The sequence below is a fragment of the Leucopleurus acutus genome (assembly GCF_964270905.1).
Source record: "Leucopleurus acutus genome assembly, chromosome: 11".
NCBI lineage: Eukaryota > Metazoa > Chordata > Mammalia > Artiodactyla > Delphinidae > Leucopleurus > Leucopleurus acutus.
This window is the reverse complement of record NC_139152.1, coordinates 3824150-3893264: the sequence shown is the minus strand read 5'-3', so window position 1 is coordinate 3893264 and position 69115 is coordinate 3824150. Positions and strand designations below refer to the sequence as shown.

At 52.9% G+C, this 69115-nt stretch overlaps 2 protein-coding genes across 5 annotated transcripts; one reads left to right on the top strand and one right to left on the bottom strand.

Annotated features, from left to right (window-relative positions):
- The first annotated feature begins 16647 nt into the window (after positions 1 to 16647).
- On the top strand, positions 16648 to 47915 carry DDX11 (DEAD/H-box helicase 11). Of its 2 annotated transcripts, XM_082849571.1 has the most exons (27): positions 16648 to 16721; positions 20614 to 20761; positions 24132 to 24380; positions 24819 to 24905; positions 25209 to 25357; positions 32036 to 32081; positions 32837 to 32944; positions 33113 to 33200; positions 33570 to 33781; positions 35242 to 35394; positions 36168 to 36214; positions 36530 to 36609; positions 37445 to 37489; positions 37590 to 37657; positions 40364 to 40402; positions 40574 to 40685; positions 40824 to 40955; positions 41438 to 41550; positions 44806 to 44878; positions 45199 to 45302; positions 45939 to 46088; positions 46333 to 46401; positions 46520 to 46620; positions 46968 to 47052; positions 47329 to 47407; positions 47584 to 47738; positions 47843 to 47915. In XM_082849571.1, exons 2-27 carry the CDS (start codon positions 20618 to 20620, stop codon positions 47870 to 47872), a joined length of 2718 nt encoding a protein of 905 aa, XP_082705697.1. In that variant the 5' UTR covers positions 16648 to 16721; positions 20614 to 20617; the 3' UTR covers positions 47873 to 47915. The 2 variants fall into 2 exon arrangements, with proteins under 2 accessions (XP_082705697.1, XP_082705696.1); XM_082849570.1 differs by lacking the exon at positions 16648 to 16721 and having other exon boundaries at positions 40364 to 40685.
- Positions 47916 to 48831: 916 nt separating this feature from the next.
- Positions 48832 to 63874, bottom strand: WASHC1 (WASH complex subunit 1). 3 transcript variants are annotated; one of them, XM_082850650.1, is made up of 11 exons: positions 63672 to 63874; positions 60695 to 60848; positions 52405 to 52516; positions 52072 to 52218; positions 51788 to 51924; positions 51397 to 51532; positions 51041 to 51242; positions 50794 to 50949; positions 50025 to 50177; positions 49285 to 49353; positions 48832 to 49148 (listed from the first exon to the last, which is right to left on the bottom strand). In XM_082850650.1, exons 2-11 carry the CDS (start codon positions 60841 to 60843, stop codon positions 49009 to 49011), a joined length of 1401 nt encoding a protein of 466 aa, XP_082706776.1. In that variant the 5' UTR covers positions 60844 to 60848; positions 63672 to 63874; the 3' UTR covers positions 48832 to 49008. The 3 variants fall into 3 exon arrangements, with proteins under 3 accessions (XP_082706776.1, XP_082706778.1, XP_082706777.1); XM_082850652.1 differs by having other exon boundaries at positions 48832 to 49050; XM_082850651.1 differs by having other exon boundaries at positions 50794 to 50946.
- Between the last annotated feature and the right edge of the window lie 5241 nt (positions 63875 to 69115).

Sequence of the window (69115 nt, the reverse complement as noted above, 5' to 3'; positions counted from 1 at the left end):
TTCCAGCCGGGTAGGACCACCTCCATGGAGGTAGCTGGTTGGGCGCGGTCCCCTTGTGCCAGGAGGGCGGGAAGAATTTCCAGTCAGCAGAGCACTACGTGGTACCGTCCATTCACAGCTCCAGGTCTGGCTCCCGTGTCCCTAATCTGAGCTGTTCCTTCCCCCCCGCACCCCCAGTCCAGCTTCAGTCCTCTCCCTAGATTCACTGCTCCTCTTCCCTTCTCTACCAGGGATCGTTTTTCTCTGCATCATCTCCATTCTTCAACTTCCTTTCCTTCCCGAGCCCCCTCTCTCCTATAGTTGTCAGCAGACAATATCTTACGAGCCCTCAAGTTGCTGGAAGTCAAAATCCTAAGTGACGAGACGGCACCTCCATTATGCCAGAAGGTGACAGCCATCGATGGTGACGAGCTCGTGCCTCTGGGTTGGGAGCTGTGGGGGAAGAAAGAACCCCAGCCCTGGAGTTCCTCTCCGGTGGATGATGACGTCTGATAGCTAGGTGGGACCTGGGATATGAGTATCTCAAGTTTCTAAACAGTTTTCTAGAGCTCGTGTCTTGTACCCGGAGCATCTCTCAGGAGCTGTGATGTAGGCAGAGTTGAAGATACAGGAATGAAGTGAAGGGGTGAGGCGGGAGGAATGAGATGGAAAGCGGGGAAGGATTTGGGGTATTGGCCCTCAGAGTTTACCTGGTCCTCAGACTGTGTCCAAACCCTCCTCCTGGGATGTTTTAGGCAGTCACCTTCGTCACCTTTGTTGTTGCAACCCAACGAATTGTCTCGATCTATTTACGAATCCACCCACCTGTCTGATAGTACACCTTTAGACTAAACATTCATGACATCCACCTGCCTATCCACATGCTTTTGTACTTGCTTTTCTGACACTGGGTTCATCTGGTGTCTTGTTTTCTTGGTTAACTGCCTACCTAGGAAGTGTCTTTCTTCCAGTTTCCCGGCCTTCCTCGGCATGCCTGACTTCTGATCAAGACCCCTGATCTACCAGGGACTTTGCAAAGTTGCTTCTACAACCTACCCACCTTCCTGATGGTTCACCTCCTGCTGCAGAGGAAGCTCTGTGCCCTGGAAACCCTAATCCCCGCTCCCACCCCAGCACACACGGCAGTGACTTTGCACACTTCTTGTCTGCCTGTCCTCTTGCACGCTCTAGGAGGCTCTTGCCCACCATCATTTGAAGGTATGTGTTGGATGGGGTGGTAGGATGAGGTAGGTGAATTCTTGCCCTCTGGATAGAAGAGAATCACTTATTGACCAAAGCTGGTTATCAGAAGCTGGGGAGTTCCTCTTGGGGATTAGCCTTGGAATAGTCAGTCTTTCTTTTTACAGAAGCCAGAGGGAGACTTGGAGGGGATGTGTACTTCAGTCCTAATGGCACTGGGGTCCCAGTCTCCAGGAATGTCATTGTCAAGCTGTGGGACAGATTGCATCTGCACGACCTGCCCCCAAGGAGCCTCCTGGTCGCCGTGGGGAAACTGAGCCTCGGCCAGGGTTGGTGGGAGAAGAGGACGGGGCAGCAGGGGGCGCTGTGTGGACTCTGGACTAGCTTCATCCTCCCAGCTCTCACTGGACATCTCCACTAAGCTCAGTCGTGGGCGTGTTTGGGGGAGGGGGGCAAGCCAGGATCCCTGTGGGCTGATGGGAACCCAGGAGACCAGGAATGGCTCAGTAGGGCATATTAGGGCATGGGAGACTGTGAGGCTGGGGAGAAGACTTGGAGACAGAGATGGAGAGAGAAGGCGGAATAGAAGCCCCCCCATTCAAGAGTGGTGGGGAGGGCTTCCCTGGTGGCGCAGTGGTTGAGAGTCCGCTTGCCGATGCAGGGGACATGGGTTCGAGCCCCGGTCCGGGAAGATCCCACATGCCGCGGAGCGGCTGGGCCCGTGAGCCATGGCCGCTGAGCCTGCGCGTCCGGAGCCTGTGCTCCGCAACGGGAGTGGCCGCAACAGTGAGAGGCCCGCGTACCGCAAAACAAAAACGAAAACAAAAAACTGGCTAAACAAATTCTGTGGAGTTTATAACATGTAGAAATAAAATGTATGACAAAAATAGTACATGGTGTAGTGTAAGTACACTTTTACTTGCTGTACATAAAGTATTATAATATTACAGTTGCCTGGGATAAGTTAAAGATGTTTTCCTAATAATGTGTGTTGGTGTGGCTCTCTTTGGGTTCATCATATTGGGGAGTCTCTGGGCCTCCTGTACCTGGATGTCCGTTTCCTTCCCTAGGTTAGGGACGTCTTCAGCCATTATTTCTTCAACTAACATTTCTGCTCTTTCTCTCTCTCTCCTCCATCTGCGACCCCAATAGTGTGAATCTTATTCCACTTAGAGGTCCCTTATGTTGTCTTCATTTTTTAAAATTCTTTTTTCTCTTTGCTGCTCTGTCTAGGTGAGTTCCATGGCTTTATCTCCCAGCTTGCGGAGCCGTTCTATTTCATCCAGTCTGCTGTGAACCCCTCTCGTGTATTTTGCAGTTCAGTTATTGTATGCTTCGGCTCTGTGATTCCTGTTTGGTACTTTCTTATGTTTTCTATCTCTGTTGACGTTCTCACTATGTTCACTCATTCCTCTGAGTCTGGTGAGTATCTTTATGACCATTACTTTGAATTCTTCGTTAGATAGATTGCTTACCTCTGTATCACTAAGGGCTTTTTCTGAGGTTTTGTCTTGTTCTTTGGTTTGGAACATATTTCTGTTTACTCATTTTGCTTGATTCTCTGTGTTTGTTTCTAGGTATTAGGGGTTGCAGCTACCTCTCTGTCTTAAAGGAGTGGACTTGTGTATGTGATGACCCTTTTTGTTCAACTCAGCCCTCTCTCTTTGTTGTCTCTGGAACCTTTGTGATTATGCAAACCGCCTGATTTATTATACGCCCCTATTGTTGACGGTGTGCCAAGATCTGTCCGTAATCCAAGGGGAATCTCACTTAGCACCTAGTTTCAGGCTGCTTGGATGCCAGGAGATCTAGAGGTGTTCCTTGGGCGACAGTTGCAAAAATAGTATATAAGCTCCTTTCCAGGAGGTCTTGTTGAGCTGTAGCAAGGCCAAGGGATTGTGCAAGGATGGCGTCTCCCTGCTTACGTTCCCTGGGATTGACTCCTTAGCCTCTAGATGTGTGAGAAATATGAAGCCTGTCCCTCAGGCTAAGCTCCAGGCTAAGTAAATCTTTTTTTCACAGGAAGACTTTTTCACAGGAAGACTGGGCTTGTGTTTTAGTCTGCTGTCTGTGCAGTGCCCTGGGAGTGGACGCCTGGCCTGAGCTGTCTTTCTAACTGTTACACGCCCATGAAGCTCAGGAATGCCAGCCCTCTTGGCCACCAAGCCAGGTGATCAAAGGACCTCCCCTGTGTGGATTGCACATGCCCACTGGCTTTAGCAAGGTAGCTGCAGGGTGAAACGGGTGAGGCACACTCATTGGCTTCAGCAAGGCAGCAGGAAGATGACTTCTGCAGGTGCCCGGGGGCTTCAGCAAGGCAGCAGGAGAGCACCTTGCCTGTGTGCCTGTGTTCACCAGCCCCAGCCGGGGGCAGGGTAGTGCTGCCACCATCTGCACTGTCCAGCTTCAGCAAGGCAGCAGGATAGGGCTGCAAACACTCACCCTGCCACCCCCCGCATCTCAGAAAGGTGGGGGAGGGTGTGGTGTCCGAGCTCACATGCCTGGGCCAGCAGGTAGGTTGAGGATGCAGTAATGGCTCTGTTTTCAGGGAGCATTTTGACTGTCCCTCCAGCCAGTGTTTGTAGATTAGCAAATGAATCTCCTTCATACATGGTCTAGGTGCTTTTTAAACTGTCTTTTTTGCTGGGTTTTGGGACAAGGGAGGACCTTTAGGAGGGGTATCTTAGTTTCCAACAGCACTTTGGGTCCTTTGGACATTGGCCTTGTTGGTTTTCTAAGCCAGACATTTTGGGGGCTCTTCTCTCTGGTGCAGATCCCAGAGGTTGTGGTGCCTGATGTGGGGAACCAACCCCTCGCTCCTTCAGGAGAAGCACCTCTCTGGGGAGATCCCTCTCCTTTGTGTGTCCCTGTGTCAGGAATGGGTTTTTTTGTGGGACTGTGTCTCTGCCTCTCCTACCTGTCTCAATGTGGCCTTTTTAAGCCTTTGTTGTGGAGAGCAGTTCATCTAGTTTTCACAGGGAAATGATCCATGTGTAGCTGTAGGTTTGGTGTGTCTGTGGGAGGAAATGAGTTCAGGATCCACCTATGCCATCATCTTGGACTCTCACGTTAAAGATATTTACTATCTTTAGCAACCTACAGCAGCCACTAAAATAACAGAGTTATAGCTAACAAGCCAACAAAGGCTATAACAGAATTATAAAAAATACCCAGTGAATTCAAAAGAAGGCAGAAAGAGAAGGAAAGGGGAACAAAGAATTGGTACCAATAGAAAACAAATAGCAAGATGATAGATTTAAGCCTAACCATACATAATTACATTAGATGTAAATGGTTTAAATACCACAATTAAAAACCAGAGATTGTCAGATGGATAAAAAAGCAAGGGGCTTCCCTGGTGACGCAGTGGTTGAGAGTCTGCCTGCTGATGCAGGGGACACAGGTTCGTGCCCTGGTCCGGGAAGATCCCACATGCCGCGGAGCGGCTGGGCCCGTGAGCCATGGCCGCTGAGCCTGCGCGTCCGGAGCCTGTGCTCCGCAATGGGAGAAGCCACAACAGTGAGAGGCCCGCATATCGCCAAAAAAAAAAAAAAAAAGCAAGACCCACCTATATACTACCTACAGAAAATACACTTCAAAGATAAAGATACAAATAGGTTACAAATAAAAAGGTTAAAAAAAAAAAGGATATACCATGTTAACCCTTTCAACAAAATGGCTGTTTTGGCTATATTAATATCAGACAAAGTAGATTTCAGAGCAAAGAATATCATCTAGTATAAAGAATGTTATTTTATAATGGTAAAGTGGTCAATGCATTAAGAGCACATGACAATGTTTATGTACCTAATAACAGAGCTTCAAAATATATAAAGCAAAAATCAATAGAACTATAAGGAGAAAGAGACAAATCCATAATTACAATCAGAGATTTCAGCACCCCTCTTTCAATTATTGATAGAACAAGTAGATGATTAGTAAGTAAAAGTAGGTGATCAGTAAGAGTTGAACATATCAAACAACTTGACATAACAGGCATACACATCAGAAAAGAAGTATAATTATTGTCTTTATTCACAGGCAACATGATCATCTGTGTAAAATATGAAATACTTAGGAACAAATCTGAAGAGAAGATAGGAGACACATGTACCTTGGTGACTACCAATCATTGCTGAGATAAATTAAAGAAGACCTAAATAAATGGAAATACATGTAGTATTCGTGGATCAGAAGATCCAATATGGATAAGATATCAGTTCTTCCAAAGTTGATCTATAGATTCAATGCAATCCTAATCAAAATTCCAGCGGGATTTTTTTTTAAATATAGGAATTAACAAGCTGATTCTAGAATTCATATGGAAATGGAAATGCAAAAGACCCAACATACCCAAAACAGTTTAGAAAAAGAAGAAAGACATAAAACTACAACAATGAAGACAGTGTGATATTGGCATCAAGAAAGACAAATGGATCAATGGAACTGAATAGAGAATCCAGAGATAGATGTAGCTACACATGTACTGTCAACTGATTTTTGGCAAAGGTGGAAAGACAGTTCTTCGGAGAAAGGTTAGTCTCTTTCAACAAATGGTGCTGGAACATTTGGATGTCTACACATGAAAGGATGCACTTCAATCCATACCTCACACCATGTACAAAAATTAACTCAGAATGAATCATACTTAAATGTAAACCCTGAAACTATCAAAGTTCTACTAGTGGCAGGGCAGGAATAAAGACGCAGACGTAGAGAACGGACCTGAGGACACGGGGAGGGGGAAGGGGAAGCTGGGACGAAGTGAGAGAGTAGCATTGACATATATACACTACCAAATGTAAACTGGATGGCTAGTGGGAAGCTGCTGCATAGCACAGGGAGATCAGCTTTGTGATGACCTAGAAGAGCAGGATAGGGAGGGCGGGGAGGGAGGCTCAAGAGGGAGGGGATATGGGGATATATGTATATATATATATATATATATATATTTATATGCACAGTTATTATCCTGATCCAGGAGGATCTCAAACCAGTGAGCAGGAAGGCTGAGTGTTTGTGCTGGGAGGGCTTTCCCGAGACCTTGAGGTCATATAAAATGGAGAGGGGGAGGGGGCTGGGGATGAAGAGAGGGGTAAGGCATCCTTACAAAGGCAGCTGTGGCCTCAGACCGCTGCCCATCCATTACATTCAGGCTCTTCAAAGCCTGAGATCGGTTTGCAAAGCAGACAGGTGGCTTCTACCTATTTTCAGAGCCTTTTCTGTGGGCAGCACTGTGGTGTCCTGTGGAGACATGGAGCTCTCTCTGAAAGATACTAACTCTGCCCTCTGAGAATGCAGTTTGCTTGGGGAGTGAGGACCCCGAATAGCACATCTGGAGTGGAGTCTGAGAAACCATATTTTTATAATTTTTTTTTAAAAATTCATTTTATTTATTTATTTTTGGCCTCATTGGGTCTTCATTGCTGTGCGCTGGCTTCCTCTAGTTGCGGCGAGTGGGGGCTACTCTTCATGGCAGTGTTCGGGCTTCTGACTGCGGTGGCTTCTCTTGTTGTGGAGCACGGGCTCTAGGCATGCAGGCTCAGTAGTTTTGGCACATGGGCTCAGTAGTTGTGGCTCTCAGGCTCTGGAGCGCAGGCTCAGTAGTTGTGGCACACGGGCTCAGTAGTTGTGGCTCACGGGCTCTAGAGCGCAGGCTCAGTAGTTGTGGCACGTGGGCTTAGTTGCTCCGTGGCATGTGGGATCTTCCCGGACCAGGGCTCAAACCCATGTCCCCTGCATCGGCAGGCGGATTCTTAATCACTGCACCACCAGGGTAGCCCAAGGAGACAGTTTTGATCTTAGCAGATACAGTGTTTCCTGTCCTTTATCTCCCTAGGGGATTGTTGGCTGTCAGCGTATACATTTGTCAATAAAACTTAGTTTCTCATCCTAAGACAAACGGCTTCCATCCTAATTTCTGGGGACTGGGGATAAACCCAAGTGACAGGAACAACTCTGGAAGTGTGTCCTTCGACCTTCAGGTAGTTTCATGTGACAACAGGGAGGACTCGGTGGGGGGAGGGGCGGGAGGGGGCAGACTCACGGCACCTGGCATTCAGTCTTTCTTTTCTGTGTCCTCAAGTCGGGTGAGACCCGTGGGCCTGATGCGCTTGCCTGCGTCTGTTGAGATTGCAGGTCAGAGCTGTGGATTGTACACGGTGCAGCAGCAGCAACTCCAGCCCTACCGCTCCCTCAAGGAAGTAGGGGACATGCTGTTGGGATAACTTGGGGTCCATTCTAATTTAGTTTCAGAAAAACATTCTAAAACTTGGATCTGAATCCTTGCTGCACATAATGTTTCCCACCATCTGGTTCTTTCGTGCTACATGCAAGTGCCTTGCTTCCCTTCCCTGTGGCTGGTTTCTCATCTACCGAATGGCCTTTATGATAACTTCTGTGGTATTGCTGTCCCCCAACACCCATTCTCCCCCCCTCCTATTTTATTTATTTATCTTTTGGCCACATGACGAGGGGTCAATTTATCTTTTGGCCACATGACGAGGGGTCGAACCCGTGCCCCCTGCAATGGAAGCGCGGAGCCCTAACCACTGCACCTCCAGGGAAGTCCCAGCCCCTCTTACTTTTTTTAACTGTGCATTTGGATGCCTAGAGTAAAGGCAATGTTTCCCATCCTCCCCGCCGCTGGCGTGGCCACATAACCATGTTCGGACCAAGTGGGCATAAGGGAAGGTGGCCTGTCTGACTTTCTGAGAAGTGCTCTAGTAGGACACGTGCACCCACTTTGTCCAGCCTGGCTTCCTGGTGGCTAGAATGTGGACATGGTGCTGGAACTAAGCAGGTCCTGGACTGTCAGGAGGAAGTGGCATATTGATGATGGCTGAGCAAAAAGATGGAAAGAACCCAGGTCAGTTATGATAGCAGAGCTGCTCACCAGCTTGGATAACCTACCTTCAGACTCTGTCTGTTGGGGGAAGGGGGGTAGAAGTAAAATTTCATCTATTTTAACCAATGTTATTTGAGTTTTCTGACACAGGCAAACCCAAACCTGATGGATTTACTTAGTCTTTCAACATTGCTGCAGGATAAAAGAGATAATGAACATAAAAGTGCTGAGCAGGGACTTCCCTGGTGGAGCAGTAGTTAATAATCCACCTGCCAATGCAGGAGTCATGGGTTCAAGCCCTGGTCCGGGAAGATCCCACATGCCGCGGAGCAACTAAGCCTGTGTGCCACAACCACTGAGCCTGCGCTCTAGAGCCCCCGAGCCACAACTACTGAGCCCGCGTGCCACAACTACTGAAGCCCACGTGCCTAGAGCCTGTGCTCCGCAACAAGAGGAGCCACCACAATGAGAAGCCTGTACACCACAACAAAGAGTAGCCCCCACTCGCTGCAACTAGAGAAAGCCTGCACGCAGCTACGAAGACCCAATGCAGCCAAAAATAAATATAAATAAATAAATATTAAAAAAATTTTTTAATTGTAAAATTCACACAACATACAATTTACCATATTAGCCATTTTTAAGTGTACAGTTGAGTAGCATTAAGTACATTCGTGTAGTTGTGGAAACAACCTCCAGAACTCTCTTCCTTTTACAAAACTAAAACTCTATACCCATCAAAAAACAGCTCCCGGGCTTCTCTGGTGGCGCAGTGGTTGAGAATCTGCCTGCCAATGCAGGGGACACAGGTTCGAGCCCTGGTCTGGGAAGATCCCACATGCCGCGGAGCAACTAGGCCCGTGAGCCACAACTACTGAGCCTGCGCGTCTGGAGCCTGTGCTCCGCAACCCGCAACAAGAAAGGCCACGAGAGTGAGAGGCCCGCGCACCGTGATGAAGAGTGGCCCCCGCTTGCCGCAACTAGAGAAAGCCCTCGCACAGAAACGAAGACCCAACACAGCCAAAAATAAAAAAAAATAATAAATAAATTAATTAATTAAAAAAAATAAATTTAAAAAACAAAAACAGCTCCCAATTTCCCCCTTGAATCAGGCCCTGGCAACCACCATTCTACTTTCTGTCTATGAATCTAAGTAACTCATATATTGGAATCATACTGTGACAGGCTTATTTCACTTAACATAATGTGATGGTTATTTTTATGGTGCCCAAATAGTTGGTCAAACATTAATCAGGATATTTCTGTGAAGGTGTTTTTTAGATGAGGTTGACATTTACACCAGTGGACTTTGAGTAGAGCAGATTACTCTTCGTAATGTGGGTGAGCCTCTTCTAATCAGGTGAAGGCCTTAATAGAACGAAGACTGATATCCCCAGGGCAAGAAGAGATTCTGCTAGTAGATAACCTTTGTACTTGAACTGCGGTTGTTCTCTGAGTCTCCAGGGTGCCAGCTCTGGTGCCAGTCTCCTTCAGATTTTGGACTTACCAAGCTTCCATAATTGTATGAGCCAATTCCTTAAAATAAATATCTCTATAGATACATCCTGTTGGTTCTGTGTCTTTGGAGAACCCTGACTAATACATATAATGCCTTCAAGGTTCATCTGTGCTGTAGCATGTGTCAGAATCTCCCTCTATTTTAAGGCTGAATAATATTCCACCTCAGGGAGATACCACATTTTGTTTACCCATTCATTTGTTGATGGACACTTGGGTGGTTTCCACCTTCTGGCTACTGCGAATAATGTGGCTATGGACATGGGTGTACAAATATCTGTTTGAGTCCCTGCTTTCACTTCTTTTGGGTATATACCTGGAAGTAAAATTGCTGGATGTGGTAATTCTATTTTTAATTTTTTGAGGAACCTCCATACTGTTTCCATAGTGGCTGCACCAATTTACTTTGCCACCAACAGTGCACAAGAGTTTCCTTTTCTCCACAGACTTGCCAACACTTGTTGTTTTCTGTTTTTTTAATAGCATCCATCCTAATGGGTGTGAAATGGTTGCTCACTGTGGTTTTGATTTGCATTTCCCTAATGATTAATGATGTTGAGCATCTTTTCATGTGCTTGTTGACCATTTGTATATCTTTCTTGGTGAAATACCTGTTCAGGTCTTTTGCCCATTTTTAAATTGGGTTGTCTTCTTTTTTGTTGATCGGTTGTAGAAGTACTTTATATGTACTAGATATTAGCCTTTTGTCAGATACATGATTTGCAAATATTTTCTCCTATTCTGTAGATTGTCTTTTCACTCTGTTGATTGTGTCTCTTGATGCGCAGAAGTTTTAAATTTTGTTGTAGTCCAACTTATTTTTACTTTTGCTGCCTTTGCGTTTGATGTCATCCAAGAAATCATTGCCAAATCCAATGTCATGAAGTTCTTCCCATATTTTTCCTTCTAAGACTTTTATAGTTTAGCTGTTAAGTTTAAATCATTTTGAGTTAATTTTTATGTGTGGTGTATGGTTAGGGTCCAACTTCATTCTTTTGCATGTGGATGCTGCCTGTTTTTTTTTCTTTTTTTTAACTATTCATTCCTTCAGAAATACTACTACTTACTATAGCTTTAGGGGTGATCAAATCCATATATCCAGCTCCTACTTCTGTCTGAACTCTAGTCCCCCATTTTCAAACACCACTGAATACCTCATCGAGACAGTGAAAGTGGGGCCCTTGAAAATTAAGTTTGACAAATTAGTTCAACCTATTATGTGAGGAAACAGACTGTATCCCACACCCACTAGAATGTGGCTTAATGAGCAAAATTAATCTAGCTAGATATATACTGAACATAGTTATCAAAGAAACTAGGATTCAGAGAAACAAGTATGATTAGGGTGCATCTGGCACTATTCCAGGGAGAGGCACATGGGGTCTGAGAATGGGAACAAGCTGGTCTCTAGAAAAGCGTTTTCTCTTATAGGACAGGCACAGTTCGTGGGACTTGCCCAGTGCATAGGTAATGCATCTCACTCAAATTCATATGTTTTCCTTTTTTTGACTTAATGGTCACCAAGCAATCTTGCAGTTCACATTGGCTTCCCAAATAGGAAGAGAAAAATTAGCTTATGCTCACCGGAAATGACTCCTTTATAAATGAATTAGTGTGAAGGTAAATGTTGTGATCCTGCGTTTGTAATGAGCCTGATACTTTCTGAGCTTACTAAGATAATTCAGCTTCGGGACTGATGCTCAGTTAATATTTATTGAATGAATGAATGCCAAGGCCAGGCTATACCCTGGATTAAGATGCCTTTGAGAGGTCCTGGTCCTGCCTGTACATGGATGACCCCTTCCCTCCCCCCCCCCGACACAAACAAACACACTACGGTGTGCCCCATCAAACTGCATAACTTTAAATATCTCAGAAACTGAATATTCGTGCTCCTTCTCAACATATCACTCCTGGCCTCCTTATTTCTGCTCTTCCAATTGCCAAAGGCCAAAATGTAAAAGTTTACACAGTTAGTCAGGACCCAACTTTACTTTTATTTTATTAGATTTTATTTATTTATTGTTAGGTTTATATCACAACTCTTTCTAAAGGGGATCTAAGGAAATATAATAAAAGCATAGACACTAAAACTAAACCCAATCAATATTAGTAACAGTTTGGGGGGGAGGGATAAATTAGGAGATTGGGATTAACATAAACACACTACTATATATAAAACAGATCATCAACAAGGACCTACTGTATAGCACAGGGAACCCTACTTCATACTCTGTAGTAACCTAAATGGGAAAAGAATCTGAAAAATAATAGATGTATGTATATGTATAACTGAATCGCTTTGCTGTACCCCTGAAACTAACACATTGTAAATCAACTATACTCCAATATAAAGTAAAAATCAAACAAACCAAAATATTAGTAATAGCTCACTTTCGTTGAGCTTTTATAATGTGGCACGCATGGGGCTGAGCCCTTTATGTTACCCAGATGATCTCGTTTCTTTCACAAGAATCCTATAAGGTGGGTCCTGTTATTATCTCCATTTCCTAAGTGAGAAAACTGAGGCTCAGAGAGTTAAAACAACCTGACAAGGCCACCCAGCCGGTTAACGGTGGAGCCGGGATCTGAATCCAGGTGGTCTGATTTTACTAGGGCCTGTACTTAGAATTAGCAAGAAGCAATGAGAACAGAAAAAAAGAAAGTATCAAAAAATGCTTTCCACTGCAATGCTAAAACAATGCACAACATGTAGCTGAGATTACTAGCGGCGAAGGCAAAGAGGAATACATAATGAGTTTAAAGAGCTCTCACGGCCAAGTTATAGAAAGCATATTCGTACGTAAGTAGAAAAACTTTTCTCCCTGGCCTTGAGTTCTGAGAGGAGTTTGTTAAGGTGTTTGAGTTCATTCAATGAATGCCATTAGCAAGAAATGGAGAGGTGGTCCACATGGGGCAAACTTCTGATTTTACCTTTGGGACAAAGCCCAAGGCCTTAAGTTAGAAGCATCGTTCTCTAAATAAACCCTTGGGGTGAGGATGAGGGATGAGGGGAGGATAGAGGGACATAGTCTGGGTTTACATCCTGGTTTAACCACATCCATCCCCCATTCCCATCGCTACTCTAGAGGTCCAAGTCCCTGGCATTGTCTGGTTTACTGCATAACCTGACTTGTTCACTTGCTTCTGGTCTCTCCCGGGCCAACATTCTTCACACTGCTTCTGGCTTGTTATTTCCAAGGCATTGATTTTGCCATTTCACTCGTCTGTTCAAAAGCCATTTCAGTGATGTGCAAATTGCTTATAAGATAAAGTCTAAACGTATTAGCTTACTGTTTAAAGTCTTCTACATCCAGACTTCAAGTCTTATCACCTTCTATTCCTCTAATGGTGCGTCTTAAATTAGGGATTTCATACCCTAGGAGTGTGTGTGTGTGGAGAGCGGGGAGGAGGAACTCTGAAGAAATAGACCCAAGTCCAATGCATCTTCTTGAAGTGTCAAGTTTACCAGATGACAATTACTTTTTTTTTTTTTTTTTTGGCGGTTCGCTGGCCTCTCCCGTTGCGGAGCACAGGCTCCGGACGCGCAGGCTCAGCGGCCATGGCTCACGGGCCCAGCCGCTCCGCGGCATGTGGGATCTTCCCGGACCAGGGCACGAACCCGCGTCCCCTGCATCGGCAGGCGGACTCTCAACCACTGCGCCACCAGGGAAGCCCGACAATTACTTTAAAACAGCTTTTTAAATGCTAAAACAAACAGTGTTTGTATAGTAAATGCAACATTTACATGAACTTAAAACTGAGGCATCAGAGACCTTTTCAGGATTTTGGTGGGCCACCTTCCAAGACCCTGAAGGGTGTTAGTTCTTTGCCCTTTTCAAACTACCCCAGTCACCGATAGTTGGAAGTACTGACAAAAATACCGACTCTGGAACCATCCTTTTGTAAATTCCCACCCCCAAGTTTTCACACAGTTTGTAACACTGGCGCCTTTCCTGGAAGGCCTTTCCTTTAAGCCCCAGAAACTGTCCAGAATGTTTCTTGATCCTTCTGGGAAGTCACGCCAATTACCAAGGTCATTCCCAGGGAGCACTTAGCATAAAATGACCCCAGTTGTGATTTCATAGACCCATCCTGTGATATTGTGATAATAATTATATTTTTGGTCTTAGTCCCCGATCCTAGCAGAGCTCCTAAAACCCTAGAAACTTCCTAAGTGAGGAAAGCGATAGAGGTGTCTCTTGTTATGTTAATGATGTGATTATTGGAAAGCCCCTAGGTAACCAGCCTAAGGATGGGGGCTGGTTGCCAGGGGAACCAACTGAGTGATTGGAGGGGAGAAGGGCTGGAGACTGAATTCAGTCACCAATGACCGATGATTGAATCAACCTTTGCCTGTGTAATGAAGCCTCCATTAAATACGCGGAAGGGTGAGGTTTGGAGAGCTTCCGGGTTGGTGGGCGTGCGGAGGAGCGGGGGAGTGGAAGCTCTGTGCCCCCTGCCACACCCTTGTCCTGTGCATCTCTTCATCCTGCTGCTCCTGAGTTATATCCTTTTACATAAACTGGTGATCTAGTAAGTAAAATGCTTTCCTCAGTTCTGTCGACTGAAGAAAAAAAGTGCAGTGTGAGAGTTGTGCGTTAAGTTTTATTGGGGGAAAATGAGGACTATGGCCTGGGAAACAGCATTTCGGATAGCTCTGAGGAACTGCTCCAGAGAGGGGCGGGGCGGGGCGGGGGGGGGGAAGGTGAGTGTTCTGTATGATTTTAGTGAAGGGGGGACGTGCAGTCAAGCACACATGTTGGCAGAGCCTGGCTGCTAGTCAGGAGGAGGCGATGTCCCCGTTGATGACTTTAGTGCTTTTCTGGATATGAGGAGATGCAAGAATTGGGCTCATAAAATCTTCTCCTGAAAATTTCTATCTAAAGACCTGTTCTGCCAGTTTTTCCCAGAGCACAGAGGGCCTCATTCCTGACCTCTGCCCTGAACTCCTTTCAGGGGGCGTTGAAGGTCAGCAGCTGCAGCGGCTCGTGATTTAATCCTCGTAGAGGTAGATGGCAAGGGCCAATTTGTAGCTGGCAATTCCGTCAGCTACTCTAGCAAATTAATCAAACCCAAGGAGGAGGCCGTGGGAACCTCTTGACTTACAGCCAGTAGGTGAGCAGCACAGGTGACAACCTAGTGACTGGTGTCTCACGTCGCAGTCATGTGGGACTGAGCTCCTAACGTGTGGGATCCCAGTTACCTCCACATAGATAGTGTCAGAATCGGGTTACTGGGTGGTGTTGGAAAACACACACTGGATATGCCTTCAGAAAAGCTCACAGGGATCATGCAGTGCTATCCCCTGCTGGACAAAGGAGAACCCACGTCCAGGGAGGTGAAGGTGATGTGCTTTGACACCGACCAGGTGTGCTCCTCCAAGCAGGGCTGGCGCCCAGGAGCAACAATCCTAAACTTGGCTTCCAGAGTGCTTTCCCTCACCTGGTCTCAACCCTGCAGAGGTGGGCAGGGCAGGTACTGTCCATTATAGAGGTAAAATAACCAATATATTAAGGTCTGGCAGGAGCGAGGACTATTAACCAGACCGAACTACACACAGCAAAGTGAATTTCCTGACACTGGGCTGTGGTGAAAGAAAGTACAGCGTTTACTGCAGGGCCAAGAGAGGAGCACAGCTCAGGCTCAGGCTCACAAGACCTGAACTCCCCATGGCTTTCAGGGAAGTGTTTTTAAAGGCAACCTTTGGGGTGAGCGCTTCTGACTGGTCAGTGGTGAGGTAGCAGGGTGGTGTTTCAGGAATCTTAATCGGCAACCTTCTGGTTCCTAACCGTCTGGAGTCCACATGCTTGTGCTCAGCGTGTAGTCACCATCCTCCACCTGGGGGAGGTGTCTTAGTTTCTGCAGAAAAACTCAAAGGTAAGTGTCAGATTGTTAGGTATATGCCTTGAGGAGGCATATACATAAGAGTTTATCCCTGAACTATTGTTCTTACTTCTCTTGGTTAACTGCTTTCCTTTGTTTCTGCATTGCCTCATTTCCCTCATTAGTAACTACCTGTGCCGTCCCTTGGAACTTAGGGAACCGTCGGAAGCTAAAGTCTTTTTCTTTTTTTTAAAGAAATTCTAATTTCTTTTTTAAAATTTATTTATTTTTGGCTGCGTTGGGTCTTCGTTGCTGTGCGCGGGCTTTCTCTAGTTGTGGGGAGCGGGGGCTACTCTTTGTTGCGATGCGCGGGCTTCTCATTGCGGTGGCTTTTCGTTGTGGAGCACAGGCTCTCGGCACACGGGCTCAGTAGTTGTGGCTCGCGGGCTCTAGAGCGCAGGCTCAGTAGTTGTGGTGCAGGAGCTTAGTTGCTCCAAGGCATGTGGGATCTTCCCGGCCCAGGGCTCGAACCCATATCCCCTGCATTGGCAGGCAGATTCTTGACCACTGCGCCACCAGGGAAGCCCCTAAAGTCTTTTTCTACGAACAAGAAACGGAGGACATAGGGTGGCTTTTGGGCGGGAGGGCCCTGCTCAGTTCCAATTGCCCCATTTTTCTTTTTGTTGATACTTCTCAATCCTGAGGGGAACAGGCACGGAATAAGAAAGGGAATAAAGTTTTGGACAGAGAGGTTAATCATGAACTGAGCAGAGGAAACTGGTTTTACAGGGGCTCAGTTTCAGGACCAGAATACAGGCTTCCTGAGTCAGCTACAGCACCTGGCCCCTCAGGTGTTTGATAAACACGGCCAACTGAAGTCAAGCGACTGCTGAGCTCCCAGGATTATGGGCGCCAGCTAGCGGAGGCGCGAACATTCCACAGCTGGCGCGCGGCACGGGTAGGAAGAACACCCTGTCGCGACCACAGCCTCCGACGGCCCCTCCCTCCCGCGAGCCAGCCGCGAAAGCGCAGTGACGCAAAAAGGGGAGGTCCAGCCCCAGCAAGACACGGAGTGCGCACGCGCAGCGAAATGGGCTGTGCAACGCAGGTCGGTCTTCCGGGTAACGCAGACCGAGGCCTGGACGAGCCCGCCGCGCAAGCGCAGTGGCACAACAGGCAACCGGCCCCCGCCGAGCCCCGGAGTGCGCACGCGCACTGGCGCGGGGCGTGCATCGCGACGGGCTTCCGTGGGGGACGCCGACACCGGCGAGCCGGGGTTTCAGGTTCAGTGGCGTCCGCTCGGACTCCTCGCCGGCCGGGTTTCGGCGGAGCAGCCCTCCCGCCGAGGAAGGTGAGCGCGGTGCCGAGGACGCGGAGCAAAAGGAGAAAAGGCAGGCTCCGGGAGAAATGCAAGGGGGCGGGCCGGGCCGGCGGCGGGAAAACGTCCCCGAGCTGGGGCGGGCTTGACATGTGATTGACAGGCCAGACACCAATCCAAGGGCTGGGGAGGCCGCGGGGCGGGACCTGGCCGTGAGCCGCCGGCCGCGGGGCGGATCCGCCGGCCGTGCGAAGCGTGAGTTCCTTACGTTGTAGTGCCTGCTGGTCCCTGCAGCGCTACCGAATGTGCTGTTACCTGTCCCCCGCAGGTGAGGAAACAGGCTCAGGGATGTGGACTTTAGCACGGATACAGCCGGGATCCCACATTGGGCAGTCTGACCCCAGAGCCCTCCTGCCGCCCGGGGGACCAAGGTGGAGCAGGAGAAGTGCGATGGCTGGAATGGACCAGCGTGTGGGAGGCAGTGCCGAGAAAAGTGGAGAGAAATGTTAGCCCAGTGTGAGAGCTCTGCGGGCGGAGCTGGGAGGGGGACAGAAGCAAGATGCGAATATGGGGTTGGGGCCAGCTCCGGATTCCCAGCAGGTGCGCTGGAGCCGGGTCGTCTCCCAGGTGTGTGACGTTAAAGCACTTTAGGAGGGGGACAGTAGGATGGTACCTGGACATGGATGTCTCATCGGCTCAGGCTGCCATAACAAAACGCCATAGACTGGGTGGCTTAAACAATAGAAACTTCTCTCTCCCAGGTCTAGAGGCTGGGAATTCAAGGCCACAGTCCTTATAAGAGTTTAGGACCCCACTCTTAGGACTTCATTTAACCCTGATTACCTCCTTCATTTCATGTTCATTACTCCCTAAAAGCTCTCTCTGCAGATACAGCCTCACATTGGGGGTTAGGGCTTTAACGCATGAATTTGGAGGCGGGGCGGGGAGGGGGACACGATTCAGTCTGTAGCAATAGTTTGTACCCAGGCAAATAAGTGATCATCGAAGACTGAAGAAAATGAGCACTTTCAGGACTAACATGCCCCGAGATGCTCTCACGTATCTTCGCCCATTTAATGAGCATGAGATTTGCCTTCGCATTGGTGGGGAGTTCTAGGGAGAACTTGGGGGGGAGCTCGTGTCCACGCAGCCAGCCTGAAGAGGTCGGGAAAAGTTCCACCAAACATCCTTAATAGCTCTTAGTATATCCATTATTCATGGATTTAGCTAAACCCTTCTTTCAACTTATGGTTTAGCTTGTGCTGCTCCTGGAATAATGAGATCCGTAATTACCACCCACGGAGAAGTGGAATAATAATTACTTTTGTTCTGTATTGTTTCGTGTTGTCATTCTAAAGTTTGGTAACTGAGTCTTTCCACCCTACTTACCCTGGTGGGAGGAAGATCAGAAATCTACAGCTTGGAGGCAGATGTGCTTTCAAATCTTGGACTCAAGCCCTTGCTGAGTGACTGTGGGCAAGTCACTTAACCTTTCTGAGGTTCAGTTATTTCAGCTGTAAAATAGAGCTAATAAAAATCTTGGCCACATAGGGTTGTGAGGTTATATGGAAGCAGTTTGAAACCATTGAAGAACTGGCCCTCGGCCTAAATATTTAAGTCACAGACTTCCTCTCCCCACCCCTCCGAGGAGCAGAAACCCGCCCACGGCTCCCACCTCAAGCTGGCCATTCATTCATCAAATTGTTCCTGAATGCCTGCTGAGTGCCGAAGCACCTGTTCTGAATGCTGGGGGAAGAACAAGACCGACAAGGCTCCTCCTTTTATGCTATTCATATTCTATGAATATGGGGGAGGACAGTAAATAAATTCGCATAGTGCTAAGACCTATGAACAAAAGCAAGAGTACTTCAGATAAGTGAGATAAAAAAGTGACTTCAGCCGAGTGGAGGGTGTGTGTGTGTCTGTCTGTCTGTCTGTCTGTGTCTGTGTGTGTGTCTGTGTGTTTGGAGGGGGGTATTTGACCACTGGAGGGTGCCACATACAGGGAGAGGCCTCTCTGAGGAGCTGAGCTGAGTCCTAAACATTGAGGACTCCAAGCAGGCGGGGACGGCAGGTGCGAGAGGCAGGTGCGAGACGCAGGCTGATTGGATCAGGGTGGGGTCCTCACCCAGCCGTCTCTAGGCTGCCCAGTGATCTGTCTTACAAGGAGAGGAGGGACGGGTCAGATTTTTCTCTTGGGATTTAGAACTACGAAACAAGAAAAGACTTCGCTTGGCAGTGGGAGCTGAAGCCAGAGGTCGAGGGGGCTGCAGGCAGAGGTGGCGTGCAGGCTGACTTTGGGGTAAAGCAGAAGCTGCCAGGCGAGCAGAGGAGCCCGGGCAGGCTCCACCTGGCCCGCGACGACGGAGCAGGAGAATGGGAATCCGCGGGGCATCCGCGGGTGTTTGCCGTTGGTGGGCTTCCTGGATCCATCTTGGAACCTGAACCACTTTGCAGTTCTCGTCTGCAGGGAGTCCCACCCTGTCCGTGGCTTCTGCGCTTGGTTTCTCCAGGTCTTCTGTATTCTCAGTCTCTCAATATGTATCTTTTCAGTAAATCTCCCTTTTATTTATGCTAGTTCTCTGTTGCAGACACGTGAGTTGGACTCAAACAGAGCCATGTGGACCTGGGTTTGGATCCCTGGGTTTCCTTTCTGAGCTGAGTCTTTGAAGAGTTACTTAATTTCTGTAAGCGTCAGGATCCAAAGACCATCTGCTTACAGTGTTGTACAGATTAAACGAGACCCCAGAAGTGGAAGGGCCTGCAGAGCGTTTAACACAGGGCAGGTGCTCAGAGTTTGTTAGGGCCGTTCTCCTTTCCCTTCACGTTTTACTGGGTTTCTGATTACACACTTCCCTCTTGGATTGAATTGTCCTGGTTTTAAGTCATCCTTCTTATCGTCATCCCTCCCCCTCGGTCCTCGTTTTAACTGCCCCTAAACTCTTAACTGGAAGAACATCACGCAGCTCCCTTCTCTGTTAAATGAATTGACGTGGTCACTGGTCTTCCTGAGGCCAGTTACGTAGCAAAGGCATAAATGGGATTTAGATTTATTCATATTTGTACTGAGGTGAGCTGGGCCTGCTTCAATAGCTCAGAGCAGTGACTTCCAAAGACAGAGTGGGGCCCGGATGGAAAACGGTGACTGAAGGAAGAAGGGGTGTGTCAAAGCTGTCTCAGAGAGATCAGGGTCAGAAGAGGAGGGAAAACGTGGAATAAGTGTGGAGCAGAGATGTTTTTCTTAGACCTGGGCCTGCAGGGGCAGACAAGTGCCGAGGCCTCGGTTCTGGGAAGCCCTTCCAGCCAGGGCTCAGCCGCCGTGCAGAGGGCCCTCCAGGCTGGGGCCCCAGGGAAGGCTCTTAGGGGGCGGCTCTGGTTTGTACTGGAAATGGCGGCTGGGATGAATTAGATGCAAACGGAAGATGCCTGTTGGGTAAGGATGGGTGTGTGACATGCAGAAAAGCTATCCTCGGGTTTCTCCGCCTGTGGGTCACGACCTCTTAGGTCTTCACAGCAGGGGCAGGAGAAGCAGTTTTGTCCTGCGATGTTGGGAGACATGGCTGGGAGATGTGGGAGAAGAGAAATTAATGACTGCAGAAGTAATTACGGGCTCTCCAAAAGAAATCTCCAGGCCCTTAGAAAGGTGTGCACGCGGGCAGAATGGCAGGGGTTTCCGGCAGGGCTTCCTGGGCCGCGTCCCCCTGTATCCCGCTGTGATGAACGTTCCTGGATGGACAGCGACTGTGGCCAGGCCTCATGGGGAGGCACGTGAGGGAAGGAGCATAGCCTCTGCTTGCAGAACATGTCCCACCTGGGGAGGAGGTCCATGACTAGTGTTGAGGCCCCTCCTAGGAACCGTTCAGGATCTCGGGCCAGTACTGCCTGGCCCGTCAGAGAGCTACTAGATTTTCTCTTTACCCCCCAGGACCATGGCTGATAAAACGGAAGAGGCTGGTGGCGTCCACTTCCCTTTTCCCTTCACACCCTATGCCATCCAGAAAGACTTCATGGCAGCGCTGTACCAGGTGTTGGAGGCTGGCAAGATTGGGATATTTGAGAGTCCAACTGGCACCGTAAGTATTTGGGGCCTGAAGAGGGTCTAGGGAGACTCTGATGACAGGTCAGAGCCAGCGTGCTTGTCTGCATGTGCAGAGAGTCGTGGTTTGAGGTTGAGCAAAGTCGTTCTTTCTGAGTAGCGGCCGTTTCTGTCTGTTAAGCCGTTAAACACAGGCCCGGGGTCTGAGAAAAATTAGGCTAAAGGCAAATGAGAATTTTAATGGCATGGAAACCACTGAAACCTTCCGGATTTTTCTGGGCGCATGACCGCTTTGATGCTGAGAAACGTGGAAATTACTCTGACTTATCCACAGATCCGACATATTGGTTTACTCTCCAGGAACTGGGTTACTGAGGGCCGGAGGGGTCCAGTCCAGAGCCCCTCAGTTTTCCTTCCTGGCCTGGGAGGAGGGGGTTTGTTAGAGGCTGGCCGCGGAGGACTGTTACGTTCCCACTTCTCTCTTGCCCTTTATTACCTTCTAGAGCAAGTGCCGCGTGAGAGCTAGCTGCCTGTGTGGGTGCTGCTGTGACCTCCTGGAGGACGAGGACCTTGAGGTCCTCTCCTCTGTGTCCCCGTCATCTGCGGGGAGCTTGGCACGGTCGGCCTCGGGGCTCTTAAGCTGTGTGTGTGTAATGAATGAACGAAGGAAAGCGACTTATTCCTTCTCATCCACTGACGGGAGTGTGTCACTCTCTCCTGGGATGACACGATCTCCTGGGGCAGGAAGAGGGCGGATGGGCCGCTCTCTTGTTCCGTTTTGTTCCTTCAGATACAGCGAGTGGGAGAGGCTCCGTTCCGCCAGTTCACACAACATGGGTCATGAAGATACTGTGCAGAGTGAGGGTTTTTTGTTTTTTTTGGTTGCGGTGGGTCTTTGTTGCTGCGCGCGGGCTTTTCTCTAGTTGTGGCGAGCGGGGGCTACTCTTCGTTGTGGTGCGTAGGCTTCCTATTGCGGTGGCTTCTCTTGTTGCGGAGCACGGGCTCTAGGCGCGTGGGATTCAGTAGTTGTGGCGCACAGGCTCAAGAGTGCAGGCTCAGTAGTTGTGGCGCACGGGCTTAGTTGCTCCACAGCATGTGGGATCTTCCCGGACCAGGGCTCGAACCCGTGTCCCCTGCCTTGGCAGACGAATTCTTAACCGTTGTGCCACCAGGGAAGCCCGAGGGGTTTTTAAAGTAGCATCTTTCTACCAGCATCCGACCTTCCATTTACACCCAGTGCACGTGGGGACTTCACTGGTGGTCCACTCTGCGCTTGCACTGCACGGGCTGTGGGTTCGATCTCTGCTTGGGGAACTAAGATCCCGCGTGCTGTGCAGTGCAGCCAAAAATAAATAAATAAGCCCAGTGCCTGGGACTTCTCCCCTCCTGACCCCCCCCCCGGAAGACTGGTTGGGGTCAGGAGCGACCTCCTGTAATTAGATCTGAGGAGCTCAGGTCCCCATCCGACCACCTGCCACATCTGACATTGTTAAGCATCTCATCTTCCTCTCTTGAAAGTCACGTGAAACACTGAATCAAAGAACAGTGCCTATCATTTAAAAAGTCACATTTATCAAACGTTGTTCCTTGGGCAGGTGCTTTTAAGTCTTTTAACTGTTTCTTAAGAAATATACTTGGGGGCTTCCCTGGTGGCACAGTGGTTGGGAGTCCGCCTGCCGATGCAGGGGACACGGGTTCGTGCCCCGGTCCGGGAAGATCCCACATGCCGCGGAGTGGCTGGGCCCGTGAGCCATGGCCGCTGAGCCTGCGCGTCCGGAGCCTGTGCTCCACAACGGGAGAGGCCACAGCAGTGAGAGAGGCCCGCGTACTGCAAAAAAAAAAAATAAAAGAATAACAGAAATACACTTGGATAGAATATGTTGAAATTACAAGCTTATGCCGCTGTTTCTCGCCTTATTGATCTTAGTCGTTGGGACCTTCCTGTGGTAGTAGATAAGGTGAGCTTCCTCCCTGGTGTGGTTACCTATTTTTAGTCTCTTTTTTTTTCTTGAATAATCTTTTGTTTCTTTTTTAAGAGTCGATAGTTGTCTTTTAAAGGTTTGTGTAGTTTTTAAGGTACTTATGCCTGTTCCGCTCACAGCATCCAGTGGTCTCTCAGTATCACACTTCATCATAAAATTATTACCTTCCTCTGCCCGGGCTGCCATCACAAAACACCACAGATGGAGTGGGCACAATGGCGGGAATTTATCGTCTCACAGTCTGGAGGCCGGAGGTCCCGAATGAGGTGTCAGCAGGGCTGTCCAGGCCCCCTCCTCCGCGTGTGGACGGCGGGCTTCTCCACGGCTCTTCCCATCGTCTGCCTTCCTTGCCTTTGTGTCCACATTTCCCCTTTTTACAAGGGTACCGGTCTTACTGGGTCAGGGCCACCCTCCTCTTAACTCAGTACATCTGCTATGACCCTACTGTCAAGTAGGGTCCCATTCTGAGACACTGGGGGTTAGGACTTGAACATGTGAATTTGAGGGGACACAATTCACCCCATATCAAGGACCTGCGGGGAGAATTCTGGTCTTTAAGCCAACAGTTGTGCTCCCAGAGCAGTTGGTTGCTTTAACGTTTCCTGACACTGGGACTCATGGGGCTGGTCACCTTCTGTCCGCACGTTGGCTGCAGCTCCCCGCCAGCAAGTCGTATCCGGGATTCCAGGCTGTGCGTTCTTTTGGCTTTATTTTCTGGGCTGTTGATTCAGTTTCTCCCATTCTTCTGATTATGATGGCCTGCAGTACTTATATACAACTTGATAAGTCACTTTCATTCTCTGAGGACCAGTGAGCCATATAAGTAAAGAATTTCACTTTTATTTCTCCCGTTTTCCTATTTTTTTCCCCCAGCCGTTCTCTTGCCAGTCCCCTTCTTTTTCCTTCCTTTCCGAGGCTGGCCTTAGAGCACCCTCTGATATTTAAAGTCAGACCTCCCTCGAAGGCTTTATTAAAACGGGAAAGGTGGGCTTCCCTGGTGGTGCAGTGGTTAAGAATCCATCTGCCAAGGCAGGGGACACAGGTTCGAGCCCTGGTCTGGGAGGATTCCACATGCCGCGGAGCAACTAAGCCCGTGCGCCGTAACTACTGAGCCTGCGCTCTAGAGCCAGTGAGCCACAACTACTGAGCCCGCGTGCCATAACTACTGAAGCCCGCAGCCTAGAGCCCGTGCTCCACAACAAGAGAAGCCACCGCAATGAGAAGTCCGCGCACCGCAACGAAGAGTAGCCCCTGCTCGCCACAACTAGAGAAAACCCGCGTGCAGCAACGAAGAACCAACGCAGCCAAAAATAAATAAAATAAAATAAAATTTTTAAAAAAGCTTTAAAAAAACAAAACAGGAAAGGTCATTAGGGAAGCTTCGTTTCTCATCCTCTATTTCTGAGAACGTTTTTCTTCCCGTAGGGAAAATCCTTAAGTCTCATTTGTGGGGCCCTCTCCTGGCTCCGCGACTTTGAACAGAAGAAACAGGAAGAGGAGGAGCATCTCCTTGAGGCCGGAGCCGACCCCTTAAACGATGGGAAGGGCCAGGCCCCGTGTCCCCCACCCTCCTGCCAGCAGAGCCCAGGCTCCCCGAGGGCCGCTGGAGAGCCCGACTGGGTCACTCAGTTTGTGCAGAAGAAAGAAGAAAGGGACCTGGTGGACCGACTAAAGGTGAGATCGGGTTACGAGAGGTGGGGTGATCCGGAAACGGGACCTCCGGGAGGATTTCGGGTGGATCCTGAAGCAGGACAGCTCGTGTCCTCACGGTGCCCCTCAGCCCCCCGGCCACCGCCCTGGTGGAGGGTGCTGCGCCCTCGCTGTCAGTAGAAAGCCGATGTCACCAGGCCTTCCCTAGGTTGGCGGTTCCCGTTCTTTCCCAGGAAAGGAACCGCACCGTTGCCATTGGCCACAGGCTTCCCTGGCTGCAGACTCGCTTACGGGCTGCACTGGATGGAGAGCGTGGGGCTTCGGGAGGGAGGCGCACACTTCCCGCAGCAGCGAGCTCGACAGCTTGGCCGACAGGAGGCTGGCAAGGCAGGGAGGTGCGCGGGGGCCGTGGGAGGCTGGGGCTTCCTGCAGGGGTCTCCTTTCTGGCTCCCTCCCCTCTAGGAGAGGCAGGTCAGGAGGAAGAAGCGAGAGGAGCGCCTTCGGCAGATCCGTCACAACGCGTCGCTCAAGTTCGCAGCCAAGCGCATGGTGAGTGGTGGCCCGTGTCAGCGTGGCGTCCCCCTGCATGGGCCCTCACGGTGCAGCGGATGCGGGCGGGCGCCGGGACCTCAGCCCCTCCCGGTGCCCTCTGGCTACGTGCTCCTCGTCCGGTAGCAGGGCAGCCTGCGCTGAGGGACTCATCCTGGGGCCTTGACACCCGTCGGGTGAGGCCCGTGTCGATGGCGTGTGTGTCGCTGCCCTTGGCCTGGCCCCCAGAGGCTGCCTCGCCAGGGGGTGGGCTCTGGCGCTGAGGTTTCTTTCTCTTTCCCCACTGGCCACGCTCCTCCGCAGAGACAGGAAGATGAAGAAACTGAGCGTCTCCTCCGCCTGAGCAGGGAGATGCTGGCAGCAGGCACGGGGCCCGAGCAGCTGGCCTGGGGGGAGGACGAGCTGGTCCTCGCTGAGTACGAGAGTGACGAGGAGAAAGGCTCAGCCAGCGGGTGAGAGCACGTCCCCTGCATCCCCTGCCCTGGGGTGGCTGCGCGGGGCTCCTTCCTCTCGGGCCCGGCTTCTTGGTCACTCGTGGGGCACCGACGGGGCGGAAACCCGGCTGCCTGCCCTCTTCCCCCGGCGAGGCCCCTCCTCGGGGCACAAAGGATGACGACAGGGGCCCTTTCCCTGCCAGCTCAGGCAGGTGTCACCTCCGTACCCTCTGTGGTATTCTTGTCTCCACTCTGCACCCAGGACACCGAGCCCAGCAGGATGCTGTGCCTTGGCCGAGGCCCCCAGCCGGCGACCTGAACCTCCGCTGGCCCGGCTCTGAGTCTCAGGCTCTTAATACCAAACTGGGCCGTGTGAGGCCTGTGACGTAAGCCCTCGAGGTGTCCTCAGCCCGTGTTTTTCTTTTCACCTAAGGCTTGGCTTGGTCTAGGTTCATAGGTTTCTAGTTTGTGAGCTGTAACTTCCTGGGTGAACTAGAAACGCTGAAGGTAACACCTGGGCCGTTTCTAGGCCACGCCGTCCCCGTGAAATCCTCCCCGTCATTCGTGCTTTAATTTCACAAATGCCCTTTGAGCCTCTGCTGTCGGCATGGCGCGTCCTGCCTCGGTGTTGGTGGCAGCTGACTGATGAGGGTGATGGTTGCTGAGGGCTGGGGGGGCCACGGCAGGTTCTTGAAATACGGTGACAGTGATGTTTGCCCCATCGATTGACTGCCCCTTTTACAAACAGTTTCTCTGTAGCAGCGACGCTGTTTGCATTTTACCTACAGTAGAGTTTCTTTCAAAATTGGAGTCAGTCCTCTCACACCCTGCTGCTGCTTTGTCAACTAAGTTTATGTAATTTTCTAAATCCTTTGTTGCCATTTCAAGAGCCTTCACAGCATCCTGACCAGGATTAGATTCCATCTCAAGAAACCGCTTTCTTTGTTCATCCATAAGACGCCACTGCTCATCCGTTAAAGTTCGTCATGGGGTTGCAGCAGTTCAGTCCCATCTGCAGTCTCCACTTCTAATTCTAGTTCTCTTGCTGTTTTCACCACATGTGCAGTGACTTCCTCCACTGAAGTCTTGAACCCCTCAAAGTCATCCATGAGGGCTGGAATCAGTTTCTTCCAAACTCGTGTTCATGTTGATATTTTGACCTCTTCCTGTGAATCACACATGTTCTTAATAACATCTAGAAGGGTGAATCCTTTCCAGAAGGTTTTCAGTTGACTTTGCCCAGGTCCATCTGTAGCTAAAGCCTTACAAATGTATATCTGAAGTAATAGGACTTGAAAGTCAAAGTTACTCCTTGAACCGTGGGCTGCAGAGTGGATGTTGTGTTAGCAGGCATGAGACCAGCGTTCATCTCACTGTCCGTCTCCATCAGAGCTCTTGGGTGACCAGGTGCGTCATCAGTGAGTATTAATATTTGGAAAGCAACCTTTTTTTCCAGAGCAGTAGGTCTCAACAGTGTGCTTAAAATATTCCATAAACTGTGTCATAAGCAGATATGCTATTATCCAGGCTTTGCTGTTTCATTTGCAGAGCACAGGCGGGGTAGATTTAGCATAATTCTTCGGGGCTCTAGGATTTTCGGACGGTAAATGAGCATTGGCTTCACCTTAAAGTCACCAGCTGCATTAACCCCAGCGAGAGAGTCAGCCTGTCCTTTGAAGTTTTGAAAGCCAGGCACTGACTTCTCTCTATGAAAGTCAGAGATGGCATCTTCTTCCAATATGAGGCCGTTTCGTCTCCACTGAAAATCCGTTGTTGGGTGTAGCCACTTTGGCCGCATCTTCCGGGTAACTTGCTGCAGCTTCTCCCTCAGCACTCGCTGCTTCACTCTGCACTTCAATGTTGTGCGGGCGGCTTCTTTCCTGAAACCTCACGAGTCACCCTCTGCCAGCTTCAGACTTTTCTTCTGCAGCTCCCTCACCTCTCAGCCTTCATAGAAGTAAAGAGCGTTAGGGCCTTTCTCTGGATTAGGCTTTGATTACAGGGATGTTGTGGCTGGTTTGCTCTTCTATCCAGACCACTCAGACTTTCTCCATATCAGCAATAACACCGTTTTACTTATTATTCCTGTGTTCACTGGGGCAGCGCTTTTAATTTCCTTCAAGAACTTTTCCTTTGCACTCACAGCTTGGCTAACTCTTTGGCGTAAGAAGCCAAGCTTTTGGCCTGTCAGCTTTCAATATGCCTTCCTCACTAAGCTTAATTCATTTCTAGCTTTTTTTTTGTGGCCTCTCCCGCCGCGGAGCAGAGGCTCCGGACGCGCAGGCCCAGCGGCCATGGCCCACGGGCCCAGCCGCTCCGCGGCATGTGGGATCCTCCCGGACCAGGGCACGAACCCGTGTCCCCTGCATCGGCAGGCGGACTCTCAACCACTGCGCCACCAGGGAAGCCCCATTTCTAGCTTTTGATTTAAAGTGAAAGACATGTGACCCTTCCTATCACTTGAACACTTAGAGGCCATTGTAGGGTTATTAACTGGCCCAATTTCAAGACTGTGTCTCAGGGAATGAGGAGGGCCAAGGAGAGGGAGAGAGATGGGGGAACGGCTGGTCAGTGGAGCAGTCAGAACACACACAACATTCAACAGTTATGTTTGTCATCTTGTATGGGCGTGGTTCGGGGCACCCAAGACAGTTACAATAGTAGCGTCAAGGGTCACTGATCACAGATCACCATAACAAATATAATAATAACGAAAGTTTGAAATATTGCGAGAATTACCAAAATGTGCCACAGAGACACGAAGTGAGCAAATGCTGTTGGAAAAAGGGCACCGATGGACGTGCTTGATGCAGGGTTGCCACCACAGACTTTCAATTTGTAAAAAAAAAGCAGTAAAGCAATGAGCAATAAAATGAGGCCTGCCTGTACTCGACGTGTGATATGCCTAAGTGATGATTCAGTATATGTATATGCTGTGAAATGATTACCACCGTAAGGTTTAACGTGTCCATCACCTCACATACTTAACATTCTTTTGTGTGGTTAGAACGTTTGGGATCTGCTGTCTTAGCAGCTTTCAGGTTTACAATACAGTATCATTAACCATAGTCACCATGCATTACATGCCCAGGATTTGTACATCTTATAATGAAGTTTGTACCGTTTGACCACCTTCACCCATTTCTCCACCCCCCCCCTCCGAGTCCCTAGCAAATCACCAGTCTACTTTGTTTCTATGAATTTGGTTTTTTTAGATTCCGTACATGAGATCGTACAGAATTTGTCTTTCTCTGACACAGTTCACTTAGCATGCCCTCAAGGTTCATACATATTATTGCAAGTGGCAGGATTTCCTTCTTTTTTTAGTGGCTGAATAATATTCCGTTTTGTGTGTGTGTGTGTATGTAAAACACACCATATTTTCTTTACTCATTCATCTGTCAAGGGATGCTTAGGTTGCTTCCATGTCTTGGTTTTGTAAATAACATTGCAGTGAACGTGAGGATTCAGATACCTCTTTGATGGTGACTTCATTTCCACTGTATAAACACCCAGAAGTGGGATTGCTGGGTCAGACGGTACTTTTATGTTTTGAGGAGCCTCCTTACTGTTTTCCATAGTGACTATACCGATTTACGTTCCCACCAACAGTGCACTAAGGTTTCCCTTTTTCTCTACCTCCTCACTAGCATTTATCTCGTCTTTCTGATCATAGCCATTCTAACAAGTGTGAGGTAATATCTCACTGTGGTTTTGATTTGCATTTCCCTGATGATTAGTGATGTTGAGCACCTTTTCGTGTACCTATACCTGTTTGCTATTTGTATGTTTCTTTGGAAAAATGCCTATTCAGTTCCCCTGCCCATTTTGAAATTGGATTGTGTGTGGCTTTTGGCGTTTTTTTTGTTTTTTTTGCTATTGACTTGTACGAGTTCCTTACATATTTTGGATATTAACCCCTTATCAGCTATATGGTTTTCAAATATTTTCTCCCATTCCATAGGTCGCCTTTTCATTTTGTTAATGGTTTCTTTTGTTCAGAAACTTTTTAGTTTGAAGTAGTCCCACTTATTTATTTTTGCTTTGTTGCTTGTACTTTTGGTGTTGTACCCCAAAAATCATTGCCAACACCAATGTCAAGGAGCTTTTTCCCTATGTTTTCTTCTAGGAGTTTTATGGTTTCAGGTTCCTTACATTTAAGTCTTTAATCAATTTTGAGTTAATTTGTGAGTGGTGTAAGATAGGTGTCTAGTTTCATTCTTTTTCATATGAATATCCAGTTTTCCCAGCACCATTTGTTGAAGAGACTGTCTTTTCTCCATTGGGTATTCTTGGCCTCCTTTTCAAATTAGTTGACTGTATACACAGGGGTTTATTTCTGGGCCCTCAATTCTGTTCTGTTGGTCTATGTGTCTGCTTTTATGCCAGTACTGTACTGTTTTGATTACTATAGTTTTGTAATATAGTTTGGTATCAGGAAGTGTTGATACCTCCAGCTTTGATCTTCTTTCTCAAGATTGCTTTGGCTATCTTTCCTGGTTCTGTATGATTTTTAGGGTTGTTTTCTCTATTTCTGTAAAAAATGCCATTGGAATCTTGGTGGCGGTTGAGTTGAATCTATAGATGGCTTTGGGTAGTATGGGCATTTTAGTAGCATTAATTCTTCTGATTCATAAATGGGCTATCTTTCCATTTGTTTGTGTCTTCATCAATTTCTTTTATCAAAATCTTGTAGTTTTCAGCATACAGATTTTTCAGCTCCTTGGATGAAGTTATTCTTAAGTATTTTATTTTTTTTAATGCCATTGTAAATGAGATTGTTTTCTTTATTTCTTTTTCAGATAGTTTGTTGTTAGTCTATAGAAATGCAACTGACTTCTGTATGTTGATTTTTGAATCCTGCAACTTTACTGAACTTGTTTATTAGTTCTAACAGTTTTTTGGTCAAATCTTTAGGGTTTTCTACATATAAAATCATGTTATCTTCAAACAGACAATTTTACTTTTTCCTTTTCAATTTGGATGCATTTTATTTCTTTTTCTTGCCTGATTGCTCTGGCTAGGACTTTAGTACTATGTAGAGGATGAGTGATAAGAATGGGCACCCTTGTCCCTGATCTTAGAGGATAAGCATTCAGCCTTTTACCACTGAGCGTCATGTTAGCTGCAGGCTTGTCACATATGGCCTCATTGTGTTAAGGTATGTTCCTTCTCTTCAATTTGTTGAGAATATTTATCATGAGAGGATGTTGAATTTTGTCAGATGCTTTTTCTGCATCTGTTGAGATGATCATACGATTTTCTGTCTTTCATTTCGTTAATGTGATGTATCACATTTATTGATTTGCTTATGTTGAAACATCCTTGCGTCCCAGGGATAGATCCTCCTTGATCGTGAAATATGATCTTTTTTTTTTTTTTTTTTTTTTTTTTTTGCGGTACGCGGGCCTCTCACTGTTGTGGCCTTTCCTATTGCGGAGCACAGGCTCCGGACGCGCAGCCTCAGCGGCCATGGCTCACAGGCCCAGCCACTCCACGGCATGTGGGATCCTCCCAGACCGGGGCACGAACCCATGTCCCCTGCATCTGCAGGCGGACTCTCAACCACTGCGCCACCAGGGAAGACCGAAATATGATCTTTTTAACGTGCTGTTGAATTTGATGTGCTTTGGTTGAGAGTTTTTGCATCTATATTCAGCAGGGATACTGTCCTGTAGTTTTCTTTTCTTCTGGTACCCTTATCGACTTTGGTATCAGAGTAACGCTGGCCTCATGAAATGAGTTTGGGAATATTCCCTGCTCTTCGGTTTTCTGGAAGCATTTGAGAAGGATTGGCATTATTTCTTTAATTTTTTTTTTTTTTTTTTTTTTTTTTTGCGTTACGTGGGCCTCTCACTGCCGTAGCCTCTCCCGTTGCGGAGCACAGGCTCCGGACACGCAGGCTCAGCGGCCATGGCCCACGGGCCCAGCTGCTCCGCGGCACGTGGGATCTTCCCGGACCGGGGCACGAACCCGCGTCCCCTGCATCGGCAGGCGGACCCCCAACCACTGCGCCACCAGGGAAGCCCTTCTTTAATTATTTGGTAGAATTCACCGGTGAAACCATTTGGTCCTGGGCTTTTCCACGTTGGTGCTCAGAGTCCTGCCCTGAGGCACCGGTTCCAGGGCCTGAATTAGAGCTAACACTTGTGATCCCGCCCAGGGCTGAGATGCTAACTTCTCTACGCGTCCCCCATCTCTCTCTGGCGGGGGACAGGAGCAGCCAGTGCCCTGTGGCCTTTCCTGCTCTTCTGTTCCTCCCCAGGGGACGAGGTAAAAAACTTTAGTGGAGTTTGCGAATATTCAAGGAAAAAGTACTCGCTAGGGTCCAGGCCAGGGCCGCCAGTCCTGCAGCTTGGCTTCCGACGCCCTGGGTTCGGGGGACAGCAGCCTCCGAGGACACACCCACCTGGTTCTGAACACAAGATGTTCTTCACTCCCTCCTACACGCAGCCCCTCATGGGGTCCTGCCGATTTTGTCCCCACGTGGCATGTGATTTAAATCCCGGCTTTTCACACAGAGCTGCCTGAACGATCCTCTGTTGACCAGGAGGCCGACCTTGTTGATAACTCCTCTCTGAGAGCCCTAGACAATGCACATTTCTGCCATTAAAAATTGAATTTCCAGGTGAATAAAAACAAAACACGAAAGTCCGAGAAGACTTTTTCCGTGCTGTGTGTTTTTTCCTCTCTCAGAGTAGACGCGGATGAGGATGACCTGGAGGAAGAACATGTAACTAAGGTGAGACACCAGATCCTGGGTCTCCTGTGACTGACCTGGGTCCAGGGAGGAGGTGGAAGCCCCCGAGTCTCCAGGTGCTTGGCAGGGGGGCTGGGTCCCCGGGAGACGCCTGCGCCCCAGGGCGTCGAGGGGCAGCCTTTCCACTGGGGGTGGCAGGAGGTGGGGGACGGGTGCTCTGCCCCTGGCTCTCAGTGGCTCGTCCCCTGTCCTCTGGTCTGAATTTGCATTTGCCTGGGGTGCTGGGAGCTGTGTGGTTCTGACGCTGCTCAGGCTTCGTGTGTGTGGGACTTCGGGTTTTCTCTGTTGACGTTAGATACCCCCCCACCCCCCTTTTCCTCTCTTCCTCCCCGGCTCTCCTAAATCTTGGAGGGGCGCACAGAGAGGTGAGCTCAGCCTCCTCCTGCTTCGCCCCCCAAGCCCTGGGAGGTGCATGGGGACCCGCCCGCCCCGCTTCCCCCTACGCCCCGGACTCTCGGAGTCCTCCCTGCGTCAGGAGCCACCACTGTGAGGAAACTCCCTTTCCTGAGATGACGGAGCCTCCCAGAGGGGCAGGAACAGGGGCCCAGCATGACCCAGGGGAGGGGGACGCCCTGGCCTGAGGGCTCGCAGAGGTCTGCCCGGGGGCGGTCGCCTTCCTTAGGTCTGTGTCCTGGGTGCCCTGTCCATTCCCTCGGCCTCTCAGGCCCCAGCCCTCCTTGCTGTGCCGAGAACGTTTGGGGCTGACAGTCTGCCCTGAACCCCGCTACCCCGAGCAGATTTACTACTGCAGTCGGACGCACTCGCAGCTGGCCCAGTTTGTGCACGAGGTGCAGAAGAGCCCCTTTGGCAAGGACACTCGGCTTGTGTCCCTGGGCTCTCGGCAGGTGAGTGCAGGCGGGGCCGGGCGGGCGAGCAGGGCGGGCGGGACCGGCCCCTGTGCCTTGCTGCTCCTTGGAAGCAAGGACCTGCTCCTGGAAGGCGGGCAGGCCCGGTGGCTTGCTCTGTGTCGCTTAGCCAGCCCCGTGTCCTTTATCCTCTCCTCTGTCTTGTAGAATCTTTGTGTCAATGAAGATGTGAGAAAGCTAGGTTCTGTGCAGCTCATCAACGACCGCTGTGTGGAGCTGCAGAGAAGCAAACACGGTAGCCTCCAGCGCCCCGAGGCTGTAGGGAGGGCCTCTGGGACCGTGTGCAGCCCTGGGACGGGGGAAACAGCGGGAACGAGGGCAGAGCAGACCGGGCTGGGCTTCCTTCCTAAAGAGCCTCACGTGGGGAAAAAGGTCTTTTTGCTTTTTAGTCTGGATCTAGTCCAGTACCCTGGCTAGGAGGCGATATCATAGGCCTCTTCTAGAGAAGACGAGGTAAGATGCTGGGATGTTTCGAAGAGTCCGTAAGCAGCAGTTCCGGAAGGGTTTAGCGGCCCCGCCCCGTGGTACAGACCCCTTCTGGCCCCGCGGTCAGAACCTCAGCTGAGGTTCTTTCTGCCTTTGCCCCTGTGCCTGCGCCCCTCAGAGAAGAAGAGCGTCGTCGAGGAGGAGAAGCCCGGGCGGAGCAGGAGGCTGGAGCCGCGGGCCACCTGCCCCTTCTACAACCATAAGCAGCTGCAGCTCCTCCGGGACGAGGTCCTGTTGGAGGTGAAGGACATCGAGCAGCTGGTGGCCCTGGGGAAGGAGGCTCGGGCCTGTCCCTACTACGGGAGCCGGTTCGCCATTCCAGCAGCCCAGGTGAAGACCCCAGAGGCTGGGCGGTGGCTCTCGGCTCTGAGCGGGGGCCCAGGAGGGAGTTCTCACTCCTCTTTTGGTTCAGGAGGGTGTCACTGGCTGTGGTTGTCTGCCCGACACACCGCCCACTGAGGACATGTCACCCACTCTCTCCTGGTACATAGGGTTGGAGGAGGCCCCAGGTGCCTAGGTGGCTCTGGGCTGCAGGGACAGTTGGCATCCTGGGGGATGGCGCATTAGCGCCAGGGCAGAAACTAGAGCGCCGTGGGGAGCTACGGGACACAAAGGTCTTTCCAGGTGCCCTTTGGGTGCGTGGTCGTCCCGCCTCGCGCACCTGCCTGCAGCACAGGTGGAGACCCTTCCCTAGACTTGCTGTATGGAGTCAAAAATGATATCATTGTTATTTGGTGGTATGATTTAACTGTTTTCTTTCTACTCCCTTAATTTGAATGACTTTTGGAAATAGTGTATCATTTATGGAGAATTTCATATAATCAAGAAAAGACTTCCATTGATCTTTAAAGATGCAGGGAACTGTGTTAGTAATAACATTACCTGGCAGTTAGACGCTTGTCAGTGTGCTGCCCGGAACTGAGTGTGAGGGTCACCAAGAAACTGGGGAGCCCACCCAGCCTCACGGTGGTCTCAGCCCTCCTGGGGTCTGGACACACTTGGGTGCCAATATAGTGAGATATCCTGAAACTCTTATGATCTCGACTTTTTAAGGCACTTTGCACGTCGTTTTGTTTATAGTAGCGCACTGAAATAGCTCAGGCAGGTATTATTCGTATTCTACACGTGAGGACCCCCGGGGCCCAGAAGGGTTAAGTGATGGATCTGTTTTCTCACAGCAAATGAGTAGCGGAGCCAGTGTTAAAACCTGGGCCTTCAGTTTCCAGTTTTTTGGATTTTCACTTTATCGGTATCCTTTTAACTGGAAAATCGTCATAACAACACGGCACCTAAGAAATTGACAGAGTGCTTTCATTTTTGTTACCCCGCCTCCCCCGCCCTTAACCCTCATTTGAGATAGACTTCCTCAAGCCCGTTTTGCAGACGAGGAAACCGAGGCTCAGAAAGGTTGACTGTCCCAGAGTCAGACAGCTGGGAAGTGGCGGCCCCAGGGCCAGAACCCGGGGCTGCTTTCTGGGCCCAGTGCTGTCACAGCGTGTTGAGGGACCTTGGTGCGTTGGGGGCGCAGAAGGGGCTCTGCAGCAGGGGCTCCAGGCCCCTCCGCCCTTCCGCCCTTGGTCCACTCGGAAGTGCAGTCGGCTCCAGTTTTATCTCTTCTGTAGCTGACGTTCCACATAAGACTTTCCGGGGAAGGTTCTCCAGCTCAAAGCACAGTGCGCTGCTCTAGCTTTCTCTCCGGAGGAGTGCCCGCCTACGCGTGTTCCGGGGGCTGGGCCCGCCCACCGTGGGAGGGGTCCTGCTCCCACCTCAGGCCGCCTCTCCCCCTCCAGCTGGTGGTGCTGCCCTACCAGATACTGCTGCACGCGGCCGCCCGGCAGGCGGCGGGGATCCGGCTGCAGGGCCAGGTCGTGGTCATCGACGAGGCCCACAACCTGATCGACACCATCACCGGCATCCACAGCGTGGAGGTCAGCGGTTCCCAGGTGGGTCGGCCTCTGCCTTCCCAGGCCAAGGCCTGCCGCGGGGGGCAGCGGGCGCGCTGAGCCGAGGCCGGGGGCCCCCAGCGTGACTGAGGACGGGACCCAGCCCAGGCAGCGGGCGCTTCGCTTGCTTCTCTCCAGCCTGTGTCGCCCAGAGTCCTCCGGGCCAGGGTGCTGCTAACTTAGTGGTCTCCGTGAGCCGGACGGTGGGATGGGAAGCAGGGGTCCTTGTGCAGCTGGTTGTTACTGTTGATACGGCTTTGAGGGATGCTCAAGGTTTCTGAAAGCCGCTGTTCATCGCCCATTATGTGCCCTGCACCACGTCTTCACGCTGACTCTGCGTCGGGCTGGTGGCTGTTTTACGTAGAGACTCGGAGGCTGAGAGAGGGTTAAGCGCTGCCCCTGAGGTCAGCCTGGGATTTGACCAGCGGTTTCTGACCCTCAAGCCCACGTGACACCCACCCCCTGGACTGCCCAGTGCCGGCTGGCCTGGACTGAGCCGCGATGGTTGCCTGGAACCGGCTCTCCCAGCAGACAGCATGTCTTTCCCACCCCAGGAAGCACTAGCAGGGACGTTCGTTATCTGCGAGTCATCGTCTTCCCCTTTCCCTGACCCTCAGCGGATGCCGCTGCACCAGTGCCCCTTCACCTCGACTGCCCCCCAAGTGTCCTGGGCTGGCGTTGTCCAGGCATCGTCGAGGGCATCTCTGGCACGGCCCCAGGCTGCTGGTCTAGGGCCTGCTCTGCCATCACATCGCTCTCTGTTCTCCCCCCAGCTCTGCCAGGCCCACTCCCAGCTGCTCCAGTACATGGAACGATATGGGTGAGACGTTGCCCCCCGAGGGGTTGGGAAGGCCCCGCTCAGCCTCGGCACCCCAAAGCCAGCCTGCGAGAGGAGGCACCGGGGTAGCATCTGGCCGGGCCCAGCATGATGGGGGCCAGCGTGCTTTCGCCTCCTGTTCGTTAGGCGTGCACCCCAGGAGGCCGTGCAGGCCCTGGGCCACAGTGAGCCGCCCTTCTGGGAGAGTGTGTGTAGCTCGTGACCCAGTTGGGAAGACAGCAGACAGGAGGGCCTCAGCTCAGGCACCGGGAGGGGAAGTCGGGGTCCTCCCGCCAATGTCCACTGGCTTCTCCCCAGGAAGCGCTTGAAGGCCAAGAACCTGATGTACATCAAGCAGATCCTGTACGTGCTGGAGAAGTTCGTGACAGTGCTGGGCGGTAAGGAGCATCCCCGCCCCGCGGCCAGCTGCCGAGCCTGCTGGGCTCCGTTCCCCGGATGCCAGCCAGGACCCCTGGGGTTTCTGTCTCTCAGGAATCGCCTTGGCCATTGACTTAGAGAATTCTTATTTGTCCGGCCTTAGACCTTTGTTTAGAGCCCTGGTTGATTTGCCCCTGTTCTGAGTCCAGGCCCGACCCCACAGGTGGCAGTAATAATAATATATTGTGATATAAATGTGTGTATGACACTTTACGTCACAGTGATGGGACTCAGGACTCGGGTGCTCCTGTGAGGAAGGCAGCGCAGGCACGGTAACCCTCAGGCCAGTAAACTGAAGCCCGGAGCAGAGGTGACCGGCCTGTGGTTCGTGAGCCCGGTGAGAGGGACTGGAGTCTTCTGGCTCCGGGCCCACACTTCTTGGCATCGTTCGGAGCCACACGACTTCCCTCTGGCAGTTCCTGTGCAAGCTTTTATAGAAGCTGAAGGGCAGAAAGGCAGCAGGGCTTTTCGGGGGCATCTGTCTCACGTTGATGCTCTTCACTGGGTCTCTGCCGTGCAGCCTGGGCGTCTCCTGCTGGCGCCCGTGTGGAGTGGGGTGTCCCTATCCCCGCCTCCTCGGAGGATGTGGGAAAGGATGACATCGCCAGGCTCGGGCTGCGTGTGCACGTGGGTCAGACCTTGAGGCCCCCCTGCCCCCTTCGTGGGGCCTTTGGGTGCTGTAAATGGCAGAAGACCCCTTCAGATAGGAGCGTTCTTACTCGATAACTACAGAGCAGAGGGGGAAGATGGGGGCCAGAGGCCCACCGTCCTGACCTGTTTGATTCTCTTTTGTAGGGAACGTTAAGCAAAGCCCCAATACCCAGAGCCTGTCTCAGGCAGGTAAGAGCAGGTGGGAGCCGTTTCTGAGCTGCCCTCTGGGGCGCGGAGGCCACGGTCCTCAGAGCGAGGGCTTCAGGGCCCTTCGCTTGTTTGCCCTTAGGGACGGAGCTGAAGACCGTCAGCGACTTCCTCTTTGAGAGCCAGATCGACAACATCAACCTGTTCAAGGTAGGTTTTCACCTTTGTGTGGCACATCCAGGTTCCTTTTCTGCCCACCCCCCGTGGGCGGAACAGCGTTAAGATGGTGGAAGGAATAGAAAGTAAATTCCTTCTGTCCTTGAGCAGCCTCGAGGTCCGAGGGTCTGTAGAGTTACTGTACCTGACCCTCACACACAGCTCATGTCGCAGGAGGGCAGAGTCTTCAGCCTGGGGCGGAGGGTCACGGGGAGCCGTGCCTTCCTCTCTGTGTAATAAGCGGACGCTCGCAGGTGCCTCCCCTCCACCTGTCTTCGGGCACAGTCTTCCCGGGCGCTGGGCAGAGCACGAATGACTTTGCGATCCAGCTGTCGGGCTGAGGTGCCTGAGAGCGCGGCTGGGGTGCTTGGCCTGGGTTGGGCCCAGCCTCAACCTTTGCTCCCTCCAGATGGGGCACAGGCTCTGTCGCTTGACGGACCACCTTAGTGAGTCTGGTTTGCTGACGACACAGAGCACCGTGTCCAGGGCAGCGCGTGGGTCCCGTGACTCCAAGGGAGGGGCACCACGTCATTCAGGCTCCCCAGCTGAGGAGGACAGCACGCCGCACACACGAGGGGTGCTGGTGGTGCTCGGCGGAGCACAGGGCGACCCGGCTGTGTGGGCTCAAGGCCCCGCTCCCCCTTCCCCTTCACACCAGCTGCCCCCTGGCCTGGTCGCTGCCATCCCCCGCCAGGCGGGCGGCAGGCCGAATGGCCTTGGACTCCTTTCCCCCTCGCCTCGCATCCACACGCTGCCAGGCCCTGACCCCGTGCTCTCATCCCACAGCTGCTGCCCCAGAGCAGGCGGTTGCCCTCCTCGCTCCTTTCTGGTCTCTGGTCCTGTTCTCTGCCTCGTGTCTCTTTTACAGACTACAGTCCGGTGACGTTTTTTCTTTTTTCTCTTTGGCCACACCACGCAACTTGCAGGGTCTTTAGTTCCCTGACCAGGAATCAAACCTGCACCCTCGACAGTGAAAGCGCGGGGTCCTAACCACTGGACCACCAGGGAGTTCCCCAGTGAATCTTCTTTTTTTAACATCTTCATTGGAGTATAATTACTTTACAATGGTGTGTTCGTTTCTGCTATACGTAACACATATCTCCATATCCCCTCCGTATCCCACCCCTCTAGGTGGTCACAGAGCACCGAGCTGATCTCCCTGTGCTATGCGGCTGCTTCCCGCTAGCTATCTGTTTTACACTTGGTAGTATATATAAGTCCATGCCACTCTCTCACTTCATCCCAGCTTACCCTTCCCCACTGTGTCCTCAAGTGTGTTCTCTACGTCTGTGTGCATCTTTATTCCTGCCCAGCCCCTAGGTTCATCAGTACAGTTATTTATTTAAATTTATTCATTTACTTATTTTTTGGCTGTGTTGGGTCTTCATGGCTGCACACAGGCTTTCTCTAGTTGCAGCGAGCGTGGGCTACTCTTTGTTCCAGTGCACAGGCTCCTTGTTGCGGTGGCTTCTCTTCTTGCAGAGCATGGGCTCTAGGCGCGCGGGCTTCGGTAGTTGTGACTCATGGGCTCTAGGGCACAGGCTCAGTAGTTGTGGCGCACAGGCTTAGTTGCTCCACAGCATGTGGGATCTTCCCGGACCAGGGCTTGAAGCCATGTCCCCTGCATTGGCAGGTGGATTCTTAACCACTGCGCCACCAGGGAAGTCCCAGTACCATTTTTTTTAAATTCCATATATATGTGTTAGCATGTGGTATTGTTTTTCTCTTTGTGACTTACTTCACTCTGTATGACAGACTCTACGTCCATCCACCTCACTACACATATAACGCAATTTCGTTTCTTTTTATGGCTGAGTAATATTCCATTGTATATTTGTGCCACATCTTCTTTATCCATTCATCTGTCGATGGACACTTAGGTTGCTTCCATGTCCTGGCTATAGTAGATAGTGCTGCAAGGAACATTGTGGTACATGACTCTTTCTGAATTATGGTTTTCTCATCCCCAGTGAATCTTAATGGAAGATGGCCCCTTTTCAGAGACCTTCAGGGGGTCCACACCCCTCATCTTGCACATTGTGCTCACAACCATGCTCCTCCACACGCCCCTGACCTAGCCCAGCTCTCCCTTTTTTTTTTTTTTGCGTTACACGGGCCTCTCACTGTTGTGGCCTCTCCCGTTGCGGAGCACAGGCTCCGGACGCGCAGGCTCAGTGGCCATGGCTCACGGGCCCAGCCGCTCCGCGGCACGTGGGATCTTCCCGGACCGGGGCACGAACCCACGTCCCCTGCATCGGCAGGCGGACTCTCAACCACTGCGCCACCAGGGAAGCCCCAGCTCTCCCTTTTGTGTTGTGCTTTTGCTCATAGGATTTTTAAAAAACTACCTCTTAATCCTCAAGGTCCAGCTTTGCTGTCATGGTGCAGGAGAGCAGAGGGGACGTGGCCATCGCCAAGCACCTTCAGAGAGGAGAGGCTGTGCTGTGCTGCCGAGTCCCTTCTGTGGCAGGGCACCGTGTGCGCGCGTGTGTGTGCGTGTGTGTATGCGTGTGTGCGCGCATGCGCACGCAGCGGGGGGGGACAGTGGCAGAGGGGAGGCCTCAGGCAGGAGGGTGATGCGACCACAAGAGGCGCTTTGGGCACCTGGGGGTGGCGTGGGCCTGCTCCTGTCGTTTGGAAGGTGGCTTTCTCCAGCTGGATTTGTTTTCCCGGCGCCTCTGGCTGGGTTTGCTTTCGCAGGTGAAGCGCTACTGTGAAAAGAGCATGGTCAGCAGAAAGGTACGTGTCCCTTTGCGCGGGCCCCCGTCGCTGTCCTCCGTGCGTCTCTTCTCCTGGCCTGCCGAACCTCCGAACGCCCTGTCTCCGTGCTCACCATGCGGCAGCTCGCCGGGGGCGGGGAAGGGCCCGTCCGGCTCCCTCTCACAACCACTGCTCTCATCCCTGTCCCAGCTCTTCGGCTTCACAGAGAGGTACGGGGCGGTCCTGGCGCCCTCCAGGGAGCAACCCAAACTGTCCGGGTTCCAGCACTTCCTGCAGAGCCTGCAGCCGGGGATGACTGCGGGTGAGTCAGAGGGGGAGCCTGGGCAAGAGTTAGCCTTAACTCACGCATGGTCTTCCCGGAGGATGGCTTTAGCCCAGGTGCAGGGAGCCCCCTGCTGTCCGGACTCCCAGACCCTCCTCCTTCCTCTGCTCTGTGCAGCTCCTGCAGCCCCCGCGGAGGAGGGGGAGGACAGGGCACCGCGGCCCGCTTCCCCGCTGATGCACATCGAAGGCTTCCTCGCAGCTCTCACCACTGCCAACCAGGATGGCAGGGTCATCCTGAGCCGTCAAGGTAACCCCGGGAGGAGCCAGCCTGGAGCCAGGCTGCTTTACGTCCATCTGGTACCCCACCAGCTTGGGACGCAGAAATGGGTGAAAACTGGCCACCTGTGACCCACGCCAGTAGTTGACGGGGTGAGGAGGGATGAAGAGGTGCTGGGCTGCTGGCTGGTCTCGGGCGAGGTTGCCAGAGACTCCGCGTAGCCCAGTGTGAAGGTCAGGTGGGCTTTGTTGGAGTCGTGGCTCCATCACCTATGAGCTGCATGACTTGGACCAGTTTCTCCCTAAATCTCAGTTCTTCATGTGAAAAGGGAGACAGTCCTGCCATCTACCTCAGGGTTGTCCTGGAGATGAGATGGGTCTAATTTAAAGAGAAAGTTGTATCTCTTATGGCTTCTACATGGACCCGACTGGACATCCCCTTTGTCTCAGGCAGATGGAGGTCTCTGTTGGGCCTGCACCTGCCCTTCTCCATGTAGCTGTCTTTTTCTTTAGGCAGCCTCAGTCAGAGCAGCCTCAAATTCCTGCTCCTGAATCCAGCCGTGCACTTTGCCCAGGTGGTAAAGGAATGCCGGGCGGTGGTCCTCGCAGGGGGCACCATGCAACCGGTAAGGACATGGCCCAGCCTCTCGCGCCCAGCTGCTGGGATGGGGAGGATGTAGCATCAGGCCTCTTCCCATCCTGTGAGTCCCCCAGCCAGAAGGGGGTTAGCTTGAGCCAGCCACGCAGTGTCCACCAGGTGGCGTTGCTGTTCTGTCTCGTGGCTGGGTCTGGGGTGGGGTGGGCACTGTCCTGCCCTGGTGTTTCTGTAGCCACTTCAGCAGAGAAAGCCATTCTGGAGCTTCAGACCCAGAATGGAGTGCCTTTCCATTCCTGTACCCACCATAGATACAACCTTCTCTTTCTTTTATAAATTTAAGTTTTAGTGTACATATTTAGGAAACTGTTATATTTTCATTGTAGGGAGCAGAGACAAGCAAAAACAGGAAATAGATCATAATTCCACCAGCAAAAATTCATTTTGGTGTATATCGTTCCAATAGTCTCTGTACTCATAGTTTTTACAAATACACATACATATTTAAAAAACAAAAACAAAAATGGTATCTCCACATGCTGCTGCTATAATTTGCTTTTCTCATTCAGCAGCAAAGCATCTTCAGCATTTTTCCTTGTCAGCGAATACGCATTTATCCTGCCCGACTCTGGCTGCACTTCATTCCGTATGTGAATATGTTACATACGACCACCCTTCTTTTGTCAGGTATCTAGGCGATTTGCGGTTCTTCTGTTTTAAATGGTAGAGGGGGAGATACAATTGCGTCTCTGCACAGCGGTCACTTTCTTAGGATGTGTCTTAGAACCAAGACTTACTGGCTGAAAGGCAAAGGCTCTTCAACCTCCTCAAGCCGTCAGCTCCCAACCTCAGCTTCCTGTTAGAGTCACCCCTGTAGCTGTATTATTTTTCCATTTTTCTTTCTTGTGTATAGAAGTAGACTTTTATTCACTGGTGTATTAGAATCATTTATAGTTGCTGTTTTTTGTTGCTGTTGTCTTTTAATTATTTTTGGCTGCGTTGGGTCTTCATTGCTGTGCACAGGCTTTCTCTAGTTGCTGCGAGAGGGGGCTACTATTCGTTGCGGTGCGTAGGCTTCTCACTGCGGTGGCTTCTCTTGTTGCGGAGCACGGGCTCTAGGCACGTGGGCTCAAGTTGTGGCTTGCGGGCTCAGTAGTTGTGGCGCTCACGCTCTGTACTTGTGGCACACGGGCTCCGTGGCATGTGGGATCTTCCTGGACCAGGGTTCGAACCCGTGTCCCCTGCATTGGCAGGTGGATTCTTAACCACTGCGCCACCAGGGAAGTCCACAGTCGCTGTTTTTGATGCTCAGATTTTCTGAGACTTGGCTTGTGGGAACCCCTCATACTGCTCTGGTCCCTTTGACATGGCCCCCTTAGTCTTGGGATGCTTCCCTGCTTTCAGCACAAAAAATGTCCCGGGCTCACCTTAACACTTTCCTTGCCCCAGACCTGGAATCATTCATTTGTCCAGGGTGCCCTGGTTTCTTCAAAGGGGGATTGGTACTTAGAAACCAACATCTGGGAGCTAGGGCGTTCATAGTGCTCCTGGGTCGTCACCGTTTATAGGCCATTTCAGGGGACAGACCTAGGGAATAGTTTTCAGACATTGTGAGTCCACAGTGACATTTCTGTATCAAAATCAGTCATTTTACTTGACCTTACGTAGTATCTGTTACGCTGCAGTTTGATTTCTTATCACATTAACATAATTACTTATTTGCTCTATCTCAAATATACTTAAAATAGTTTCAAAATTATACCAGTATTCTGGGACTTCCCTGGCGGTCCAGTGGTTAAGACTCTGCACACTCAGTGTAGGGGGAACAGGTTCGATCCCTGGTCGGGGAGCTAGGATCCCACATGCAGCACAGTGTGCCCCCCCACACACAAAAAAATTATACCAGTATTCTAACACGAAACTACTGATTGAATTCATTTACATGCATTTATTTTTTGCCTTTAAAGTACCCCACTAAGGATATGTGGTCATTAGTGATACAAAGTCACTTGAAGTCAAGCTTTTCTCTGTGTGGCTATATTCTGAGTTTGATAGGGAGGTAGGCTTTCAGTTTTTGTTTTCAATTTTAGTTTGCCTTTTTACTTTATGTTCTTAAAAATGTCCACATCTGTATGGTTCAAAAGTCGAAACTATATAGCAAGACGTATTCAGAGAGTCTCATCTCTGTCCCTCTTCAAACCGTTCCCCATTCCCAAAGGTAATCATTTTTATTAGCTACTGGTCTATTCCTCCAGTGTTTCGTTCTAATTTTTTTTTTTGCAAAGATGAGCAAACTTTTTTCCTTTTTAATTTTTTTTTTTTTTGCGGTACACGGGCCTCTCACTGTTGTGGCCTCTCCCGTTGCAGAGCACAGGCTCCTGACGCGCAGGCTCACAGGCCATGGCTCACGAGCCCAGCCGCTCCACGGCATGTGGGATCTTCCCGGACCAGGGCACAAACCCGTGTCCCCTGCATCGGCAGGCGGACTCCCAACCACTGCGCCACCAGGGAAGCCCTCCCTTTCCTTTCTTACATTAAGGGGAGCTCAGTCAGCTTTAACTTCCCAGCATGCTCTGGCGATCACACGTTAGCAGTGCACAGGGTGGTCTGCGTTCCTTCTGTTAGCTGCATGGTCGACTGCTGGGGGAGATAGGGTAGCTCCTTCGGCCAGTCTCTCTTGAAATGCAGAATGTTACGGATAACCTCACAAGGACTGTCCTTGCACATATGTTTGGTTTGTGGAGCTGTAGTTCAGGGGAGATGCCTAGATAGGGGATTGTGGGTTAAAAGTAAACATGTGTCTACTTTGTTAAATAGTGTCAAATTCCCCTTCCACAGGAGTCGTGCTATCCTGTTGCCTGCCCACAGGCAACATATAAGAATGCCTGGTTCTCCAGAGAGCAGTCAGACTTTGGGATTTTTGCCAGTTTGATAGGTGAAAACCCGGAGCTCTTTAAAAATACAAATGCGTATGTCTTCCCACTAGAGATTCTTATTCAGTAGTTTGGGCTGGGCCCTGACCATATATATATGTTTTAAATTCCGAGTGGTGATTTTGTGGCATAGCCAGGGTTTAGAACCACTGTTTCAAATTGCTGAATTTCTCTTGCTGTTCCCACAAGTGGTTTAAATGAGGCTGCCAACACTGGGTATCATTATTTATTTTTTTTCTTTTAACGAATCTGTTACCAGCCTTTCCTTTTGCCTCTTTTTTCTGTTCTTACGTACTTGTCGCCTCCTGGCCCAGGCCCCTGGGAGATGACAGAGCTGGCTTTGTGGTCTGCAGGTGTCCGACTTCCGGGAGCAGCTGCTGGCATGTGCCGGGGTGGAAGCTGAGCGCGTGGTGGAGTTCTCCTGTGGTGAGGACCCATGCCCAGGGTTTCGGGGCTGGGCCTCGTGTCACTGTTCAGCCGTGTGCTGTTATCAGGCCCGGGGGCTGAGGCCACAAGAGGGCAGCTTCCTCGCGAGCTCCCCATCTCCGGGCTCTCCTGCTCTGCGTCCCCTGTGTCTGCACGGAGAGGCCTGGGCATCGCCGGGTCGGTCCCGTGTGGAAACAGGGTGGGGTGCGGGGGCTGTGAATTGCTCTTCCTAGCCTGGAAGACAGGGTCGGGGGAAGCTCTTCCTGGACTCTGCCTTGCGGGACAGTCGACTCCAGTTCAGCCTCACTGGGTCTCGCCAGGTCACGTGATCCCTGCAGACAACATCCTGCCCCTCGTCATCTGCAGCGGGCCCTCCAACCAGCAGCTGGAATTCACGTACCAGAAGAGAGAGCTGCCTCAGATGGTCCGTACCAGGCAGCCTGCCTTCCCACGGCCTTTGCGGGGGCAGGAGGCAGACTTCGGGCTGGGGGCACCCTGCCCCGGGCCGAGCATTCAGGCGCTGGGCTCTCCCATCACAGCTGGCACAGGGTGGGCAGGATCTAGAAGTTGACCACGGAAGGTCTGAGCCATCTCCAGCCTCATGCCTTCGGCTGCTGAGGACGTTTTCTTTAAACGAAGCTCACGAGCAGGCTGCTCAGTGCCTTTGGTTCTCTTGCCGTCTGGCTTTGTGGGCTCCGCCTGGGCAGGAATGCGGGTGTTGGGGGCACACCTCTAGTGGCATGCCTGGGGTTTTCAGTGCCTGATTTGTCACAGACGGGGCTTAATCCCCAGCAGGATGTTGGGAGTTGGAGAACAGTGGACTGAGCGGCATCCCACAGTGGGTTTGGCTCTGGTGTGCCAGCACGTGGTGTGTCACAGATGCTACCAGGCGCCAGAAGCATCATCGGGCGTGTGGTAGGGAGGGTGGCACATTCCGCCCCGGGGAGCCACCTGGCCGTGCTCCCCCGCAGTCACCCGTGGGTCGCTGTACTTGGCTTTGAGCCTTTTTGGGGGGCTTCAGGAATGGCTCCGTGGCAGGTTCCTTGTCTTCCCTCCCTAGATGGATGAGACGGGTCGCATCCTCTGTAACCTGTGCAACGTGGTGCCGGGAGGGGTGGTCTGTTTCTTCCCCTCCTATGCGTACCAACGCCAGGTCCACGCCCACTGGGACAAGAGTGGCCTGCTGGCCCGCCTGGCTGTCAGGAAGAAGGTGAGTGGCTGCTCCGCTGGACTTCGCACTCGAGAGGACGCTGGCACCCAGAGCTCCTCCTTGGATTTCTTGTGTGCGGGGGCTTCCGCTAGTTCCTTACCCCCGCTTCCAATCCCTGATAACCAAGGGCCCTGGCCCTGTGGGCTTCTCCAGTCCCCAGTCTGGAAAACATAAGGCCAAGAGCCACCCAAGACCCAGGCATTCTGAAACCCTTTTCTGGGAGACATTATATGTTTACCTTCAGATATTTCAGGAGCCCCAGAGAGTGAACCAGGTGGAGCAGGTGCTGCTGGAGTATTCCAGGTGCATTCAGGTAAGAGGTGTGGTTCTGAGGCCTTGGGTCCAAAGGGCACGTGGCGCTGGCAGCTGAAAGTACCATGGCTGGCATCCACGCCCTGGCTCTGCAGCTCTGGGCTGGGTGTTTCCTGCAGCACTGTGGCCAGGCAGGGGGCATGGTGACAGGGGCCCTGATGTTCTCCGTGGTCGGAGGGAAGATGAGTGAAGGCATCAACTTCTCTGACAACCTTGGCCGGTAAGGGGTGGGCTTCCCATCTCCCGCGGCTCTGACACCCACCCATCTGGCACCTTCGGAGTCCACACCCGGGCTGACTGCTCAGGCCCGTCACCCGCGGGGCGCACGGATGCAACAACTCTGGACTTGGCCCTTTGGGGCCAGGTGGAAAATCAGGCAGCCCCTAACTTGATCAGGACTCAGTTCCTTGGTCTAGACCGGATATCTCCGCTGAGAAAACCCTCTCCAGGTGGTAGGGACGAGGGGAGGGAGAGGCGGAAGGAAGTGGAGTGGAGGTGTGGGTGAGGACGGGCCCCTTGTCCTGGGCACCGTGCAGCTGCCGTGACTCGCGTGTGCCTCCGCCCTAGGTGTGTGGTCATGGTGGGCATGCCCTTCCCCAGCATCAGGTCTGCAGAGCTGCAGGAGAAGATGGCTTACCTGGACCAGACCCTTGTGAGTACCGCCAGTGCCTCGGAGGACGAAGGGAGGGGGCACCCCACGGCTGTGACTCCCCCTTGCCCTGGGACGTGTGTGTCCCGTTTGCTCCAGAGCGATGGGACGCCCCCTCCACAGCCCCTGAGCTTCTCTATGCCATCACCTATCATGCCGGCTGCTGTGCCCACGAGGCCCACGGGTCCCGCTCCAGAGCCCGGCTGTGTCACTGTCACTGAGAACACTAGGAGGAGGCAAGAGTCCGCTCTGACGGGTCACCTCCTTTGCCCTTCCCAGCCCCGAGCCCCAGGCCAGGTGCCCCCTGGGAAGGCGTTGGTGGAGAACCTGTGTATGAAGGCTGTCAACCAATCCATAGGTGAGCCTGGGCTGACGCTGCTGGCAAGATGGCTGGAGAGTGAGGCGACAGGAAGGAGGGATTTCACCTGCCATCTCTCCAGCCCGAGCGCTGAGCAAGGGGAAGGGGACACAGTAGAAACGCACTGTGGGGGGAGGCAGGTTTAACTCAGACCCCCAACCTCTGTCCCCATCCAGGCAGGGCCATCAGGCATCAGAAGGATTTTGCCAGCATCGTGCTTCTGGACCAGCGGTACGCCCGCCCTCCTATCCTGGCAAAGCTGCCGGCCTGGATCCGGGATCGCGTGCAGGTCAAAGCCACCTTTGGCCCTGCCTTTGCTGCTCTGCGGAAGGTCAGTCCTGCCTTTCTCTCTCGTCCCCAGAACCTCCCACCCCCCCCAGCCCCACCCCGCCCCGCCCCCAGCCGGCGTCTCCCTGTCTTTCCCTCTCTCCGCAGTTTCATAGAGAGAAGTCTGGCTCTTCCTGACAGATGGCTGCACCACTGCCTGGTCACCAGGCCCTCCTTTCACCCCGCCCACTAGAAATGTTGTCTTGGGCCTGGTCTGCAGCGATCCTGCCTAAGAAGTTGTGAAGCCCAGGTGGCGAGCGCGGTAGCCCCCTTTTGGAATCAGTGGGCTGCTGGGACCTAGGAATAGGTGGAGAAGCCAACAGGAGAAAATGAGGCTGATCCTGAAGGAACAGTGCCCCGCCATTCCTGGGCCCGTCCCAGGGCAGGGGCCCTCCCTGGAATTGAGCCTGTCTTCCACTCGGCACGGCCCGGAGTCCAGCTCCCTGACCTGATTCCCGGCGGCCTTTGTGAGCGACTGTGGAGGCCACAGCACCTCTGCCCTTGCTTGCTTCTCAGTATCCATTCTTAGAGGTGAGGTGAGGTGAGGTGGGGCCCGCCCGCCCTCTCCTTTCTCACTAAAAGTAGCTGTTCTAGGCCTTTCACCCTCTCTGGGGGCTTCTGCTCACCCTAACCACCTTCTTGCTCTGAGTTGCTAAGAACTGCTCCCCACTCCTGCCCGCTGGTCTTCCTGCAGGCCCGCTCCTGGCCCTGCAGCAGGATCAGCTTCCCGGCTTGGCTCTAGGTCCTCCCAGGCAGGGGACCCTCCCTCCCTCCCTCCCCACCAGCACCAGCACTGGAGCCCACGCGGAGACTCCTCTTCGCCTGACATCAGCAATTATGCTGAGGGCCATCAGGCTCTCAGCGAGGCTATTTTTAGCGACCCTGTGTCTGTCACTGAGACATATCTTCCTGCGTGGAAATGTCCCTCCCCCTGCTGACCGCACCTCTCCCTGCCCCCACTACCTGAGACCCGGCCTGGAGGGACATCACCTGCGTCTTGTGCAGCTGTGGTCTCTTAATTAAGAGGGCGCTGTTGGGTTATGCTCGGTACTGGCGTCGTACTTCTTTATTGACTCACGTACTGTTTGGCCGCAAAGCGTCTCTAGGGGAAAGGCACGCGCGCCGGCCGAGGGGTTGGGTGAGGCACAGGCAGAGCGCAGCCCCTGAAGCGGCTCCAGGCAACAGAGCTGGCCGGTCCTCCGTGACCCCCTTCCCTCCCGGGAGCCTGTCCGTGATGAAGTCGGGGGCTTGGGGAAGGCGGAGCGAGCGAGCCCCTAGGATTCCCAGTCATCCTCGTCCTCCTCTCCCAGGGCTGGCTGCAGGGGAGGCAGGGGCGGGATGGAGTCCGACATTCGGGCAAAGGCTCCTCCCGGCCCCTCGCTGGCCCCCGGCCCGGGTCCTTTCCCGGAGATACCTGGGAGGGCAAAGGTGGAAGGTGAGGGGGGCTGGTTTGGGGCACCAGTCCACCCGGGCTCTAGAGACTTGAAACAGTGAGAAAAAAGGATGTGGACGACCTCAGCCAGGGAGGCAGCCAGCGTCCTGCTTCCTACCTTTGCGCCTCATGGCCAGCTTGTTGAAGAGATCCGACATCAGGTCTCCACCTTGGCTGGTGGCTCTCACTGCAACAGGAAAGCCATGGGGAGAAGATGAAGGGGCCAGGGGTGGAGCAGATCCAGCCTGCCTAACACCCTGAGGGCTCCATCAGTGTCCTCTGTGCTCTCAACGCACCTGGCCCCTCTGTGGCCACGAGGCCGCCACGGCTCACAGCCGGCCCCTCCACGGCCATGTGTCACCACAGCTCTCGGAGCTCTGGTCAGTGCTCATAAGAACACAGGTAACCTCTGAGTAACAACAGTCACAGCTACCCTGTGAGACAAGGGCACAGACGAGCAGCCTCGCTGGACAGATGAGGAATCTGGCCCAGAGAAATTAGGCAATTTGCTTGGGGTCACAGTGCAAAGCTCAGAAGCAGAGCTGGGACTCAAAACTCAGGACTGGACTCCCAGGGCATTGCTGCTTTAGGACCAGGTGTGGTATTTATGTCAGCCATGGGGATTCACAGCTGACGTAATCCAGAGTCTCAGAGGCCTAGAGAAGCAGGACTTAGCCAGGTCTCCGCCCCTAAAAACATCCCAGGTCCCTGCCCATTTCCTGGACAACTGGCAGAGTCTAAGAAGGCTCTTGCAGTTTGAGTGGCCGAGGCTCTGTCCCCTGCGGGCGTAGAGAGGACAGCTCCACTGAGCAGGCTCCAGGAGCAGGAAGGAGCCCTCGTGCGTGGGTCTGGCCGCACCTTGCTTCTGCTCCTTCTGCTTCTTCTTCTCCAGCTTACGCTCCTTGACGCTGCGCAGCTTGGCCTTGCCAATGCCCCCAGCCTGGCGGATGGACTCCAGCAGAGTGGCCCGGCCACCGGAGGGGTCAACCACTTCCTTGGGCGCTCCCTGGACTGGGGTGGGAAGGGTGCAAGAGGCTGCTCAGGCAGGGCCCGGCCGTGCGGCCCAGAGGCGGCCCTGGGCAGTATCTGAGGAAGGGCTCTTCCTCGGCGAGGAGACTCGGGGCCTGGACGCTGCCTGCATCTGCCCAGGCTTGGCCGGTCCCTCTCCAGCCCCACCTGCTTTAGGTGCCACGCTGCACAGGTGGACCCTGGGAATCACCAGTGTGTTGAGTGTCTGAACTTAACACAGGAGCCAACGGGATTTCTGTGCCACTTCTGGGTGCTGGAGATGGACTGGGAGATACAGGAGTAAAACCGAAACCCTACAACTTAAGGGCCACGTGGATACTTTGTTGCTGTAGTTTTCCATGTCTATTAGTTGCCCCCTTTTCCCCGTTGGTTTAAGGGGGAATGGGGGGCCCACGGCTGCCCCTGTCCAGGCTCCACAGACATGGTTTGAAACTGCTGTTCTGAACCCAGTAGAACAAGATTTTGTAATTAGAACTACTCTGAAAATCTAGCATATATGACCACTTAAGCTACAGAAAATCCTTCAGGGAGCCAGAAATGAGGGGCACCCTCAGAGAAAGCACCCCTCCCTGCCCTGCGTGCCCTATGCCGCTGCTACCTGAAGGAGATGCGCCACCGCTGTCATCCTCCCTGGCTGGCTGTCCCAGCGGGGCCACGGTCTGGGCTGGGGGCGGAGGTGGGAGAGCGCTGACCAGCAGGGCCGGAGCTGGTGGCGGCGGCGGTGGCGGCGGGGGTACTGCCAGCACCCCATCTTCTAGGTGGGAAAAGTGTGAGAAGGTGCTTGCGCAAGCAAGTGGCCAAGCAGGGGTGCTCCCGCCCAAGTCCGTTCCCAACTCTCGGCTCACCGGGCTTGAAAGGCTCAGCCACCTCCGTGTGGAAGGCAGGCAGCTCTGGAATGGTGCCAGGGGCCGACGGGGCAATGCCGGGGCCTAGATCTGCACTGTACATGAGGTCGTCAGCCACGCCCGGCAGGTCGGGCAGGTAGGACGGCACATCGATCTCAGGCACTTGGCCCAGGTCGGGCACGTAGAAGTAGTTCTCTGGGACCTGTGGGACCGGGGGATGTGGCGGGCCTCGGGCAGCCAGCGGCCTCGCCCATCCCCGCCACAGCCGGCCGGGGTGAGGGGCTCAGCAGACCCCTGGCCAAGACCTCATGGCAGGACCACGTCCCCTCCCCCACCCAAGCATCGTCCCTCTCCACCTGCTGCTCCAGCTGTTCTCTCTTGCTGATGGACAATGGGGCATCGAACAGCTTCTCCTCCGTCTCCGCACCCAGCATCACATGGGTCTTTGTTACGGCACCAGCCAGGGGGTCCAGGAAGACATACTTTTTGTACCTACAGAGGAGGGGTGGAGGTCAGGAGGTCAGGCGATCCGGCATCTGTTCTAGGCCCGTGGTCTGGACCACCTTTCCTACCTCATCGGGGCCACCATTAGTGTGTACCACGGCCTCCCAGGCCTTACCAGGCAAAACCAACTGGTCAGGAGCCTCCTGGCTCCCGCGGTGCAGACTTCTGCGGCACCAAGTCTGGTGCCCCTGGCCCCCCACTAAGCCAGGCCACCCCCCCCGCGCCCCCCTCCCCCGCCCTTACAGGTTCTCCGTGGTGTTGAAGAGCAGCAAGGAGCTGACAGAGCTGATGTTGCTGGGGAGACCCCCCAGCCCCTCCTCGGCTTCATCTTCAGGCTCTGGCTTAGTGCTCACACACACGGGGAAGTATTTCAGCTTCTCCTGCAGTGGGGTGACGGGAAATGACCGAGGGATGGTGGGTTTCAGCACCAGGCCAGAGTGGCCTGCCCCACTGCAGTCAGTCCTCAGGGGACAGAACCCTGGGGTGGGCCTCAGTTCCTCCCCAGTACCCAGGTCACCCCGTCAGACCTGCAGGGCCTGCTCGTCCAGGGGACGGTGCTTGCTCTGCACCCTGTGGCGGGCACGTCTCTGCAGGCCAGGGTCCTGGGCCCCCGTGAAGATGGAGCTGTACTCCTGCAGGCGCTCCGGGGCAGGGTACTTGGCACTGGAGAACACCTGTGTACACGGGGAGTCTGAGCACTTCCTCAGGGGGCCTGAGAAGCTCCAGACAGCCTGGGCAGGAGGAAAGCTTGCCGTGTGGCTGAAGCAGGGAGCTGGCAGCCTCAGAGGCATGGGGAGAGGGGAGGGAAGGGGATTTCTGGGACTGCCGACCAGCCAGAGGGACAGGGCCACACACGCTACCTTGATGGCTTTCTTGCTGCCCTTGATCTTCTCAATCTTGGCCTGGGCCAAGGAGACCCTCTCCCCAATGGCCTGCAGCTGGCTCCGGCTGAGCTCTACTCGCTGGGAGATCCTGCCACCGGAAAAAAAAAGTCACAGGGGCTGAAGGCTGTTCCCTAAGCCCCTGCAGCCTCCTGTACCCCTTCTGCTTTTAACGGCAAACCTGCGAAGCCAGGGGCTCGGGTAAGGGCTCTTGCCTAAATTTTTGTTTGTGTTTGCATGTGTTTGTTTTGGCAGTGCTCCAAAACAAGGCATGCGGGATCTTAGTTTCCCGACCAGGGATCGAACCCGCATCCCCTGCAGTGGGAGCGCAGAGTCCTAACCACTGGACCACCACGGAGGTCCTCGGGTAAGGGCTCTTAAAACACAGCAATACCTGCTGTCAGGCCCGATCTTAGAACTGCCCAGGTGACCTCTACCAGGACCATCCAACCTGAAGCGTCTAGGAACAGACTGTATTAAGTTCCTTGGAGCTCTGGGTAGGGATGGGCAATCACCTTGGCCCCAAGTTGGCACCTGTACGTGCCACCTGAAGGGACGTGGTTCCTGCCTGCTGGGGTTCTCAGCCTCAGGCCCACGTGAGCAGAGGCAGAATTGTCATGACTTACGTGGAGGAAACCAGAGCTCAGCAGGGCTGTGTGACAGGCAAGACGGCCTGAATTCAAGTCCTGGAGCTGTCCACAAGGAACTGCCCAGCACATAAGAGGCAGCTTTTGGTAAATCCAAGTCCCCACCGTGGTTCTCATGGTTGTGGTCGGGCTGCCTAGGGGCTGCCACTGCCCTCTCCCCGGATTACGGCGCCCTGCTACACTCCCTGAACATGCCACACACCGCCTTGTCACGTGGCCTCTGCCGTCTCCTCGGATACCCACACGGCTGGTCCCTCACTTCACTGAGCCCCTCGCTGAAGCCTCCCCGACCACGGAACCTAAAGCTGCACCTGTCACTTTCCAACCCCCAGCCAGTTCTTCCATTACACAGAGCCACCTGTCACCACACATCTCCTGTGCACTCCTAGGCTAAGGGCTTTGTTCCCCGCTGTGTTCCCAGAGCCTGGAACAGCGCCTGGCACCTGCAGGGGTCCCTCTGCAGTTACTGAATGGCTAACACCATGTGCCCCAAAGGTAAACGCACACGAGCCTCGCTTGCGTTATTCAGCAACACGAGGTACCTCTCACTGCACGGGGACTCCGGCTCCCCTGCCAGGGCGTCCTGCGCCTGAGCGCTCCCCTACCTCCAGGGACACCTGCCCGCGGCCACCGTGTTCCACATCCACAGCGGTGGTCACATCTCCACGTTCACCGGGCAGGAGTGCACACAGCGAGGCACGAGAGACGAGGCAGAGTTGCAAGCTCAGCTCCCGGGGAACGGCCAAAGGACACAGTGAGTGGATGGCCGAGGAGTGCCGCAGTCCCTGGGGTCAGAGACCACGCGGCCAGGGAACTCTAGGATTCCTTTAACGGGTTGAAGTGAACAGTCAAGACTCTGGCCCAACCTTCTTAAACCACCCTCACCAACTTTAGAATGTTTTAGCCCCCAGAGAACACACCTGATCGGCCAGCTTCACAACCCAGGGGTCTCCACCCCTGATGAAATCTCCTTGGTTACTCCTGGCCCCTCGTGTGCAAGGGCTCGGGGATGCAGGGGCTGGCCTACGAGCAGGGACCCAAACCAGCTTAGTTTTCCTTGACAGGCTGGTCTGAGTGGGGCAGCAAGGCAGACAGAACAAGAGGCACGGTTTCCTTCCGGGAGAGACGCAGAACCAGCACCCTGTCCGAGCCCCAGCTCTCCGGCAGGGAGACCGGTCTCCCTGCTTGCACACAGGCCAGTTCCTGTGGCTCCAGGCTCAGCCCTACGCTGCCCGGGGCTGAAGCAACCTCACAGTTATGTAACCGCTCCACTCAAAGGTGCCACGGAGGGTGGGAGTGACGTCGGAACTGGAGCCAGACACAGCCGGCTCTGTCTGGGTCTTCCATCTGATTTCTCCAAGTTACAAACATCAAGCTTAACAATGGATCCTGGCAAATTTCCGGAATGGGTTATTAAATAGAGGGTCGTAAGCAATTTGAAATGGAAGAGCGGGTCCCCGGGGCCAGCACTGTTCTAAATTCGTAGCATTTCTTTTCTGACAAGGTTATTCGGCTGGCGTATCGGGAAAACCTTAACACACAGTGCAGCTTGAGTCAGCAAGGATTCTGACGGCTTCTCACAAAATCCCGTGGACAAGATGGAGCTATGCGGGCCGGAGGGGAGCACATTTAAGAAAAATCAGCCAGGGAACAACAGCGCCCCAAAGGCGCGGCTGAAGAATGGACTGATCCAGCCTTGCACGGAGGCCCCTGGCAGGGCGCCGCACACTCCTGCGGCACTTGATTAGTAAGCCGGGGGCATCAAATGGGGAGGCCCCGAAACGGTCTGCACGATGGGATCCAGACTCACAGGATCCTGAAAGGCCAGGAGGCCAGAAAAGATGAAACTGATAAGGAATGAATGTGAAGCTCAGCATTCAGGTTTAAAAGGTCAAGGGTACAAACACAGAGGATGGAGGTCTAGCAGGAGGTTTCGGTTACCTATGAGCTAAAAGCACGTTAAGCAGCTTGGAAAGGAGGTGAGATCTCAGAGCACACAGCTCCTGAGATCTTTCCCACCTTCTTTCAATAAATAGGGAACGTCCACTCTCCTGGAGGCACTACAGAGAAAACAGAGCTCATCTACGCCAGGCGCCCTCCTCGTCCACAGCCGTGTCCCCTTCAAACTGGTTCCACATGTTAAGAGGACTCTGAAGTCCCTTCTAGACCACAGGGTCTGTCTGATTCACAGCTGCATCTCTAGCACCTGGGACAACGCCTGACATGTAACATACTGGCTGAATGCAAAATGACAAGCTAACGAACAGCCAGAGGAGGGTGATGAGGAGGGTGATGAGGCGGGTGATGGTGGGAAGCTCACATCACACAAGATAACTGAAGGATGTTCTGGCTGAAGATGAGATGACTTCGAGAATATGAAAATCCCCTTCAGATATCAGAAAGATCACAAGTGCTGTCAGGCGGAAAAGCAATTAGACTTTCTGTCACCCCAGAGAGTGAGCTGCATTACAGCCGGTGGGAGGAGTTACATGGCAACAGACCTCTCAGTTCTGCATAAGGAGAACTTTCTTGTAAACAGCTGCATGGCTTTGCAAAGCAATCAGATTCCAGCTGGATGCCCACCTGTCAGGGATGCTCCAGGGGAGATTCCTGTGTGGGACAGGGGGAATGGAAGATGGGATTTCCAGGGTTCTTTTCTTATCCAAGAGCCTAGGATGGCTAAGTAACGCCTTGCTTGTTGACAAAGTCCCCAGGCAGCCCAATATCAGGCCAAGGGTGAGAAGGAGGTTTCAATTTGTGTGTCATCTCTACCGACTGGCAGCGACAACAGCCTGGAAGGCAGTGTTAGGATGGCCTGCTGGGCCACATGGGGCCTGGGACCAAGAGCCAGGACTGATTAGCAACACCCACCACTCCTTATCTAGAGCCCCTGGCTTGGTGGCTGGCTTCAGGCAGGTCAGCTTCCAGGCTCATCACTGGAGCCACGTCCCTATAGCATGTCACCAGGACACCAGCAGGGAAGGAACTGGCTCAGTCAGTCTGCTGAGAGTCTGGGACAGAGATGCATTTCAGATAACACATATCTGCTCTCAAGGAGATAAACAACTACAATGTCCCAAAGACCTGGGGACAGCAGCAGTGTGGCCTTCAGCCAGTCACTTAACTGATCTATGTCTCACCTTCTTCAGCTGAAAAACAGGAATTGTAACTTCTCCATCGTGGAATTGCTGTAAAGGTCAAAGTGAGAGACTGGATGTCTCATGAGCTGTACAAGCCGACATGTCCCAAGAACTTGGTCAACATTTACCTTTACCACCCACAGACTAGGAGGGGTGAGGGGCTCCAGGCAGTGCTGAGCAGACACGGAGAAAAAAGTTCCAGATGAGGAAACAGCACTCTGCAAGGGAGCACCACAGAGAGTGGAGCACAGAGGGCTCTTCTGGCTGGGGCCTGGGGTGTGAAGTGGTCAAGGTCAATGACACACCTAGGGGGCCAGGACAGTGCCTGGGCTCCGTGTCCCCACCACCTCCAAAGCTGACCCCCATGGCCGTATGGGAGGGTTTCCTAGGAAGCCGCAGGCCTGTGGCCCCTGCAGGGCTGCCACACCCTCCAATCATCACACCAGTCAGCTGCTGTGACAGGGCCACTCCCCTGGCCCTAACTGCTGCTGCTTCTCCCCTCGCCAGCCCTACCCCGCGCACCCCCCAGCCGGTCCCCTGAACAGCTCTTGCTCTCCCCTTTATTTTCTCCACTCACTGGGGTAATTAAGAATGATCTGCTAATTACGCAGGCAGCTGATTGAGGCCTCCTAACCTTGGAAGGCACCAGGTGCGGATCAGCAGGGAGAAGGGGGGGCGGGGGGGAGCGGGGAGATGGGAGGAAGGGCCCAAGGAGAGGAAGCAGGAAGTGAGGAGGAAGAGTGGGGAGGTGAAAAGGGAGGAAGGGGGGAAGAGGGGAGAAAGGAGGAGGAAAGGAAGAGGAGAGGAAGGGAAGGAGCCTTGCAAAGGCCAAGTGGCCGGGCTGGGGCCACTGGGGAGGGCAAGCCCACACACAGTCCTAGTCTGCCCTGCCCCCACTGCTGCCCCTCTGCCCTCATGGAAGTCCTGTGCAGCAGGGGACATCTCTGGGCGGGTACCCTGGGGCTGGCTTCTCCCAGGTGATGATGGGCAGGTGAGGGCAGGTCTGCTAGGCAGGAGGACAAGCCAGGGAGGGGCTGCAAGGAGCGGGAGGAAGGAGCCGGCTGGGGACACCGACCTTCCACACGCTCACCAGCCTGGGGGCCCAGGCTCCGGGTGGGGCTGAGGGGCTGGGCCTGCGCCTTAGCTGGGGGGAGAGGTGGGGAGCAGAGACATAAAGCATTTCTTCTCCACCCGCCGCCTCTCCTTTGCGAGAGGAGCACGTTCAAGGGGAGAGGTTCCAAGCTGGGGTCACATCTCTCAGCAAAAGCAAAGGAGAGGAGCACGTTCAAGGGGAGAGGTTCCAAGCTGGGGTCACATCTCTCAGCAAAAGCCCGCGAGAACAGAGGAGCCCCTGCTGCAGAATGGGGGGCGGGGCTTGGCACTCCCCACTCCCTGTCGTCCCCGACCCCTCCCTCCCCTTCATCCTGTTCCCAATCTGTCATCTGGTCCTGTCGTTATTCCATTTGCAGTGTCTCCTATCCGCCTCCCTACCTGCAGCCCCCCCCACCCCCCTGCACCCCGACCGCAGCCTCTCCCTGCCCACAGCGCGGCTCCCCTGGGACGGCTGCCTGATGAACCTTCCCCAAATGCTTCTGTCCCATCACTTCTGGCTCAAGAACCTATCCGGGCACCCAAAACCCTGGGCTCAAGCTCAAAGCCCCATGCAGCTGGGCGAAGCCCCACGGCCCTGACTCACATGTCCCAGCTCTCCCCTCAGCCACATTCTCTTGCCCGCTCCTTCCACCAGGGACCGTCCCCAGCGTCGTAGGGACGTAAAGCAGCGGGAGGAGGGCTCCCAAGGGCACAGACACACGGAGGGCTGACTTTCAGCCCCGTCCTGAGCGAAGGAGTGGACCGTTGGGACAGGCGGCACTCAGGTACTCAGGGCCCCGCGGCCTGGGGCACACCGCCCTCCAGTCAGGCCTCAAGCCTTTGGCACTCATTTCCGGGCCCCAGCGGAGGGCCCTCAGGCGGCGTTCCCCACCCGGCCTCGCCAGAACCCATCCGCGTGGCCCCATTCGCACCCCTCCTTCAGGAGGCCTTCCCTGACCTGGGGGAGCAGGCGCTGGTTTTCCTCTCTAACATCTGCTCCCTCCTCGTTCCGTAACAGCCTGCTTCCTATGGGGGCGCCATCGCTCCCACAGGCTCGGTCCTGCACTTTGGGTGGGGCTAAACCCAGGGCCTGGGGGTAGGGCATGTGACCGAGGTCTGAGCCAGCTGCTGTGTCACCCTCCCCGCCAGCCCGGCCCCAGCCACTGGCTCTGGGATGGCCATGAGAACCAGGCCAGGCCAGTGGGAGGGCGGGACTTCCGAGGGAACTGCTGCAGAGGAAGACATTCTTTCCTGCTGGACCTGAGCCTGAGTATGAACCCTGGGCCCACTGGTTACCTTGCAAGAGCGAGGCCTGTCTGGGAATGGGGCCAACCCAGAAGTAGCGAGCAGGGATGGGATGAGAGCAAAACCAGGCCCTGATGACAGCATTTAGCCCTGCAGCTCCAAAGCCTGCTCTATGCATAGGTTACTTCTGCTTATTGGTCTGGGGAGTCTGACTGATAAATGCGCTGCCAGTTCTTGTCTCTCTCTCCTCTAGGCCCCTAGGAGCTCACACAGTTCATGCTACGCGGCTCAGAATCAGCTCAGATGACTGTTTTCCCATCCTAGACCATGACGTCCCTGAGGACGGGAACCCCATGCCACACACCATTAGTACCCCTCTGACCTGAATGCTGGGCACGTGGTGGGGGGTCAATGGGGGGACCTGGAACCCAGCGGTGAGGGAAGCGTGGATGCAGGTGCCAGGCTCCTGGGAGCATCCTACCATCCCTAGGCCATGCCGAGCCTATGTTCAACCAACTCGCCACTCCCTCCCCATGAGATGGCCTTCCTGCCCTCTGCTCACCCCATCCAGGGGCAGAGGAACGTGAAAATGTCCACTGGTGCCAAACACCAGGAAGGGAAAGGAAAGTATGCTGAAAATCCAATGCTCCCCTTGCAGAAAGGCAAGCGCGCAGTCACAGTCTTGGTGAGGAAACACAAGTATTTCTGAGGGATCGTTTCTAGCATCCGTTTCAATCACGAGGTATGGGGTGGCCATCATCTGGGACCAATGGCTCTTAAAGGCCTGTGTCCTCTGGCTTACGTGTTCCTTGGGCATATTTAGCACAAAAATTAGCACAGAAGGGGCACCTAACACTTCCTATAACTACTGATAGCAGGTTAACGGAGGGCCAGAATAGGCAGCAAATGAGCAGAGATGATGTCACCAGATAAGAGGAAGGAACATGTCCTGAATGCTTACTATATGCTGGCACTTCAAGTCCTTCCTCCTCAACTCATTTCATCTTAACAACAATCCTCCGAGGAAGGTACCATTATTACTGCCAAGTTATAGACAGGAACACTGAGACTTAGCGAGGTTAAGTAACTTGCCCGAGGTTACAGAGCAAGCAAATGGGGAGGCCAGACTGGAGCCCAGGAAGTCTGCTCCAGAGCCAACCCCCTTAACTACTTCGGGGCACCGCCCTCAGGTACATTTACATCCGGGATAGGCATGAGGCAGGCAGGTGCATTAGTGGGCAGCCCAGAGGCAAAAGAGTCAGGTGGCTCTAATGTTTGGACTGTGTCCAGCTACAGACAATGACTCCACTGTCTGCCCCCATTGGGGAAGGCTTCTGGGAAGAGGTGGAATTCCAGTTGGTGGGGGAGGAGACTGCATGCTGCAGCGTCGGCGTTCCTGGTCTGGGGTACAAGCAGGGGACGGTGTGGGAGACCTGACCAGCAGAGGGACCTGAGTCAGGCAGTCAAATACTCCAGCCTTCAGGGGGCACGGTGTGGGCACCCAGGAAGGAGAAGCTCTATGCCCCTCTCAGCTTGCTCATGGCCAGAGAAAGATAGGACTCGTACAGGACAAAGGGCTGAATGAGTGAATACACTCAGGTCAGTGGTGGCACACAGTTAACGTGATGCAAATATTAGTTGTTACAAAAATATTAAAAATAGCTTTTGCCACAATTTTAATTAACTAACATGCAATTAATCAATTAGAGTCTGTCTCTGCTGCTGGAGTATATCCTCTGGCTGGGCAGAGATGCTGCCTTAGTCGTTGCTGGAACTAAAGAGAGTAGCACAGAGTCCTGCACACAAGAAGTGTTGGGCGAATATTCGCTGACTTCGGGAATAAGCGAAGGAACAGGGCCCCCCAGTGGGGGGGAAGAGCATGAGCTGGGAGAGCTGTACCACCACTGGGTGGATGCACAAGGAACCCAGGGGCTAAGAGGGACAGGAGGTAGTGAGCTCTTATGATAAAATTTGAAGCTGGGCACCCAGCTTGGCCCCTTGGGCACAAGAAAGCCAGCTGGGTCCCCCTCAGGACCAAGAATCACCAAAAGGGGTGCTCTGAGAGGGTGCATTCTGGGATTGGAGAGATGACTGCCCAGGGCGGGGAGCAGCCCCCGATCAGGTGAGGGTGGCAGCAGCACCCACCTGCTGAAGATGTCTCCGGAGACCTTCTGTAGGTGCTGCAGGGCATCCGCCACCTGCTGGATGGCCTCCTCTCGCCGCAGGTCTGGCTGTATGAGGGGCACTGCGTAGGTCTGATCGGCCAACGGACTCTGGGTCCCCGTGGGGGTCATGGTGCCTGGGGGTGGGAACTGAGCATCAGGACTACCCGCACACCCACCTGCCACGGGGCGAGGTGACGGGCGCACAGCCCCCCGCCCAGCAGTCTGCACGGGGTGGCGCGGGGGGACACAGCACTGGGTGGGAGGCTGGGCGCTCACAGGAGCTGGTGTTCTGCTGAAGCTTGCTGGGTGAACGAGGGAGGGAAGTTGCTAAGGGCCAGAGACTGACACGAAGCATTCAGAGGAGGTGCAACGCTGACTGGCTGCCGGGAGGCACTTGGAACCCAGCTAGGCACCCCTTCCCCACCTCATCTCACTTCAACCTCCAAAGCCTGGATGAACAAGAAAGAAACCCTGGCTGCAGAGTGAAAAAGAGGGAAGGGTTTGGGGGGGAAGTTGCCTGTGTCAACTCCCAAACGGAACCCGGGTCTGGGAAGCACAGACAACGTGGACTCGAGCGTCCTGCTCCCAAGACAGGACAGGCAGTGGCTGCAGACTCCAGGGCTAAGGATGTCCGGGCTCTGCTCTCCCAGGCCAGAGCTAAGGGGGGCCAGGAGGAAGGCGGGGCACATGGGGGCAGGGGACAGGGGGGCAGTCAGCCTATTTATACTGGGTTTAATTAACTCCGCACCCTGCTGCCACCAAAGCAGCAATCACACTGCAGACGGCACTGATTTGATTGGCGAGAGGTACCGGGCAGAATATCAAGGCACCAAGCCCCTATAAACAGGCCTAGTCGCAGCCCCTCGGCAGAAGAGTGAGGAAGACGCTAAGCAAGCCTGGCACTGTGCCCCAGACATGCTCTTCTAGGCACCATGCTGGGGTCCCTGGTTGCAACAGAGGTGTGGGTGGGGCTGGGTAAGTGTGACATGGAGGGTTTAGGAGGCTTCATTTGAGTTTCAAGTGCTGTGTGACCTGGGGTAAGTTGTTTGCCTTCTCTGAATCTGTTTCTTTCCATTTCTCATCCTACAGACTGAGAATGGCACTGCCCTTCTCAATGGGCAGTGGTTATTCTCAATGTTTCACGCCAATCTCCTCAGCAAGCTGGAGCTTATCCTCTGTTGGCCTCCCCTGCCCTTCCTTCCACCCAACTTGTTCTCGCCTACCCTTCCTAGGCCAGCACTTCTCCTGGTCCGAGATGACCATTCTGCTCTCCAAGTTTTTCTCCAGCAGTGAGCTCCTCAGCTTCCTAGACCTGAACCTGCAGAGAATCCTCATCAGGGCCCAGGAATAACTCACCTCCCCGCTTCTCTCCCCGCCCATCAAATGACCAAAGTGGAGCCAGCTGATCCCAAACCACCTGAGGAACCTGACCCTCTGGGAGCTCGCATGCCTTTCAAAAACCCCACCCCCATCCCTCTTTGCATTTACACTGATGCAAATCTGCCTGGAGTCCTAACTTAGCTCTGTACCTCAGTTTTCCCATCTGTAAGACAGAGAGGGAGTAAAAGGCAAAAAGAAGGAACTTTCTGCGCTCATCTTGTGACGTATTCCTCATGGTCAGTCACCACACCCTGTGTGTGTGTGTCCATGCACGACGGGGTACAACAGACACAAAGCTCCTAAGCGAGGAAGGAGCAGGTCTGTTCAGGGATTAAGAAACGCTACAGCTTCGTTCAGCACTTTACTCATTCTGTCTGCTGACAGGTGCTCATCGACTGTCAGGTGCTGGCCATGATCACAACCAAGATGAAGAGGACGCTATACTAGCTGTGAAGACAGCCTGGAAAGCAATTAGACAGCAGGTGATAAGTGCTCTAATCCAGCCATGAAACCAGTGCTAGGGGACACTGAGGAAGGAGTGAATGACAAACCCCTTCTGGGGTCAGGGGAGTCAGGAATAGCTCTTAGCAGAAGCTGTACCTCCCTGCCAGACCCAGGGAGACAGGGCAGGGCGAGCACCCCAGGCAGAAGGGACAGTTGAACAAAGGTGTGTAGGGGAAGGGCAAGTGGTTTGGGCAATGAGGAGGAAACCATCCTTGGCTAAGTAGCAAAAAAGAAAGAGGCCAGACTGTGAAAAACACTGAATACCACGGCAAGGAGTGTGGACTCGAGACTGCAGGCCCGGAATGAAAACCTCAGACCTGTCGTCCAATACAGGAGCCACTAGCTACATGCGCTATTGAGCACCTGAAATGTAGTCTACGTGTAAACTATACACCAAATTTCAAACTTCCTAGTAAAAAAGCAATGTAAAGTATCTCATTAAAATTTTAAATATTGATTACATGTTGAAATGACCATATTTTAAATACAGTGGGCTAAATAAAACACATCACTAAGTTAATTTCGCCGTTTCCTTTTACTTTTAAAGTCACATATGTGGCTCGCATAATATTTCTATGGGACGGCGCTACCTTAGAGAATCTGGTAAAAACTGTGGATTCCCCCAGAAAAGTGAACATAGAGCAAACCCGCTCTCACAAAGCTGTTGATAAATTTCGAAGTGCTCGGGATCCCTCCCGCGACCCACGCCCGACACCCAGCTCGGAGGCAGGCAACGGGGACCCAAGCAGAGTTAAAGCGGTGTGGGGTCACCCAGGGGCCGGGAGGGGGGGCCGCAAACGGAGGGTCTGAGCATCCACTGCAGCTCGTTCCGAGAGCCGCGCCCTCCCCGCGAACCGACAGGGGCGGGGGGCGCCGACCCTCCTACCGAGGCCCAGGCCGCCCCGCGGGTCCGCCAGCCAGCCGGCGGCCGAGGCGGAAGTCACCGGGCCCGGGCCTCCCGCCTCGGCTCCCGGCCCGGCGGCGTCCCCCGGAGCCGCTCCCGCCTCCTTCCGTCCCCTCCGCGACCGGCCCCACCCCCGCCCCGCGCGTCCCGGCCAGGCCCGCGCCCTCACCTGCGCGACGCCCGCCGCTTCCGCTCCGCCGGCCGGGCCCCGCCGCCGCCCGCTCCGCCTCCCCGGCGCTCCCGGCCCCGAGCTCTGGCCCCGCCTCCAGCCGCCAGTTCCGCTCGCTCGGCGCCGCGGCTCAGGGGCCCTAGCCGCCCGCGCCTCGATCCCTCAGGCCTCAGCTCGCCCCCAGCCCCTCAGCGGCTCCTCGCCCCGCCACCGGGCACGACCCCGGCGCCCTCTGCCCCTTCTCCCCGCGCAGCCCCGCCCCTCCCCGCGCAGCCCCGCCCCTCCTCGCGCAGCCCCTCCCCTCCCTCCGCGCCCCCTCCACCCACAGGCTCGGAGGCGTAATTGACTGACTGCCCCTTCTCTTTCAGCCCGGATTTTCTGGGATTGGGATCTGCGGGCCGAGCTCCCCGCAGAGTCCGCCCGGTGCCCGCCCCGCCTTAAAAAGTAAAAATAAATGCCGGACACAGAAGGACAAAAGCTGTACGAGTCCACGCTGTGCGAGGTGTTCAGAGCCGTCAGATCCAAACAGAGCCAGAACGGCGGTTACGAAGGGGGCGTTATTGTTTAGAGGGTACAGAGCTCGTGACGGTTTTCTCCTGGACCACACTTTAGTCGGGCTCCTTTGAATCCTCTTCCAACTAGGCCTCCACTTGCGTCGCCCAGTTTCAGCGAGAATCCTGTTACTCGTTTTAGCCAGAACCTCCCCCCACCCCACCCCGCCCTCTTATCTGACCAAATGCCTCCCTCCCCCGTCCCCAGGTGACGTCCCATCCCTCACCTGCCTGCGTGCAGCAAGAATCCTAGCCAAGAATTACCCAACCCTCTTAGAAATTTTCCATCCCCCCCAATCCGGCTCCTTGGCTAAAAGTCCCTCCCCACTTGTCCACGCTGTATTTGGAATTGACCCCTGTTCTGTACTGACCTCTCTTTTCTCCGGTTGCAAAGTCCTGAATAAAATCTGCTTTCACCCCTTTAATGACTGTGCGGCTCTGGTTTTCTTTGACCTGTCAGTTTGTGATGATGACAGAGTTCTGGAGATTGGTAGTGGTGATGGTTGCACCACGATGTGAATGTACGTAATGCCACTGAACTGTACATTTAGAAGTGGTCAAAATGGTAAATTTTATGTTACGTTGTTGTTACGCCAAGAAAAGAAAAGCTCAATGGTTTTTAAAAAGACTTTTAAAAAGTTAAATATATAAAGCAAGAGTCTGTCCAGAGACCCTGTGATAGTCCTTCGTGGGGCCCACTGGCCTGCCTCAAAATTCTTGGCCCCTCTCTTTTAGGGTTGCCGGATAAAAATACAGGACACCAAGGTCATTTGAATTTCAGATGAAAAAAAACAAATTGTTTTCTATTTTTTTTTAGTATAAGTATGTCCCAAACGAAGTATGGGACACATTTACACTAAAAAAATCATTCCTCGTTTATTTGAAATTCAGAATTAAGTGTTTATATTTTTATTTGCTAAGTCTGGCAACCCTACTCTCTTCCTAATACTTTCCGAATTTTGTCCTCCTTCCCTGCCCCGCCTCTCGCGTCCGTCCCTGGGAGAGAGTTAGGTTGAATTGTCTCCTTTGATGAGAACACCCCAATGACTTGCAGACTGTAGCACATGGTTCCCACCAATGATGGGTAAGAGATGGGTTTGCACATGTATTATAGACTGAATGTGTCCCCCCCCGCCCCAAATTAATATGTTAACACCCTAACCCCCAGTGTGACTGTATTTGGGCCAGGGCCTTTGGGAGGTAATTAGGGTTAGATGAAGTCATGAGGGTGGGGTACCCACGGTGGGATGACAGCCCTTATGAGAAGGGATACTCTCTTTCCACTACTAAGGACACAGGGAAAAGGCAGCCATCACAAGCCAGGAAGAGAGCTCTCTCCAGGAACCAAATCAGCCGGCACCTTAATCTTGGACCTTCCAGCCTCCAGCACCGTGAAAAATAAATTTATGCTGTTTAAGCCACTCTATGGTATTTTGTTTCTGACTAATACAACCTGCAAGCTCATTTCCCCCTCACTCCACCTGAGCAATGACTAAGCAGCTTAAGGTATCTGGACAGAAAGCTCGCAGGCTTGGGGCTCCGCCCCTCGTCCTCTGTGCGACCTTGGGCAAGTCATCGGATGGGGCCTCAGCTGCCCCATTTATAAACTGCAGTTAAGAGTGCTTGCCCTTCCTCCTTTAGAGAGCTGCAGATAAAGGGCATCTAAGTGCTCTGTGATCTGTAAAGTGTACTCGAACACAAAAGGCTCCAGGATGTCTGTCTGTACATAGACACGTGCCCACATACCCCACATCACACATCCAACCTGGCTGTGTTTTCTCACAAAAGTGCGGCAAGACAGCACCCCCAGTCCAGAGCAGCCAGTTCACCCTCCAGACCGTTCACCCACGCTTCATCAAAGATCTCTACCAAATCTACTGGTGACAGGCTCATCCCAGACTTAATTTTAAAGATTTCCTGGGACCTCCCTGGTGGCGCAGTGGATAAGACTCTGCACTCCCAATGCAGGGGACCCGGGTTCCATCCCTGTGGTCAGGGAGCTAGATCCCACATGCATGCCGCAACTAAGAGTTCTCATGTCACAACTAAGGAGCCCACCTGCTGCAACTAAGGAGCTGGTGAGCTGCAACTAAGGAGCCCTGGAGCCGCAACTAAGGAGCCCTGGAGCCGCAACTAAGGAGCCCACCTGCTGCAACTAAGACCCAGCGCGACCTAATTAATTAATTTTAAAAAATAATAATAAAATAAAGATTTCCTAGGAGCTGGACTGCAAAGACATTTAACCTCAGCCACTCGAGCTACAGTGGGAACCTTTGACATCAGTCTGGATAAAGAAAAGCTAAGTGTCATCTTAACATGTGGACACTGGGGCCCCACCTGCCTCTGCTAGCCCAGCATGTGATGCTATTTATATGAAACACCCAGAAAAGGAAAATCCACAGAGAATGCAGATTGGTGGTTTCCAAGAGCTGAGGGAAAGGGATAATGCGAAATGACTGCTTAACGGGTATAAGGTTTAATTTTTTAATTTTTGGCCACACTGCACAGCATGTGGGGATCTTAGTTCCCTGATCAGTGATCGAACCCGTGCCCCATGCAGTGGAAGCACGAGGTCTTAACCACTGGACGCCAGGGAAGTCCCGGGTATAAGGTTTCATTTTGGGGGTGACGAAAGGTTTTGGAGCTACACAGAAAGAGCGGCTGCGCGACATTGTGAATGCACCAAACGCCACTGAATTGTTCACTTTTAAACAGTCTTACGTGGCTTTGACCTCACTGCACAAAACAAAGCAGCAGGACGACGCTGGGGCATAAGAAGCGCTAAGTACTAGTTGTGAGTATCCTGCATTCCCCGACCTCACCCACGTGAGGGCTGAGCCTGCGTCTTGTACTTCTGCACTCTCCTTGGTGTGGAGCTTGCACTGGAAGGGGCAGGGAGGCCACTGGCCGAGGGCCTCTTCTGTGTGTCCCCTAGGGATTCCTTTTTTTTTTTTCAGAGGAGGATGAGGAAGCCACAACATTGTCACTGTTCTCTCAGCACGTTTATTGAGTGCTTGCTCTGTGTCTTCAGACAAGTCAGAGAAACAGCCCCTTGAGTGGATGATGGCCAGCGTGTGATGGAGTTTTGAGAGCAGCAGAGTGGGAGCACAGGCGCTGGGAAGCAGGGGCAGGGGCCCGCACGTTCACTTAGGAGCGCGTTCAAGTGTGCCAAACAGGAACTTCACCGCAGGGCTCTAAGCCTTAGGAGTTTCATTTTCCATATATGGACCACACCGTCTTTATCCAGTCCTCTGTTGATGGACGCTTAGGTGGCTTCCATGTCCTGGCTCTTGTAAATAGTGCTGCAAGGAACATTGGGGTGCAAGTATCTTTTTGAATTATGGCTTTCTCTGTGTATATGGAATATTACTCAGCCATAAAAAGGAATGAAATTGTGCCATTTGCAGAGCCGTGGATGGACCTAGAGACTGTCATACAGAGTGAAGTAAGTCAGAAAGAGAAAAACAAATATCATATAATATTGCTCCTATGTGGAATCTAGAAAAATGGTACAGATGAACTTATTTGCAAAGCAGAAATAGAGACACAGACGTAGAGAACAAACTTATGGATACCAAGGGGGAAGCGGGGGTAGGACGAATTGGGAGATTGGGATTGACATATATACACTACTATGTATAAAATAAATAACTAATGAGGACCTACTGTATAGCACAGAGAACTCTACTCAGTGCTCTGTGGTGACCTAAATGGGAAGGAAATCCAGAAAAGAGGGGATATATGTATACGTATAACTGATTCACTTTGCTGTACAGCAGAAACTAACACAACATTGTAAAGCAACTATACTCCAATAAAAAGTAATTTTAAAAATTTAAAAAAAAAAGAAGTTTCATTTTCCACGTTACAGGAGAACTGGAGGTAAGCAGAACGGGGCTGATCCGTGGTGCCTTTAGGAACCTAGACTCTTCTTTCTACTGTGCCTTAGCTCGTGGCTTTCATCCTCATGCTTGTAATATGTGTGCTCCATTCTGTACACTACATCTGACTTCCAGGTGGGAAGAAAGGAAGGACAAAGCAAAATGGTAAAATGCAGATGTGGGCCCGATCTACTTCTTTTTTTTGCGGTACGCGGGCCTCTCACTGTTACGGCCTCTCCCGTTGCGGAGCACAGGCTCCAGACGCGCAGGCTCAGCAGCCATGGCCCATGGGCCCACGGGCCCAGCCACTCCGTGGCATGTGGGATCTTCCCGGACCGGGGCACGAACCCGTGTCCCCTGCATCGGCAGGTGGACTCTCAACCACTGCACCACCAGGGAAGCCCCCAATCTACTTCTTTTTAGGAAAGATTCCCTAACAATCTCCATCCAGCAACTTCTTCCTACATCTTATTGGCCAGGACTGGACCACGTGACTGCAGCCAGCTACAGAGGAGTCTTGGGACGTGAGTATTTGTAACTGGGGATACTACTTCCCTGAACAAAATAGGGATTCTATTAGGAAGGAGAGGATAGAAGGAGGGTAGTCAACTGTGCAGTGTCTGCTGGAGACACCCAACCTTTGTTCAAGTTTGCTCAGAGAAGGATTTCTGAATGCCAGAGATGAAGCTTAAAGGATGAGTAGGAGTTACCCCAGGGAAGGAGGGTGGGGTTATAGGCATTCCATGAACACAAGACAGCAGGAATCTATTCATTAAGGTAAGGCTAGCTGCTGCAACAAACTGAAGACAGTTCCATCACTTCTCACTAATGGAACACCCAAGTCCATGGATGGCTTTCCTTCACGCTTTAACTCAGGCACCTGAGTTCTTTCCACCTATGGCTCTGCCGCCTTCACCATGGGGCTTCTGGGGTTGGGAAGGGAAAGAACATGAAGAGCATGTGGGAGTTTTGATGCAACAGGCCTGGCAGCAGCATGGATTACTCTTGTGCC

Excerpts from the sequence above, each read along its gene's own strand:
- DDX11 (XM_082849570.1), top strand. The coding sequence starts at position 20,618 with ATGGCTGATAAAACGGAAGAGGCTGGTGGCGTCCACTTCCCTTTTCCC. Across the intron at positions 46,089-46,332 it reads GCCTGGCTGTCAGGAAGAAG|ATATTTCAGGAGCCCCAGAG; the intron begins GTGAGTGGCTGC and ends GTTTACCTTCAG. Across the intron at positions 47,053-47,328 it reads CTTACCTGGACCAGACCCTT|CCCCGAGCCCCAGGCCAGGT; the intron begins GTGAGTACCGCC and ends TGCCCTTCCCAG.
- WASHC1 (XM_082850650.1), bottom strand. The coding sequence starts at position 60,843 with ATGACCCCCACGGGGACCCAGAGTCCGTTGGCCGATCAGACCTACGCA. Across the intron at positions 51,243-51,396 it reads GAGAACAGCTGGAGCAGCAG|GTCCCAGAGAACTACTTCTA; the intron begins GTGGAGAGGGAC and ends CCGGTCCCACAG. Across the intron at positions 50,950-51,040 it reads GGCTGAGCCTTTCAAGCCCG|AAGATGGGGTGCTGGCAGTA; the intron begins GTGAGCCGAGAG and ends TTTCCCACCTAG.